Consider the following 58,692-nt stretch of genomic DNA (forward strand, 5'->3'; position numbering starts at 1 on the left):
CTCGAACGCCTGGAGCAATTTCAACCAAACTTGGTACACATCATATAACTTACAATCTGGAAAGAAATACTGTTGGGGTAAGCACCCCTAGGGGTGGGGGTAGGAAGGGGGTGAAATGTAAAAATAATCGAAAACGACCGATATTAGTGTGGAATCCATAGTTTTCGGGGTCGCTAAGATGAATAGTGACACTTCGAATGCCCTTCAACTCGGCATGGTGGTTGAGAGGGGGTAAAAAATAAAACGTCAAAAATTACATACATATTGTCGAATCCATAGTTTTCGGAGTCGCTAAGCTAAAAATGTTGTTTATAATCAGGTTTTGAGTGAAATTAATATTACAGTGAATTTGTAAAAAAATTTACTTTATAATTTGAATACTGTACTTAGCCTATACTTTCAAATACCTGTAAATAAAATTAGTTAAATTTTACACTATACTTAGAATTCATTATTTTCCTGTCTAATAGAAGATTGGGATAAATAAATATCCGGGCAACGCCTGGTAATCAACTAGTTAGTTATATGCCAGAGAAAATATGTGTAAAATGTATTTAAAAATTAGTAAAACTTAGGTTATTTTTTTAAAATTGTTGTATCGACAATTGAATCATGAAACTGATAATTATTTTAACGGTCACCTGGATTTTAAAACACAGGATAGCCTATAACATGGTTGGAATAACAAAACTGTGTATCTAAAAATATATACATTTTTTACATGTGTTTTCTGATTATTCCAAGCGTGTATTTATAATAACGAATCATAAGATTTCTTTCTTACATCAAAGTATGGTATTTTTACACACATTAATAGAGAAAATACTGCTGTACTCGGGGTGATCCACAAAATCTTTTCCCATGTGATGAAATATTACGTCAAAGATTTAGCACCACGAGTTAAATATTTAAATTGATGGTGTTTGGAAATCTGTTTCCACAAAACAATACTTCTTGCAGTCACGAAAAATTATGGGCTGAAATTGAATCAATAGAGTTGTAATCCAACCTCCCCGATGGCGTAGTGTTAACGTCTTCGCATTGTAATCAAGGGGTCCTGGATTCAATACCTGACGAAGGCACATAGAGGTCCATTGCTCTAGTAAGACCTATCTGTGCATAAAGTGGACTTAAAGATTTTCACAAACATTGTTCCAATCCAGAATTCTCCGTGACTGTACCACATTATCATCTTCGACAGCGTAAACTTTAAGATATAAATTGTCCTTTGATGTCATCAAAGAACACACACAGGCTGTACAGTGTAAAGCTGGTGGCTCAATTTATTCGGCTTTTAGAAATCTCACCTAGTCTACACTCTGTCCCTGCATTCTATGGAGCTAGCAAACGAAAACTAGTATCTGTGCGAGTAAGACTCGCAAGAGCTCGACCAATGAACGCGTGAGGGAGAAAAAAGTAAGTGCATTGAGGGGAAAATGTGTCTGCAGCTACCAGTCGCCCACTCACTTTCTCCCTTTTTCTACCGTTATGCGCGGCCGTGCTCCATAGATTCCCGGGATAGAGTGTACGTTATAAGTTTGATTTAATTTATTTTATGTTATTTCGCGTCTCCTTTCTGGCATTTTTGTCTAATCGCGAAAATGAGGATAATTGATTCTACAGTAGTTACCCTGACACGTTACATATATGTATCGATACAATGTAGTTATTGGTAATGCTGATTTTGTTTATATACACAAGAGAGATATACGTATTTATATTTACTTTCAGAGTAAACAACAATATTAGATATACATATATTATATGAAATAAGAATTTGTTGGTCAACAGGTTCTGACAAGTATAAAAATAATTTAAAAGTTCGAAGATATTTTGGGAACATCAAGTCCAATCAATACCCCCCATTTCATCACATACGCCACTGATACACTACATTTACTCGATTTACAGAAGTGTGCAAGACAATACATATAAGTTTCTATTTTTCGAAATTATACACAAACATTTTCACATATATACAGAATTCTGTATATTATATATATATATATATATATATATATATATATATATATATATATATATATATATATATACACCGTAACTGTTTCCTTACATAGGAAGCTTTTATTTCTGGTAGGGCAAAATCATAGGTTGCGTCATAAAGGTATAGATCAGTTCCTTTTTGTAATCTTTAGCCATGTCCCGTATTTTCCTGTTGTAAGAAAGGCTGCAGGATCTTGGACGAAAGGTATCACCGTTTTATCACAGAGATGGAATTCGTACTTGGACAGCAGTGATACCAACCCCACTTTGCTCTGCATAAGGCCAAATCTTAGACCTGGAAAATTAGGGAAGTGATGATTAATATGACAGTCAAGTCCTTAATAGCATTACACATGTAAAACATTTAATCACTGCTACACTCATTTTAGAAGCTGGAGTCAAATTGGCTATTATCGTTCTTGAGCTATTCACTACACTTCGTCCACTGGAAGAATGAAGCGAAGGTGAACAAATGCACGTGGCTTTTGAGAAATCCTATTGGTGTTGGAATGGCAGCTGCGCAGTAACCTTGCGCGTAGGACCAACGTAGCTGCCATATTGAAGTTGTGGGGCCTTAGCGGTACAGTAGGATGCAAATTGTCCATCACCATCAGGCACGTAGCCAGGGTAATATATTCAGGGGCAGTGGCGGAGATTGGGTTCCATAACCGGGGGCCAAGGTGCCAAAAGGGGGGGGGGACTTCACCCCGTATCGCCGCCACTGTTCATGGGCAAAGTATCATCAGATTTAACGCGTAGGAAAGGAAGTATTTCTCACAAGCCATGTGAAGTTGTTCACATTAATGCTTTTGTTTAATGGCATAGGTTTTACCAACGCTTCAATGATTTTGACTGCTAATTTGAATGTCAAATTTTGCTCAAACATTAACAATTGTAGTTGTGCCTCAGACTTGAAATAAAAAATGGACATTGTAAAATTTGTGAATATTAAAATATGTGTTTCTTAGGATTGTCTCCCCACCGAATAAAAATCTGCGTACGACCGTGTTGTATTGCAAGTAGGGGAAAGTGGGGGAATTGCGACCACCTAAGGGAGATTTTAAAAATCTCAAAAACTGTACGCAGTGAAACAAAAAGAAAATGTGGGCCTGAAAAAGCAATGTTTGTAGTACATCTCTGCGTATCACTTTGCTCCCTGTCGTTAATAGTTATCTCTGTAAACGTCAAAAAGTAACAATGTGCATGTGAGCGCAAATGCCCTTTTGGTAGGGTAATGGCACTCAGTAATCATCCTAACGTTAAATCAAAACCATTTTTGTACTATACAGAAACTATATCTTTAAGTACTTATATTTATTAATATGCAGATACAAATTAAATTGAGCACAATTTTGCACAAAAATGCACACATGGGACGCTTATTATGAGAAACGTCTTTGCACCCTTCATGTTCCCATCACAAACAGCGTGAGCGTCATTACCCGATAGGCGCCATATTATGTTCTTTGTTTCTCGTCTCATGAAGAACCTCAAATGTTAACTTTATAATAATTAAGAAATAAACAGGAGATACTATTATTATATCTGTAAAATTTTCAAGACTCTAGCTTAAACGTTCCGTCTACTTACTTTGCACTTTTTTCCTTCCCAATTTTATAACAAAATATGACGAATACGTTTTTCGCACCCTGCTTCTTAAAAGTCAACTCCACATGTGCCGCCTTTTGTTTGGTGCCTCGTAGTACTGGGTTCTAGATGTCAGCACAGGTTGCTCTTCAATAACACCCTCCGTAACGACTACAAAGGGGTGAGCGCCATTCCCCCACCTTCCCCTAATGTATTCATCTCGTCAAATACTCATTTGAAACTTAAATAATCAATTAAGCCGCCATTTTTTTCAAGATGGCGACCAAACCCCACGGTTAAAATAACAGTCCTAAGCTAAATCTTATCCTCATGTCCTCAACTTATAGTTAGTTCCATTCATTGCTACGAGGTTAGCAGTTTCTGACTGGACTACCACTTATACATTACACTACAACTCTGTCCCGCGCATTTCAGGAGCAAGCGAGCAAAAGCAAGTCACCTGCGCAAGTAGAGGGGAAGTGAATGTAATGAGGGGAAACGTGGGTGCAGCTACCATCCGTTTGCACTGCTTTGCTCCGACCACTCGCTTTCTCCCCTTCTCTGTCGTTATGCGCGACCTTGCTCCACAGACTCTCGGGACAGAGTGTAAAGAGTAACAACCCCGAAATCTTACCGACGCACTGGCGCGGTCCTTCTCCGAAGGGGAGGTAACAGTAGTGCGGTCTCTTGACCTTCTCCTCCTCGCTGAATCTTTCCGGATCGAATTTCTCTGGATTCGGGAAGAACTTGGGGTCGTAGTGCATACCAAGGGCTGATATGTTTATGAGTACGCCTTCATCCAAGGTGATGTCAGTATTGGGAATCGTGTATGGCTTTGTGCAGACTCTATCCAATGCAGGTAGAGGTGGGTATTTCCTGAGAGCCTCTGGAAATACAAGTAACTAAACATCAGATCGCTTAATGTTAAGTGATTCGCAAATATATTACATTTAAAGTGTGCATATGAGAGTTCAAATCAATTCGTTAATTTCAAACGTTACAGCAACACTGTTTTGCACAGAACACTAATTATAATATTCATCATTTATTTTGTAATACGATTTTTTTTAAGTTACCGTCGCAACGGTGGTTAAGTAAGTCGAGAGGTCGACTCACAATCCCGCTACCGAAGTTTCCGGGTTCGAGTCCCGGCCTGCGTATGGATGTTCCTTTGTGAATGTAACATCATCAATTTCTTTCAATCATCATTAATTCTTATCGCCTAAAGGGGTAGAATACTACAGAAAACAAATGAATATCACTTGAACTAACCCAGGCGATAAACAAACAAGTTTCCATAGTGTGGTTAGAAAAGCATATCTTGTACACTTTATGCTCATGTAGGTTAATCGAGACTGGATCTACAGTATAAACCACTGTGCAATGAGCCTCCACTGGAATCGAATCTGAGATATCTGAATACAATGCAACAGAATTAGCCACAACATTATTAGAGAGACCTAGCTTTATAATATTTTTTGTTATAGCTAGATTCACATGCACACAAGAGAGGATAAAGTAGAGAAATAGACACAAAAAATGAGAAAGACAGTAAGAGAGATAAAGAATGAATAACATAGAGAGAGAGATGAATAAATAATATAACAAATGAAGAGATAAAAAGAAAAAGACATAGAAATAAAGAAATGTGGAATAGAAAGAGGAAGGTGTATGGAGGGATGATGAAGAAATAATGAGAAGATAGTCAGTAGGCTGACCACTGAAGCAAAGAGTGAAGGAGAGAGATAAAAAAGTGAGATGAAGAAAGAAAAATTAAAAGAGAGATAAAGAATGAAAGATAAAAAATAGATGGGTGAAAATATATAAAGAAAGCGGGAAAAGAAAGAAAGAAGTGAGAGAGAAATTCAGAAGTAGAATGAAATAATGAGAAAAAGATAATCCTTGACCTGACCACTAAAGCAAAGAAGAAAAGGTGAAGAAAAATAAATTAAGGGAGAGAGAGATATAGAAAGAAAAGTTACAGAGAAACAGAGATGGAGAAGAAAGAAGTAAACGCCAGAACAAAAATCTCTGGTGACGTCACTTCTTCAATGGTCAACTCACCTTGCACAACCTTGTCCAAATAAGTCATATCATGTATCACAGTCTGGTAATCCAGCTTTCCGTTGTTCTTCTTCATGAACTCGTCGACTTCTTCCCGTAGTCTTGTCTGGACATGTGGATTGATGGCCAGTTCGTACAGGGCGAAACTGATCAAAGACGACGAGGTTTCGAACCCGGCGACGAAGAAAACGAACACTTGGGCTACCAGATCATCCTCGGAGAGTTCTAAAAGATTAGATAATAATTCTCCTACATTTCGTGTTTTAGGTCGTCAAATAAGATTCCGCATTAAGTAACTACGTGACATATTTAATTATTGAAACTCTACGTGAAACCGTTGAAATTGAAAACTGAAGTTGTTTTCAACACTTTACAATACTTTTAATGTAAATTTACGGTAGTAATTACAAGTGCAGAACAGTAGAATAATGTTTTCTATTCTCTCCAACTAAAATATAAAATGTTATACTTTTGTCTATAGATCTAGTATATGAAGATGAATTTGCTGTTGTAGTTTTGCCCTTGTACACTTATATGTACATTTTTCAAACGTTAATGTCATCCAAGCGAAATAAAGGAACAGAGTTTTGCACAAATAAAGTCCTGGTCTGATTTTATTTCATAAAAATTCCAGTTAATATTACTGAATAGACATATTGAATATATTCTTCAACATAGGTATGATGTATGATTGAGAGTTCTTGAATGAAAGCTGAATATGGAACATCTAATTACATTATCTTTGATATGTTCAACATTCTGACAAGTAATTATCCTTGCTTAAGCTTCGTTATTTGCAGGATCGGCCCTTGTAGAAGTATGTCAATCATGGTGATTATTTTACAAGCTGGTATCTTGTTACAACGCACTCACATTACTAGATTTGTTTAAAATAAATAAAATTAAATAAAGTAACATCTTTTGAGAATTGTTTTAACTTGTTTTCGGCCTTCATCAACACAGTATGCTCAGTAGAAATAATTGATCTGACACTGTTATGGTTGAAGGAATTGGGAATTGTGGGTAGCGTTTATATAGTTATTATCAAAACAGTTAGCTCCCTTGCACCCATAAATAACTGAACTTTCATGATGGCAAGTACTTCAATAGCTAATAAAAATAATTACTCATATCACCTACCTTGTTTAGTAACATTCGCTGGAATTTCCCCGTTTGGTTCCTTCTCTTCATCATCATCTACTTTCCCTTTATTCTTCAACTGAATCAGCAAATCCAGGAAGTCATTCCTCACTAAACCTTTTGACTCTCGATAACCCATCGTTTCCCTCACGATATTTCGAAAGAAGTCCGTTACATCAGGAGTTGACAATGTAACCTTGAAGAACTTCCCTATTGCAGGTAGAGCCAAGGAAATGAACAACTTCAGTCCCTGGATCACACCTGGGGGTTCCGAAATTTTCTTCCCCATCTTCCTGAAAACCGCGTCTGGATTCTTCAAGGAATTCACCTGGATCCCAAACGCACATGTAGCGATCACGTCTGTCGTGAACTTTGCTATGACGTCCTTCCACTCAAGAGAGTCTTCACGTTCAGACGGTTTGTCGAGGAACTCTACAAGATCTTCAGCGCACTCACAGACTAAATGGAACATCTTCTTCATCTTTCCCGAGGTGAACGTCGGCGTTAGCTTTATCCTCATATTCTTCCACCGTTGACCTCTAAGGCTGAACAGATGCTTCGCTTGTAGAGGGTCAGCGTCCTCGGTGATGATTATATTGTGATTCTCGAAGTGGTGAAAGTCTCTCGACATGATATTCTTGATGATATCTGTATCTCTGATGAGTAGGATCGGCCTGTGAAAGAAGTACATTCCCACGTAAGGTTCCCTTGTCGTTTTCTGGTATATCTCTCTTATTTCCTCCCCAAAGTTTAGTTTCCTCAGAGTTGAGTTCTTGAAGTGTCCGAATATGATGGAAGGTTCCAAACATGCGACTCCTTTTTTCTGCCAATACTGCTGTTTCCTTGAAACATACAGATAGACAAAAGTAGCAAGACCCAGACAAAGGGCTACAATATAGCCCAATAGGCCGAGGGCCATCATTTGTACCAGTTATCTTTCACCTACAAACAAAAAAGATAAAAGTAAAAGAAAATGGAACTTAAAAGGCACGCTTGTATTACTTCTTATATTACTTGAGTACAGTAACAATAGACGTAAGTCTTAAGTTAATGTCTATCTTCATAATATGTAAACACTATGAAATGTCTGAAAATGTACATAAGTCAATAACATGATCGCTGCAATTGGAGCCCAGTTATGCAAAGACAGAATGATTTAGATACGTATAGGTGAGTCCGTACACAAAGATATATAGTAGGGCCTATTATAGTTTAAAAAATTGTTGCATACCGAATTTACTCACATATTCGGTCAATGTTGAAGTGTCCGACCTGAACATACTCAAGCCGACCTCCGTGGCGGAGTGGTTAGAACAGCGCGCTACGACGGCAAGGGTCCCGAAACCCGGCCTGGGCATTATATCATCCCTTACTTTCGGGATTAGCCTAAAGGGATGGACAGGCGCAGTAAAATAAACCAAGTCATATTACTTGAGTATAGCAACACCACAATCGGTAAGTCGCCGTTTCTCTTCATAATGTCAAAACACTATGAAAATGCCCGAAAATGTACATAAGCTAATAGCATGATCGCTACAATTGTGTCTCTGTTACACATTGATTTTGATTGATTGATTTAGTTTATTTTACTTCGCGTTGTGTGCCTCTTGACTAATTTGCGAAGATGGGGATGAGTGATGAAGTGATGAAAATGATGAATGGACATTCACAAACAACCAAGCCCGGGACCCTTGGTTTCGCAGCGCGATGTGCAAAGCACTCGCCCACAGGGTCCGGCTTTGCTAAACATGACCGAATGATTTAGATGCATATAGATGACTCCGTATTCAAAGTTATATAACAGGGTTTGTTTGAGTAAAAAAACATTACACACGAAATTTTTAACTAAATCTACACACATGTTCGCTCACTGACAGACTTAGACTTTCACTTCTATCCCGTATGTACACTTCTGTTCAGATAAAGTGACATACTTCAACTGTCCAGCCTTACAGAATGAACTACTTGTGTGAAACGAGTGTACAGTGTGATCCATGAGTATTACAGTGCAAATTGTCCATCACCATGTTCGCGCACTTTATTTAAGCTTCAAGAATTAAAATAAAAGTCAAAACAAGCTGTTGACAACTTCTGCACCAGCATTCATAAAAATCCACCGCTTAAATACGCATAAGATGTAAGAGAAAAATTAATGAAAATAGTCATGGACCATTTGCACGGTAATACTTATGGATCCCACTGTACAACAAACACAGCAAGTCGGTAAAATGTCCAATTTCATGTTCGATACTTTACAAACTGAGCATGAGCATACAGTAGGGAAAAATTCAATCCATTCTTCTGCCATTTTTAAATATGGCAGCACAAAATACATATTACTCTCTCTCTCTCTCTCTTCTCACTAGGCAAATTTGAACCAAACTTTATGTGTCAGGTTTCATTCTATACTATGAAACTGAAAACTGCTTTGTACGTGGGAAAGTTTTTAAACTAAGTTGTTGAGGGAAATTTTCTGTCCACGGGTATTTTAAATATAAACGACTTGCATTGACATTATCAGAGCTCTAATTTGGTCTAAGGGGGAAGGATAAAGATTAAGTATACATATTCCTCCAAATCGATGTTTGTGCGAGAGAAGAAACTCGATTCTACACATTACCACTTACAGAACAGGAGACGACAAACCAATGACCTCTACACCTGGCAAAAACAATGACTTCAATGCTTCTCTTTATTAAGCAAGAGTTAATGATCTGTAATCATGTTGGCACGTGAAAGGATTGTACTCTAGATAAGGAATCTATTGTTTTCCTTTCATCAATAGAGTCCTGCAGTTTTATCAGAGGACGAAATGAAAGATGGCGTCAAACATCGGCGTTAGTCGACAATTCTGTTTCATCTTCTGAATTCCAAAGATATTGCTAACTGAAAACACTGCTAGTGAAAGGAATTTTGTTGCTTGATATATCTCTTAGTTACTTCTAAAAATACGGCAATTTTCATGTAGATGCGAAAGCATCTGTGTATGAGCAGGCTGCTATTCTGCTATAATATAATAATTTATGTAATAATTTATATAATAATGGCAGTTCGCGATTCGATATTGTTCTATATTAATTCGAGAAAAACAGCTGGTTAATATTCAGTGTCTTAACTTTTAACAAATTTTCGTCTTGCAGGTGGGGTGTAAGGGGTGATTTTCCACGCAGTACACCCAACTGTCAACCTCACTTCTACGTTATACACCCTGGACTGCGTTTTGCAGACGAACGAGGCTCTGGCGACTGGCACTCTGGCCAGTATAATTTTGTGTGTGTTGTCCTGTTTCTTTGTCCTTGTGTGTGCTGAGTGCCCCTTTACAGCCTCAGCTTTTAATGAAAGTCAGAACATTTTAAGCTTTTAAGATTTTACTTATGCAACGTTCGAGTTGTTCTTTGTAAAGATAAGGGGCTGGACCCCGTATAATGTGACGGGTGCAAAATAGCCTAAGTGCTGACGCACCCAAAATTTTAAAATCAAATCAAATCAAATCGTCTTGCAGGTGAATGTGTATCAAAAAATTGGAACTTTTGATTGATTGGTTTGGCTTGTTTCACTTCCCTCTTTTGCCACTTTTGGCTAATCGCGAAGATGAGGATGAGTGATATGATGAAATTGATGAAGAGGTATCTTTATACGTAACATGTGACTTCACTACTGAAACGTATTACGTTGAAGTAATGATGAAATGTACGAGAAAATGTCCCGCGGTAAAGCATGACTGGCTTCGCAGGTCAGCCACAACCTTGCGTAATATTGCATCATTGGCGGATTTAGCGGGAAGGGCACGGGAAGCACGTGCCGTCACGAAATGGATGACTATGTATTATAAAAAGCCTAGATAGCACAATATCACAACGAACAAAAATGTCCTCGTTATGTTATTCGAGATAGTAAAAACACAAAACAAAGTTTATAACAAATATAATTATTGGATAGAGTAGACAACGTCGAAAATCGAATCCAATAATCTTGTTGGTAAGAAGGAGCACTTGAAGTGGAAAATGTTAGCTGGAGGAATGTACCATTCCCCCATCTCGCTCTCTCTTCGAGAAAAGGTTACAAGTAAGCAACGTTAACTAATATAATGGACTCAAAGTGAGATAATTCTAGGTAAAATATTTCCCATGTTCGTTAGAGTTTCGCCTGTTAATACAAATACCTTAGAACTACATATTTCACCAAAAACAAACTACTAATGCTAATAATCAAAAGGTCCTTGTTTCGTTTCCTGGTGAAGGTAAATTGCACTGTGGTTCAGATTCCACTCTGAAGGTCCAGTCCCGATTAGTCTATCTGACCACAAACTAGGTCCAAAACGAACCCTTGTAATTGTTTTGGTGCTATTTTAATGTGTCGTAAAATCTACGCATAATATTTCCAGAGTTACGTTTATCATATGTCAACAGCATGTTCTGTGCCACTCCCAGAAAATAATTCTACATCCGCTTATGTATGTCATTATACCCAGAATCACTTATTGCTTTTAAACTGTTTAGAAGACTAGAGGAACGAAACTATCTTCTCTGAACGTTCATTTGCTCTGTTTTCTTGCGCCTTGAGAATCAATGCCTCGTATGTGTATAGTCAAGAATCAATATTATTATGTTACGCTTATATTAGGATGCATACGAGGACCGACAATTAAGTAATGAGAATGATTTTATATTGTCCCACATGTGCATTCTATCTCTGAAGTAACGCGTTCCTGATGTAGTGTGGTCCATAATCCACAACCTGGCAACACCTCATGAACTTGCGATAAGCATGCTGGGAATTATGCCGCCATGTCGTGAAGGAGATGCAAGGGTGTGAAATTGTTCCAGAGGGTGAAAGTGTAATTGGCTGTTACTATCGTAGTGCTCGGATTGATTATGGAAGAGAACTGACCGTATCAGACCTCAGTATCCTGAACCAGGCAGTTGGTTCCTGCTCCACGATAATGCACGGTCCCACAAAGCAGTGGTTGTCTATACATTCCTAGTCCAAAAACAAGTGAATGTGTTGAATCATCGTCTTTACTCCCCAGATTTATCCCCCTGTGATTATTTCCCGTTCCCGAAAGTGAAGCTGCTGCTGAAATTACGCACTTTTGATGAGCACAGGACCAGACAACAGGTTGTGACGTCCAATCTTCAAGTCATATCACATGAAGACTTGCAGATGTCGTATCGATCGTTGGCCAACCGTGCCAATTGCTGTATTGATGCAGGAGGGATGTACTTTTAGTAATAAACAAGCAATGTTCAATTATTTTGTTTCCTTTTCACAATATAAAATCATTCTCATTACTTTATTGTCTGACCTCGTATGTATCCAATATGCATAATTTTCAAAATTTTGTTTTGGTCTATGTATTATTGTCTTCCTAATTTAGAAAATAACAAGTGAAATAAATATGTCTGCCGGTTGGAGATAAGAGTGATTATTTCAATTTGCATTGTCATTTCGTTTTGTATTAGCTATGTGCATTTCTGACAATTATGTTATTTGTGTACAATTCAACCTTCTGTTACTAAGAATTTCTTTATACTTGTCTTGATAGGCATAATTAATTACAATTGGCTTTTATTTCATTTTCTCGCTTTTTAAAGGAATGTTTCTCCACTTTGGATTTGAAGTGACTTCATGTTTATCTATCATGGCTTTTATACCAAGTTTGGCGACCGTGAGGATAAGTGACGAAATTGATGAATGGACACTTGACAAAGAACACCCACGGGTAGGTCGGGATTCGAACCAGGAACTCTGGCGTCGTAGAGACCATTCCGTCACGGAGATCAGCTCTTTGGATTTTTGATTGATTGATTTGTTTTAAGTCCACTTTATGCACAGGAAGGCCAATCGGGACTGGGCCTACAGTTTAAAGTGGGATCCGAACCGCTATGTGCCTCCACCGGGTATCGAACCCGGGACCCCTTGATTACAAGGCGACGACGCTACCACTGCGAGGAGGACCTCGGCTCTTTGGAGACGAATGCCCAGCACTGAAGCCCCCCCCCCCTGAAATCCTGGTCTCAAGCCCGAACTGATTACTAGTTCCAAATATGCAGTAAAATCTGGAGTTTTCGCCCTATCGTTGCCATCCACCAATGCGCAGATATAGGCGACGTTAAATAAGTAATCAATGAAACATTACAATTGTACTCACCTGTGTCCCAAGATGTCGCTACTGCTATGTTGCAACTTAATGAATGCTATAGCGCTACGAGGTGACAGTCATTCTTATGATAACTTGAAGGGTGCAACCGGATACTCCTGTTGACAAGATTACTTTATCTGCACATGACAACGTGGAGTTCGAGTACACTGCAAGTCCACGCGACCATTATCTCCCTGAAGTCCGGCCTTGGATTTCCGCATGTAACTTTGATAGTGTTGCAACCTCAAGCTTTTAAACTATCCGTTTGCTGTTGGAAATTCGATTTTTCTTTACTGATTGATTGATTTGGTATTATTTTACTCCCCTTTCCTGCCCCTAATCGCGAAGATGAGGATGAGTGATGATATGAAGAAACTTGATGTGTAACTTGAAAAGGATGGCACTTTTCGTGCTGAAATTTGGAATCTGTTTTGTACTTCAGAGCATGTAATGAGAAAGTATATTTTAATTTCTCGAAGTGCGTTTCTAACGAATCGAATTTAACATGAATGGAATTCTTCTGAAGTGGAAATTTAAGTTTTTCCTATAAAAACCCAAAAGTACCCAGAGAGCAGGTCTTTTCAGAGTTGTAACAAGAACCGCATATATATTCTAGTGGAAATTTACTTGCAACTTGCAACACTAGCATGATGTAGGTCAGCTATTTTCCTCCAGTGTAGTCAGATGCACTAAACTTTCCTGCCAACAGTCCAATTTTAATTTAAGCGTTTACATTTTACTTTTTTACGTGTAAAAATATTTCCAATTACGAGGATATACGTTGCCCGATAGTACAAAAATTTTCTTTGACTATCAGTGTTTCTAACTCTGGGTATAAACAACTAGAATGCCATTTTCCCTATTACATCCAAGAGTCGGACATGAGTCCTGTTAGCGCAGAGAATCAGTCACACTATGAATCACAAAATGTCGTTTTCGTCCATTCATTCATTTCTATGCCTTTCCTCCGCGATGTTATTGTCTGTGTTGTTGTTGTTGTGTTGAGTTGCTGTTTTAAGTCCACTTTATGCACAGTAAGGCTAATCGGGACTGGACCTACAGTTTAAAGTGGAATCCGAACCACTTGTGCCTCCACCGGGTATCGAACCCGGGACCCCTTGATTACAAGGCAATGACGCTACCACTGCGCCATGGGGGAGGCCCTTACGATGTTATTGTCAGTTTTGTTCTCTATCCCTGATGCGGTGAGCTCGCTGGTGAGGGGTGTCAAGACGAGCACTTTCCTCCTATGCTCGTGTAGCTACGTGGTGGCTCCATCTTGCTGCTGTCGCGAGAAAGAAAGGTTCAATGTAGCCAGATTAACTTTCAGTAAATATATCAAATGGCACAAGTCGTTCCGCGACTTGAAATAACCTGTAGTTGAAATAAATTTCTTGAAGTTGGCAACACTGTGCTGGCATAAATTGGCGTACGCTTGGGAGATGTAGAAAGTCAGTGCTCTCAATGTAGGACAGCGCCTAGTGGATAATAATGCGTCATTTTTTGGTGTTGTAATAGTGAATATGACGTTTGCCTGTGGGGGAAAGTTCGATCATCGGGATCCCTTCGTGTTAGCAGTTAATGGACTACATTAAAAATTAACGTCAAGATTACATATCGTGTAATGTGCTGCGTGTTATCGTAGGAAAATTCTGATCCAGGCATAACTATCTCTTGCAAAAGATTAATGTTCGCACATTTATCCTGGATTAGGTTGATACAATAATCGGTACGATAAAATCAGAGGGCTTGGGGGAGATACGGAAAAGAAGTTTGATTTTATTTCTGCCACTTTGGCTAATCACGACGATGAGTATAAGTGATGGTATGATGAAATTGCTGAAGAGATACTCACAACAAAGAACCCGGGACCCCTGACCTCGAAGCGCGCTGTGAAAACCATTCCGCCACGGAGATGGAAAAGAGGTAAAATAAGAAAGAAATAAAGAGGTGGAGAAACAGAGGACGTGAAGAGACCGAGAAGCAGAAAAATGAAAGGAAGATGCAGAGAAGCAGGAAAAGAAAGAAAGGTGCAGAGAAGCAGAAAAAGAAAGAAGGAGGTAGAGAAGCAGAAAAAAAGAAAGGAGGTGGTACAGAAGCAGAAAAATGAAGGAAGTAGAGAAGCAGAAAACAGAAAGAAGGAGGTAGAGAAGCAGAAGAATGAAAGAAATAGAGAAGCAGAAAAAGAAAGAAGGAGGTAGAGAAGCATAAAAAAGAAAGATGCAGAGAAGCAGAAAAAGAAAGAAAGATCCAGAGAAGCAGAAAAAAGAAAGAAAGATCCAGAGAAGCAGAAAAAAGAAAGGGGGTAAAACAGCAGGAAAAAGAAAGAAGGAGGTAGAAGCAGAAGAAAGAAAGGAGGTGTAAGATGCAGAAAAATGAAAGAAGAAGACAGAGAAGCCGAAAAAGGAAAGAAGGAGGTAAAGAGCAGAAAAATGAAAGAAAGATGCAGAAAAGCAGAAAAGAGAATGAAGGAGGTAGAGAAGCAGAAAAAAGAAAGAAGAAGGCAGATTCGATTTGTTGTTTTTAAGTCCTCTTTATACATGGAGAAGCAGAAAAAAGAAAGAAGGAGGTAGAGAAGCAGAAGAATGAAAAAATAGAGAAGCAGAAAAAGAAAGAAGGAGGTAGAGAAGCAGAAAAAAGAAAGATGCAGAGAAGCAGAAAAAGAAAGAAAGATCCAGAGAAGTAGAAAAAAGAAAGAAAGATCCAGAGAAGCAGAAAAGAGAAATGGGGTAAAACAGCAGGAAAAAGAAAGAAGGAGGTAGAAGCAGAAGAAAGAAAGGAGGTGTAAGATGCAGAAAAATGAAAGAAATAGAGAAGCAGAAAAAGAAAGAAGGAGGTAGAGAAGCAGAAAAATGAAAGAAGGAGGTAGAGAAGCAGAAAAAAGAAAGATGCAGAGAAGCAGAAAAAGAAAGAAAGTGGAAAATTGAAAGTGGAAACCTAACCTAAGGCTAATCGGGACTGAACCTACAGTTTAAAGTGGGATCCGCACCCCTTGTGCTTACACGGGTATCGAACCCATGACCCCTTGATTACAAGGCGAAGACGATACCACTGCTCCATCGGGGGGAGGTTCAGTCGAAGGCAGAGAAGCAGAATAAAGGAAGGAGGCAGAATACCAGAAGAAGAAAGAAAAAGAAGCAGGAGGAAGAAATAGAAAGTTGTAGGGACAGATAAAGAAAGACGGACATATGGACACAGAAGAAAGAAATATTCTGAGGAAGAAAGAAAGAATGTGTGTGTGAAAGAGAACAAGATAAGACAGAAAAAATATATTCTTATTCGCCATGGCTACAGATGCAGAGCTGAAAACTTTTAATCCACCACCTTCAGAAAATTCCCCAGCGACGTAATGAAAACAAGCGGTAAAGTTAGTAGTCAAAAGGGCTATCAAATTTACACATCAAAATTGATAATTTCACTGCTTCCACCTCATGAAACAAAAAGGCTAGCACGTCTCAAAAGACTTTCTTTTTTTTCTTCTGTTCTACCTCCTTCTTTCTTTTTCTGCTTCTATTCATCTTTCTTTATTTTTTATGCTTCTCTACACCCTTCTTTCTTTCTTCTGCTTGTCTACCTCCTTCCTTCTTCTTTCTGCTGTTCTACCTCCTTCTTTCTTTTTTCTGCTTCTGTACCTCCTCCTTACTTTTTTCTGCTTGTCTACCTCCTTCCTTCTTCTTTCTGCTGTTCTACCTCCTTCTATCTTTTTCTGCTTCTCTACCTCCTCCTTTCTTTTATCTGCTTCTCTAAATCCTTCTTTCTTTTTCCTTCTGTTCTACCTCCATCTTTCTTTTCCTGCTTCTCTTCATCTTCCTTTGTTTTTTTCTGCTTCTCTACGTCCTCCTTTGTTTTTCTGCTTCTCTACCTCCTTCTTTCTTTAGCTGCTTCTCTACCTCCTTCTTCCCTTTTTCTGCTTCTCTACGTCCTCCTTTGTTTTTCTGCTTCTCTACCTCCTTTCTTTCTGCTGTTCTACCTCCTTCTTTCCTTTTCCTGCTTCTCTACCTCCTTCTTTCTTTTTCTGCTTCTCTGCATCTTTCTTTATTTTTCTGGTTCTCTGAATATTTCTTTTTCTGCTTCATCTTCCTTTCATTTTTCTGCTTCTCGGTAATTTCATCATACCATCACTCATCCTCACACGGAACGTAAGGAATGAGTATAAATGTATGTTAAAATGTGGCCCCTGCCAGAATTCGAACCCGGGTTTATATGTTTCGCTGAAGTTTCTACGTAGTACATCTTCGATGTGTGCCATATCATAATGTAAAGAATATCTGTCTGGCACTATCTCTAATGTATGTACTTCAGAAATAGTACTGTTGTGGAATGTTGACAACATAGTAGTATGTACACAGTGTGTAAGAAAACAATTGCCACTACTTTGTAAACATCTTAATCGGTCTGATCTCGGAGTGTTTGGCAAGATATCAGTTGTCTGTTTCGTAAGAAATATCTCAAAACGAATATAATCTTTCGATATCTTGATCTACTTGTAGGTTAATAGCTTTTCTAAGAAAAAAATATTAGATTATTGTTCGTTGCAAGTCACTGTGTTTTTCTTAATTGATTGATTTGCTATATTATACTTCGCTTTTCACCACTTTTGGCTAATCGCGACGATGAGGATGAGTGATATGATGAGATGGATGAAGGGATACTTACAAAGATCACCCAGGCCCAGGCCGAGATTCGAACCGGAAACCCCTGCCGTCGTGCTGACCCCTCTGTCATAAATTTGACGAGAATGACAATCATGAACACAAGTCTACAGTACACAATGACAACCCATACAGGATTATAATGTCTGTGAGTCCAGACACCAGCAGTTACTTTAATTTTTTTTTAAATTACTGTGTTATAATGAATTCTATCTCTATGCTGTAGTCTACGTTACTCTGCTTGCTACCGGGTTTGAACCCAGGCGTTACGAGCTATATTCTACCGGGTTCTAACCCAGGCGCCATCCACCACGTTACGAGCTACAATCTACCGGGTTTTAACCCAGCCGCCATCCACCACGTTACGAGCTATATTCTACCGGGTTTTAACCCAGGCGCCATACACCACGTTACGAGCTACAATCTACCGGGTTTTAACCCAGCCGCCATCCACCACGTTACGAGCTATATTCTACCGGGTTTTAACCCAGCCGCCATCCACCATGTTACGAGTTACATTCTACCGGGTTTTAACCCAGGCGTCATCCACCACGTTACGAGTTACATTCTACCGGGTTTTAACCCAGCCGCCATCCACCACGTTACGAGCTATATTCTACCGGGTTTTAACCCAGGCGTCATCCACCACGTTACGAGTTACATTCTACCGGGTTTTAACCCAGCCGCCATACACCACGTTACGAGCTATATTCTACCGGGTTTTAACCCAGCCGCCATCCACCACGTTACGAGCTACAATCTACCGGGTTTTAACCCAGCCGCCATCCACCACGTTACGAGTTACATTCTACCGGGTTTTAACCCAGCCGCCATCCACCACGTTACGAGCTATATTCTACCGGGTTTTAACCCAGGCGTCATCCACCACGTTACGAGTTACATTCTACCGGGTTTTAACCCAGCCGCCATACACCACGTTACGAGCTATATTCTACCGGGTTTTAACCCAGCCGCCATACACCACGTTACGAGCTACAATCTACCGGGTTTTAACCCAGCCGCCATCCACCACGTTACGAGTTACATTCTACCGGGTTTTAACCCAGGCGTCATCCACCACGTTAAGGTTAAGGCTAAGGTTCTTGTTCCAGGGCTGGTCCCTGGAGACACAATTGGGGGCGTTAAAACCTTAGTCGTACCGGATTTCACCCTCTGTATTAGAGGGTAGGACCCGTTGACCAACGGCCGACGAGTCAGAGGTAGAGCAGTTAAATTAAAGAAACACTAATTGAATATTTAAGTGACTGAATTTTATTTGGCAAGCACTCCAATAGATTACACTGATGAACAAATTCAAACTTTTTTTTTGCTCCTTTGAATGAAAATAGGTGATTATTTATACGACTCCGCTGAATCCAAATCGTTTTCCCTGGATTTTCATTTTTTGTTTTTAATAAAAATTTAATTCCCTTTGTAATAATACATCGAAATTTGAAATTATTTTTGTTTGTTTGCTCATGAAATAAGATTTAAATATTGAAGTGAATAACTATGAAATATATAAAAAAAATATATATATATTGTTGTAATCCCGTCTTACCTGGGATCTGAGGTCACAGGGATGTTTCAATAATACATTTTAGGTAGAGCTTAATTGTATCTGTTAGCTGAACCTGCTCCGATTAAGAGGGAAGAGATATGGAAAGTTGAGTTAAAATGTTATTTACGTTTGTTCATACCTGGTAGGCGAGTGATGTTCTTGTCCAGATGCTTCTTGCAGACCGAATTGTGACTGATGCCAAGGTTCTATCCTGCGACTCTTGGCTCACCAAACCGAGCGATCCCGCGCGACTCGCTGCATGCTAGCCAGCCGTAAATTCGTGTTCCGTCGTCGTAGTTCAGTAGTTGTAATGTGTTGTAGAGTAAAGTGTAATCAGAGACTAATGATCCAGAGTGAGCGTCGAATGAGAGTCAAAATCCAATGAGAGTCAAATGAGCGAATATAATCCAAATGAGAGCGAGTTCGGGGAGTGACCTCCCTTTTATAATCTTAGGCTTCGAAACGTTGCTAAACCTTTCGAACACGCTGGATCTTGTTTAGATCCACGCATTTGCCTTTCAGTCATTGCTTCACGGAAGTTACACAGTTTGCGCATTCTTGGGATCGCCCGCTGGTCGGACAATTCCAGGAAATAAACAAGCGTAAATATTCTCTTGACAAGGTTTTCTCATATCCGTAATCTCCATATCTCTACATTCCCCTTGTTAAGTTAATCGATCCACCCTTTGATGGTCGACCAACCATCTCCGGAGGAGGTTATATTTAAAATTATCATTTATTAAAATTCCAAAATCCGTAGAATACCAATACATCAAACTATTCACCATAAGATTCACATCACCACCAAAAAAAATATCGAGATCACCAAAATATTCATATCATCAAAAGATTCATAGCACCAAAACACCGTTGAGAAAAAAAAAATAAAACACGTAGAGAAAAAAATAAATTAAAACTGTAGGTCAAAGCCTCTTGTGTACTCAAAGAGTAGGAGCACCAATAAACGAAGTCTTGAGGCATATAAAAAAAATCGTGTAGTATTGACACATATGGACACATAACTAGTTTTGAACTGAAACATGACAACACCACAACATGATGACAGCTGGAAAAACACAGGTCATTATACAGTGAAAGAACGGCGCACAACACACGTGGGTTTGTTGACTGTTTGAGGGGTTCAAAGTACACATTGAAAAACACACACGCATAAGGTTGGGCGGAGCATTGAGCTAACGTCACCATGGCAACGCCGGAGACTGCACGTCGCCATAGGCGGAGCGTACTCTGCAGCAGACGATAAAACACAAAACAAAGACTCTTATCTTACACAGGGCGTGAAAATGTAAATCCACTAAAATATGGGTCAGCACCCGTGGTCACAACCCTGGCGCTGTATACGACATATTTGTTTACTAAATAGCTGAGCCTGACACTATTTGATGGAGGCCGAACACTGGAACACACTTGCGGCCGATGAAAATGACCATGCGTACCACGTGGTGGCAGGTAAACAAGCGCAATACGCACTGAGTGGCATGGACTTTGCCGATGTAGGTCGCCGTGACGTCATGGGAATGGCAGGCTGTAACTCAAGCGTACGACGTCGCTGCGGAGACTTCCTGGGTAAAACGTTCCAGTTCTGCAGCGCGGCCGGGATGATGGAAAAAAAAATCAGCTGATCGGTCCAGACAGGATTGGGTCCGTCGGTGCTGGAAGTCCACAAGATCGTCATCCGTTCACTTCGATGAGCCAAGATCTCTCTCTCGGAAGCACAGGCAGGAGGTCGTCGTGGTGAATGATCCGGCAGCAATCGTGGCGATGAGAATGAAACAAGCGCAAAAAGGGAAAAAATTAGGAAAATGTAAAAGGTAGTGGAGCAGAGTTATAATAAATGATGGCGGGTGATAAAGTCGACAGAAAAAGGACTTTCAAATGAAACTGGGGAAGAATTTTGGGGGGAGGGGAGGTAGTATCTGATCGTAGTGACGGCGAAGGGTCGGGGTTACTTATATGACGCAGAGATTTTTAAGAGGACCTGTTTATGAATGACAGGTTTACATGAAGAAAGTTCGCCGTGGGGGCAACGGGGGGGGGAGGAGTTGGAATACCCGGACTAGCCGGGAATGAAATGAGAAAAGGGAGGGGAGTTCAGTGATAATAGAACGAACTAAGTGATTACGAGACATTTCCGTCTGTAATATGTGTAAGTGTCGTATATAAAATAATTGCAAGAATTTTACATGTATTGTGGGCAAAGGATTAAGCGCCTTCGATTCGCTGCTAACCAACAAAAAAAATTTGAAAAATAAGTGAAAAGAATAAGTAATAGATTTATATACAAGCTCATGGAAAGAGAAAGTAGGTTTTAATTTCATGGGATATGAGCTATACCATGTTGTATGCTATGAATAATTGAACTATAAAATTAAAGGAGAAAGTGGGAACATTTGCCTATATTTATTATATGTTTTGTTAACATATTTAGTGCATTGCAGCTTTCAAAGAAGCAGTTTGCGTTACACTTGAGCGTAAATAAAAAAAATATTTGCTATGGCCAAAAGCCAAAAGTTCAGCAAGTTCTACGTAGTTCATTTGTTCTTTAAATCGTTCATCTTGTTCTATCTTAGTTCTTTCTTTCGTTATTTCTTTGTACTCTTTTTTTTTCATTTGAGCGTATATGTACCAGCAAATGGGAAAAAAAATGTTTGCTAGTTAGAACCATAAACGCGCTAAGTACTTATGAGTCAAATCAGCTAAGTGATATGTTCTGACTATTACTATGCGTATAATCGCAGATTATAAAATAACATTAAAATATCAGGAGAAATTAATTATTAGGCAAGGAATTTATTATAAATGTTCCGACGATTGAGATAGCATTCTGTAATCCTGGGCTTGTTAAAATAAAAAATGAGTTCGTTCTGACGCAGAAGTGCAGGGCGAGCACGGGAAGTGAAGAAGGGGGGGGGGGGGTAAGCGTGGGAAAATGCTGGATCATGGGATGTTAGCATGTGCAATGTACGTAGCGAGGAGGTTAAAGAGAGTGATAACGGAGTGGAGTGTTAATGAATGTTAGTGTATATGTTAGTGGGGTTTTTATGGCACTAGTCGTAGCGGGCTTTGAGTCTAGAAATCGTAATCGTATCAGTTTTTTCTTTGCTTCTTCCGTCGATGAAAGTAACTTCATAGGAATTCTCGTTAACTTTTCGAAGAATAGTTCCTTTGTACTTATAAAAGGACGCAAAAGCTTTTGACACGCCGGGAATCGGAGTGGCATCTAGAATCCACACATGTTGGCCTGGTGAGTACTGTATTTGCCTAGAAGTGCGGTCTGTGTATTGTTTCTGTTGTTCGAAACGTTTGTGTAAGTTGTCATGAGCGGTCTTACGTATGGATGTCAGGAGTTCAAGTCTTTGTGCGTTCGTCTGGGAGATATTGTCAGGGTTCGAAGGAAGGACTGCGTCTGCTAGGATCCTTGGGTTGTAGCCAAACAAAGTAAAATACGGGCTCTGGAGGGACCCAGAATGGATTGTAATGTTGTGGCTGAACGTGGCACTAGCTAAATAGTCACACCACGAAACCTTCTTCTCCAACACAAAAACTCTCATGACTTTCTTTAAGTAACTAAATGAACTCTCAACTAGCCCATTCGTGAAATGTGCACAAGTATCTACATATTTTAGTTGTACGCCTGTATTATTAGCTAACTCCCGTAAAAGTAAACTTGAATTGGGTGTTGAGCGATCTAAATAGATCGTTTCCGGGAGGCCATGGACTAGAAAGACTTTCTCAACTAGAACTGTTGCTATGTTTTGTGCATCATGATTAGCCAAAGGAGCTGTAATGACGTACCTAGTACAACTATCAACTACCGATAGAAAATATTTGTATTTGTGCGTTTTAGAAGAGACTAAAGGTCCACAGACGTCAATATGAATTCTTTGAAAAGGAATTTGGGCAGGTTGAAATGTTTGTAGGGTATGTGGTTTAGAACCTTGTGGTTTCTTTGAAATCTGACAAGGGATGCAATGTTTAACCTTATCGTACACAAATTTCTTCATATTAGGGAAAAAGTAGCGCATAAGCATTAAATTATATTACTTTTGTGCGCCTTGGTGACTTCCATTCATTTTATGTGCATGAATAAGATCGAATACTTGATTTCTTAATGCATGTGGAATACAAAGTCTATCCCCATAACCAGTTTTGATTTTATTAGTCCTGTATAAGACGCAATTTTTGAAATACATAAGAATAGGATTTCCCTGGATTTTCATTTTTTGTTTTTAATAAAAATTTAATTCCCTTTGTAATAATACATCGAAATTTGAAATTATTTTTGTTTGTTTGCTCATGAAATAAGATTTAAATATTGAAGTGAATAACTATGAAATATAAAAAAATTAAAATATATATATAGAACCGATTTTGACTGTTCAATGAAGAAATTTCATGCAAAAAAAAAAAGAAAAAAACACATTTTTACTCACATTTTCAAAGTTTCTTTCTTGAACTCTGCCGTTTGTAACTGCCACCAGAAACATCTTCCTTGAGGTTCCAACAGTAGTCTGCTAACATGTTCTGTACCGATTTTCCTGCATATCGTTTCTCCATGACAGAAATCTCCTGGTGAAATCTCTAGTCACATTCGTCACTAATCGCGCCCAAGTTAGGGGGGAAAAAGTTCAAATGCGAATGTAAAAAGTGAATTTTCAAGGACATATTGCACCCCATGCGCTGATAACACTTCAACAAGTTCTTCACAAGTTCCTTGTAGTTGTCAGATTTCACATTTCTAAGAAAATTACAGCATACTTGTCTGAAAGCTAACCATGCGCATTTCTCTTTTTCTGTTAGCAATTCCACAAAGTTGTCATCATGAATGATCTCACGAATTTGCGGCCCAATAAATATGCCTTCTTTTAACTTACTATCACTGAGTTTAGGAAATGTTTTTCTCAAGTACCCAAAACCCTCACCGTGTTTATCCAAAGCCTTAACAAAATTTTTCATCAGCCCTAACTTTATATGCAACGGTTGTAACGAAATCTTGTCTTTCTCAAGTAGAGGGTGATTCCTAACACTCTTCTCTCCAGGAATTAAGTTTTTTCGTATGGGCCAATCCACAATGTTGTAATGTTTATCTTTTGCCCGGCTGTCCCATTCGCAAAGAAGGCAACAAAATTTTGTAAACCCAGACTGCATGCCTAACAGTATACCAATCATTTTGAGGTTTCCGCATATCTGCCAACCATATTTTTCATTAATTTATCATTTTTAATATTGTATCCATATTTTCATATGTTTCCTTCATGGTGGAAGAATAGGCAAGGGGTACTGATGGCTATATATTACCATTATGCAACAATACTACTTTTAAACTATTCTTAGATGAATCTAAAAATAGTCTCCACTCGTTTGGGTTGTGACTCCTTCCAAGTTCTTGCAGAAGGCCGTCTACATCATTGCAGTAAGTTAACTCATTACTAACAGAAAAAAAAATGTGTCAGTGATTGTTGGCGTTTCCGATATGACACCTTAACACCATCTTGTAATAAATTCCACCCTCGGAGAAGAGAACCTAATAATTCCGCTTGAACTTTAGAAAGGTTGAGGTCTCTGACTAGATCATTTAGTTCGGATTGGGAAATAAAGTGAGGTATAATTGGATCAGGAAAATTTGGATTGGTGTTTGAATATGAGGGTCCAGGTTCGTCATCTGGAGAAGCACTGCTTGGTTTTGTTTCATCCATTGTCCATTCTTTACGAGGCTTAGGAATTGGTATAAAATCATGACTCATAAGTTTCTTGGCTGAAGGAACATCAGGATAAAATATAGAATGTTTTGATTTTGAACTACGTATATCCCACTATGTTTGTTAAACAGAAGTAACAATCCGTAGTATGATCTTTCTGTTCTGTCCATATTACAGGGTTTCCGAAGGGCATTGATTTGTGAGTGCCATTAAGCCAAACAGGTAAAGTTCGCGAACAATTACAACAAATTTTACCTGGTGCCCAGCTTTTTCCCTCATCTACTTTACTTCCAAAAACTCATATGCTTTTTTCACTATAGGAGTGATAGTATTTCTCTGTGACTTCAGTGTAAATTTCCCGCAAACATAACAAAACAAGTTCGGGTTATTCACACATTTGCGTGACATGGTGAACTAATTAATTGAGTTATAATATATTTCTTTAAAAAGCAATTATGAATGCTCTTATCATTTTGTTAAAATACAACTTACACTTCACTTCACTATACACAATATTACATTTACAATTTCACGAACATACACAAACATAAAATACGGCTACTTGCGAAGGCTACTCGCGAAGTTATCGGAAAGGAAGTTAAGACTCGACTAACCCACAAAAGAACAAATTTTAACAGAGAAACAGGAAATTACTCTACTGCAAGATGTTTCCTCCATGAAATATTATGTGCCAGTCATAAACACACAAGGTCGCTAAAAGGTTCTTATCCATTTGCTAGGAACCAAACGTTAAGCCGGATGAGGAGCAGGGTGGGGAGACCTGAAATCATAAAACTATAAAATGTGGGTGTTCTGCAAAAAAATTAGTTGATACAGGAAAACGGATGCGATATTCGTTATCAGCACATCTGAATACATACAGATCACTTAGTTTTATTTAAAGGAGTATTTCATTGTTTATCAGTGTTATAAAGAGGGAGAAGTTAGGGGCGAAGGATTAGCACCGTAAAGGGGCAGATGCTTATCTCCGGAAAGCCTGGACGCTGGAACGGTCGGCTGGGCGCTGGTCCCGCTGGCTGGCCTGAGGCGTCTCGCCTCTGGACAGGCCCCGGCTTGGGCCCCACGGCTTCTGGGCGACCATGTAGACGATTCTCCCCGTCCGGCACTGTCGCGATCTTCGTGACCCGATCTTGATCCTTGGCGTTCTCCTTGGCTTCTCCTCCTGAGGCAGGTTCTTAAACCCATTTATAGTGCTTTCGGGAGTTGGGAAATGCTTAGGTATGGCCGGTAACAAGAGCCTCGTTAACTTGCAAAATGCAGTTTAGGTTATACTACATGGAAGAGAGGTTGTCTTTAGCAAGGACAACTCATATACGTACTTTATTTATACATTAAATAACTTAGGTAATTTTGATTCTACTTGTAAACTTTCAAATTATCTAATACTATTTGAGAATTTTCATATAAAAAAGTGAAAAAATTAGGCCACTTCACCATAAACTGCAAACGCTTAAATAATCACTCCTCTCTCTAGTCTGCTAAACAAACATACCAAGGTGACAAGACGCACGTCTTACGGAAAAGATTGCCCTGTTCGAGGGACACTGAACTGACGGGTGACATATTCATGCAATATGCTTTCAAATGCTCACTTGTTATTACTCTATAATGCTCAATGATCCTAATTTCGTTGGTAGGTACCTCACCAAAGGATGATCCCAAGTAGCCTCAGTCTTGTATTTGGTATTGTAGTGGGTCTGGCAGGCTTGATGTAGTGGTACCTCTTCCAGAAGCAGAAATACTGTAGGAGAAAAGGTGTGTATTGTCCGGAAGCATCACTGATCTTCGTCAACTTCAAAGATTCCATCTTGAGAAAGACTGCACCTGGTTATGAGCTGAAGAACCATCATAACAAACTGGAAGGGTGTACCTATGCTCCAGAGGCCAATCTTTCTCGTCAGGGACCCAGAACTTGTGAAGCAAGGGACTTCTTCCATTTTGCTGAACGGAACATATTGATCACCGAGGGAATTGATCCGTTGCAAGGTAAGAGCTTGTTCAGCCTTAAAGGGCAGAGGTGGAAGAGGATGAGGATCAAGTTGACACCTACTTACCCCTCTGAAAAGATGATGATGTTCCCTCTGGTTTCGGCATCCGCGGAAGAACTCCACGCCTTCTTAGAACCAGCTGCGGTCAGAACAGAGTCCTTGGAACTCTAAGATGTCATAGAAAAGTTCAATACCGACGTTATCGCAACGTGCGCGTTCGGCATCCAGGTGAACTCGCTGAAGAATCACGATGCCGAGTTCAGGAAGATAGGGAAGAGGTTCATAAATCTGGTTTCCCGGAGACACTGAAGGTTTCCCTGGCTTTGACGATCCCGTCCCTTTCGAAGGTGTTGAAGATAGTCTTCACTCCTCAGGAGATTGCTGACTTCTTCAGGGGCATTGTCAAGGAGACGATGTAGTACAGGGAAACACGGGGCATCGTAAGATATGACTTTATGGACCTGCTAATTCAACTGAAGAAGAAAGGGAAAATTGACGACAATGAACAGGAAGGTGGCAAGAACGATCAATTGGACAAAACATCTAGTGAAGGTAAGGATTATTTCCGTTCAATAGAATTTCCTTTTAATCTACAGGTCGTGTAAAAAGTTTATATTTTTTATGGTGCCATAGTCTTCTGCCACTTTGGAATCCACAATCTATAATTCAACATTAGAATAGAACCTTAAATAGAAACGTGTTTGTGAATCTAAAATTTTCCAAGAAATCCAACGACGCAATCCATTTTCATTTACTTGTAATGATTTCGAAGTTATGACTGTTTAAATTATCCATATACTTAAACATACTCAGGCAAAGTCTGGAGTCAGCCACATATCCTAAAGCGCATAATGTAACATTAAGCGTATCACTGAAGTTACATATTCGAACAATAAATGAACTTGCACCTTACAGTACTCTATTTCTCAAACATCTTTAATAAAAGTACAAAAGTCGAAATGTTACCCAGAATTTTCTCACGGAATCCAATAGTGACATTGTAACGTGACACCACAATCGCAACTCCAGGGTATGGAGCCACGAATTAGGTAACACACAGCTCCTTCCACTGGGTAGACATTTGAAAGCATCAGTTCTCACCCAGGGATCGGGATTAAGATGATCCTCATTCCTCCAGGTGGGTAACCACCGAGTTGCAAATACAAATCAAAACTTTAAATTTAAAACGTCCAAAAACTTTAATACCGAATCTCGCGCGTTACATACTTATTCGCATAAATTACAGCAAATAATATGTTGGGTCCTGCTCGCTCGAAGGCAGTGATAAGTAAAATTAGACACTACAGAATCAGGAAGACGTCAATTGCTTACCTCAGGCGCGAGGCACAACATAACAGTGTGTTCTTTCTTAACAATGCTACCAACTGATATCATAAAAATAACGCAAGGAAAATCCCGATAATTTATGTGTCAGATTAATGTTAATTAGCGATAGTAAGCTTAGGTTGTGGTGGCAACAATTGAGAATGCCAACGTGGAACTTTTGACGTCGCCAAATACACGTAGCATCATTCCCCACTCCTATCATAAGCAGCCTATAACTAACTAACTAACTCTCTAGCCTTCTTAAACCCGAAGGTTCATGGCTGCAGCAACACAGGCCTTCCATCTGTCCCTATCTTGTGCAAGATCTATATACTCTTTTCCATCCCTACCGATTTCCCTTAGGTCCATCTCGATGTTGTCCCTCCATCTTCGTCTTGGCCTTCCTACTGGTCTCTTACCATCAGGTTTCCCAACAAGAATCCTGTAAACTCCTCTTTCCTCTCCCATTCGTGCCACATGGCCTGCCCACCTAAGTCTTCTTGATTTAATTATTCTAATAATGTCTGGACATGAATACAAATTATGTAGTTCTAAATTATGTAACCTTCTCCACTCACCTGTCTCCTCATCCCTTTTAGGTCCAAATATTTTCCTAAGGATCCTATTTTCAAATACTCTCAATTTATGTTCCTCTTTCAATGTAAGGGACCAAGTTTCACACCCATATAATACTACAGGCAAAATTACTGTTTTGTATATTTTAACTTTTAGTTTCTTAGATATTAAACGAGAAGACAAAAGTTTATGAAGAGAGAAGTAACATGCATTTCCTGAATTAAGCCTACTTTTTATTTCCTCTTTAATATAATTTTCATTTGTTAATATTACTCCTAAGTATTTGAATTTGGAAACTGTTTCAAACGAGTTGTTATCAATAATTAGATTTTGATTATTACCTAACACTTGGTTTCGGCCTGTAAGCATATATTTAGTTTTCTCTTTGTTAACTTCCAAACCTATCTCTTTAGCAGTTTTGAAAAATATTTTAGCATTTTTCTTAATTGTATTCACATCATCCCCCAGTAAGTCTACATCATCTGCATATGCTAACAACTGAGTCACACCATTTAATTTTAGTCCTTCTTTTGTTTCGTTTACCTTCCTAACAGCATATTCTAAGGCAAAATTAAAGAGCAATGGAGATAATGTATCTCCTTGTTTTAACCCATCATGAATTGTAAATTTGTCAGACATATTAATACCCACACGAATTTTACTTTCTGTTTCACTGGTGCATATTTTTATCATACTAACAAGCTTCTTAGGTATTCCAAACTCTACTAATATATTATATAATTTATCTCTTTTGACCGAATCATATGCTTTTTTGAAACCAATGAATAGCTGATGGACATTTTGATTATATTCCCACTTTTTTTCAAGTGTCTGTCTGATGTGAAAAATTTGATCTGTAGTTGATCTGTTGCGTTTAAATCCACATTGATAATCACCTATATTTTCATTAGCATATGGGGTTAGTCTTGTTAAAAGAATGTTAGATAATATTTTATATGTTGTTGAGAGTAGAGAAATTCCACGGTAATTATTGCAGTTCATTTTATCACCTTTTTTTAAACACAGGAACAATTATGGATTCTTTCCACTGTTGAGGGATTTCTTCTTTATTCCATATTAAACAAATTAATTTATGAATTTGACATATTAATGAATTTCCACCATATTTAATTAACTCAGCTGGTATTAAATCAATGCCAGGTGCTTTGTTATTCTTTAGCTTTTTAATAGCATCTTTAACTTCAGTCAAGTTAGGTTCTGGAACTAAAGGTTCTGCTGTGTGGACTTCATTTACTTCTGATTTATCTCCTACATGGACATTTAAAAGGTCATTAAAGTAGTTCTTCCATCTATTTAGAATATCGCTTGGGTCAGCTAGAAAATCACCGTCTTTATCTTTTATCAAGTTTACTTTAGGTTGCCACCCCTTTCTAAACTCATTTACACCTTTATATAAATCTCTGATTGCTGTTTATTTCAATTTCGTTAATTTTGCTTTTCAAGTAATCTCTTTTTTTACTTCTAAACGTACGGTTAACTTCTCGCTTTATTCTATTATAATTGTTTAGATTTGTATCATCAGAGTTATTTAACCACCTAAGTCTAGCCTGATTTCTTATTTCTATTAGATTATGACATTCATTATCAAACCATGGCTTACTTTTTCTCGGTTTATGGTATCCTATACTTTCTTTAGCTGCTGATTCTATTGCATTACGTCGTATGTGCTCCCAATTCTCATTTACGTCTCTTTCATTTATATTTTCATCATCATTTAAATCCTGCAAAACATCAAATCTATTTGACAGTTTAATTTGGTAATCTTTCTTAATTCTTTCATCAGTAAACTTTCCTGTATCAAATTTTAGAACTTTTAGATTTTGTTGCTTATGATTTATCACTGAGAGTCTTTCTCTTAATTTTGCAATTACTAAATAATGGTCACTGGCACAGTCAGCACCTCTATGTGTACGAACGTCAATTATACTAGTATGCCTTCTCTTATCAATGAGAATATGATCTATCTGATTATGTGTTTTACCATCTGGAGAAGACCAGGTATATTTATGGATATCTTTATGTTTAAAAGTGGTACTTTTCACAATTAAATTCTTTGAGGTTGCAAAAGTAATCAATCTTATACCATTATCGTTACTTAATTCATGAAGACTTTCTTTACCAATCGTGGGTTTAAATGTCTCTTCTTTGCCAATCTGTGCATTACAGTCACCTAACAGAATTTTCATATCATACTGAGAAAATTTATCAAAGACCTGTTCTAACTCTGTATAAAAATCATCTTTAGTATTATCATCTTTATCTTCCGTTGGTGCATGTATGTTTATTAAAATAATTTTACACCAACTACCCTGTAAAACTGCATATGATATCCTATCATTAATAAATTCTACTGTTTTAAGAGCAGAGATAATTCTATTATTTATGAAAAAGCCTGTTCCAAAATTATGATTTTCAGTACCACCATAGAAAAAAGTATAATTTTTAGTTTTACAATTCCCTTCTCCTGGCCACCTAACTTCCTGGACAGCTACTACATCTAATTTATACTTAAGTATCTCATTAACTGTACACTGAAATGCCCCAGGCCGGTAAAGACTCAGAACATTCCAGGTGCCTAATTTAATATCCTTATTCCTAACGTAGATCTTATCCTTAGTCCAGGGACCTCCCAAAGTAGTCCCCACCCGGAGATCCGAACGGGGGACTATTTTACCTCCGGAATGTTTTACCTTGGGATAAGCAGCCTATAGGAAAATGTTATTTTATTGAAAGTGAGGGAGAAATGCTTTGCTAATATTACAATATTAAACTATGTAGAAATAAATAAACTGATTTTATAAAATAATTAATATTTGCCCTTACAAATAAAATGATGAAATAAAGATTTAGTTTGCGTATTTTTACCGAAGACTAAATTACATCAATCTTGTCCATTGTTGAACAAAAATCGATATTAAGAAGAAATCTATGTAGTATGTGCTAAATAACAATTTTTGCGTATAAGTATAAGTATAAATAATCCTAGCCATCTTGGATACAAATAATGAAAACGTTGAACATACTATTTAGGATAATTATTATCCTATAAAATCTGAAATAATGTTGCAACAATACGCGAATAATATAACATAAGATAATACATAAATATATTGAATTATGAAAACAATTAAGTATAGATAAATTCATTGAAGTTACTGACTTGAAAACAAACAAATAAGACATATTCCAATATATGAAATTTGTCTAACATCCCTTAAATTTAGATTGGCCCATTTAAAACAGCATTTAAAAATGCATATGATTGCATTGTGAGAGATTTTTAGCACGCGATAAAAAATGAAGGCAAGTTTAAGATAACTTTGAGACATCACACTACGATCTTTATGTTGAAAATTCTTAAATTGAATCCAATAATGTGGTTTACAAGCTCTTTTAATTCCGCAATTATTGTAATCGGCAAAGTAAATGTATCACTAGACCGTGAAATAATGAAACGAAGGGGTCGCAATAAGAACATATTATTCACCTGAACAAAAAGAATATCTAGGTAAGGATGTTTACCTTATCTTATGAAAAGCGAATGTGAAAGTCACTAGCACCATTAATAATAATAATAATAATTAATAAATTTTCTTTATTCAGCGGGCGAGGTTCAGCCAAGGGCTGCTCTGCCACCTAACCCTTGTCAATATGATAATACATATGAGATGATATAAACTTATGGAGCAGTAAGCTAAACGTAAATAATAATAATAATAAAATGAAGAAAGAAAAAAATACATAGGAATTAGTTGGATACAAAAAAAAGTGTAACTAGAAATACAAAAGACAATAGTGACAATAATACAACAATACAATTCCTTATAGTGAGTGACTTGATACCTTCAGTATGTGCCCCGACTCTACCATTGTTCCATTAACAGCAGATCTTTTATTTTACCTTTGAAATATAATGGGTTGTTTACACTATCGATATTTGCAGGCAATGCATTCCATGCTTTGAGAGCCGAAAAGGAGAAGGATGATTTGTAGACCGTGGTAGAGTGATGGGGTAAATCGAAGTTGTTCCGCTTACGGGTAACATACTGATGGATTTCCCTACGGGAATGCATCTTCTCAAACAGGTACTGCAGTAGTGTTATTTGACCTATTACTGGGGCGATAAATGATGAGCCCCCCTCAGACTGATTTGGCTACACTTAAAACTAGGTTAAGATGTGCATATGAGCTTATTGCTCAAGTGTGCTACTCTGTCTAATCCAAGACTTTTGTAAAAAAGCCCTCGGGAATTTCCCGTGAAATGATGACCACCCTCAGATTGATTTGCCTACACTTACAAAAGTTGCATCTGCCAAATTGTTGCCCATAAGCTTGTCAAAAATATGCCCCTCTTGATATTGTTTTGGCTACACTTAAAACTAAGCCAAGATGCTCATAAAACCCACACCCCCACACACCCTCACATATTTACTTCCGGTCTACTTCCGGTCCACTTCCGGTTTACTTCCGGTTTAAGTTCACACACACACACACACATACATACATACACACACACACACACACACACACACACACACACACACACACTCACACACACACACACACAAGTTTACTTCGGGCCTACTTCTATTGCATCATGTTGTGCAACAAATTATTATCTAATATTATGCAACAAATTATAAAACAAGAGCTTTTGCATTACATATCAGTTAGTATTGTGAGAGTGGTTGAAGGAGTACAGATGTGTTGTTGCAGTGCTCCTCATACAGGTCTGATATTTGACACATCCTGCTTGTTTGTTGTAATCCACTCATATTTGGAGTCAGGCTTATATCTGTCCCAGTTTGTTATACAAGATCAATACATGACACACAGTATTAGGCCATTGCCTTTCTATGCATACCACGAGATGCAAGTCTGCACAGGCATTTGTGCTAGGGCAGTGCTTCTGTAGATCAGTACTTATTCTACCTTTGTGCTTGTAGGCTATTAGCTATACAACCTGTCATAGTTTTATTAAGTATAGAGTTTTGATTTGAACCCCAAGAAATCTTATATAATAAACCAACAACAAAAATACCAAAGCCAAAAATATTAACACACTTAGTATACACACTAAGTATACAAAGCACACTGCTGAACCCAACTGATATTTTGTATTAAGTATAGAGTTTTGATTTGAACCCCAAGAAATCTTATATAATAAACCAACAACAAAAATGCCAAATCAGAAATATTGCAAGGATTATTTTCCTTGTGATGACGTAACGACAGTAGAAGGTGAATTTATCCATGTAACGAATACGAAATCTATGCACAAGTGTTGCACTATGCAGATACCACTATTCCCCGATGTTTAAAATGAGTATTGTGAAAAAAGATTTTCAATATTTCACAATACAAAGAAGCAATTAAATACAAATATACACTCTACAATGTAATTTGATGAAATTTAGTGGGTTGCTATTCACCGGGAATTTCTTGAATTCCGGGAATTATGCGTCACTTCTGCTTGAATGTTTCTCCGTAGACGTGAAAAATTCTAACTTTCATTAATTAAAATCCCATTCAATTTATGCATATTTACAAATGCCCTGGGGCAAGTATTTCACAGTTTAGCTTTTATTCTCATCGAGGAAGGAGAAGAAAGCTGTATGCAAAATAAAAGCGAATTCTCTCAATCCTTTCGCTTTGTCAGCGCCCTTTGCAGAACAGTATCTCACAGACGGAAGATAAGATATCTTTATGATGATTAGGTAAATTTTAGTCTGACATTGTTATACAATTTACAATTTCTCGTAGATTAGAATATAAAACGTAATATTTGTGACTTGTGTTTGTAGATTTATTTTGAGTGTGAGTATGTGAAATGGCAATGCAAACTGAGTAAATCACTTTATGAGTTTCATATCGGCCATGGACTAATCATCCCAAAATCCTTGTTACTTGTCCATGGGTTTGTAACCTAGATGCTGTTAATGGTCATTTTGGTAAAATTTGCAATGAATCTGAAATTCCTCCTTCACTTAAGGCTCAGCAAATAAAGCATTTCGAGAACAATACCTGTTCCACCGCTGAACAATATTTTAACTTTACTGAGGTAACTGAAAAAGATGTACATAAAACTATTTATAGAATACGTTCAAATAGTTTTGGAGTAGATGGTATCAGCACTAAAATGCTCAAACTTCCTTTGCCTTATGTTTTATCTCCGCTAACGCACGTCATTAACTCCTCTCTTTCCAGTGGCGTCTTTCCTGAAATGTGGAAAGAAGCACGAATCCTGCCACTTCAGAAAAAGCAGATCGCCACTTCTTACAATGACTTTAGGCCTATGAGTCTTTTGCCTGTGCTATCTAAAGTACTCGAGAAAATAGTGCATTCGCAGACGTTAAATTACGTTAACACGAATAATTTACTGCCCCCGCTGCAATCCGGATTTTGTGATAAACACAGCACAGCCACTGCTCTTGCTAAAGTTGTGGATGATATTCTCTATGCCATTGATAAACAGCAAGTCACTATTTTAGTACTTCTTGATCTCAGTAAGGCTTTTGACACTGTGCAGCATGATTTATTATTAGCCAAACTTAAATATTACAAGTTTTCTCCTTCAACATTAAACTGGTTTCAAACATATCTATTTAACAGACGTCAAAGGGTCGAATTACATAATTTACCATCTCACGTGTCTCAACCTATAACGCTGAAAGCAGGCGTGCCGCAAGGATCGATATTAGGCCCCCTCCTCTTCACCCTTTACACTGCAGATTTGCAGCAAGTCATAAGATTCTTCACTCCACATTTTTACGCAGACGATACCCAGTTACATTTCTCAGATCATTACGCTTCGTTGGAACATAAGCTTCAGTCACTAAATTCTGACTTGAACATCGTCAGTAACTGGTGTGTATCTAACGGTCTTAAAATAAATCCAGAAAAATCCACTTTCATGATCATTGGTTCTAATTATTCAAGGTCGTTAATTAAAAATATTAAGATCGAGCTCAAAATAAACAATTTGTCCATTGTCAGGAATAACACTGCTAAAAATCTTGGTCTGATTTTTGACGAAATTTTTGATTGGACAGAACATGTAAAGACGCAATGTAAGAAAGCTTATGGAACATTTAGGAATCTGAATCGTTTCCGTGACTTCCTCCCTGCGGAATGCAAACTAAGACTCATCCAAGCGTTAATCTACCCATTGTTCGACTATTGTGATAATGTTTACGGCCCGCAACTCTCGCAAAAGCTCAGTAAAAAAATACAAATGGTGCAAAATGCGTGCTTCCGATACATTTTTCAAGCCAAAAGATCCGATCATATTCTTAAATTCTTAAATAGTGCTCAGGTTCTTACCATGGCAAACAGAAGGAAGTTGCACTATCTCTGTTTTATACGCCGCATACTGACAGAAGGTAAACCGCAGTAAGTAGTGTTATTTGACCTATTACTGGGGCGATAAATGATGAGCCCCCTCAGACTGATTTGGCTACACTTAAAACTAGGTTAAGATGTGCATATGAGCTTATTGCTCAAGTGTGCTTGTTTATGGAAGGATATTTGTGAAAATCTTAACCCAACGTCTATATTTCTAATAACCTTGCTTCTATGTACACTTAAACTTAACGGAAATGCTTAAAAATTAGCATCACTGCTTTAACACAGAACATGCAGGCGTTGTGACTTTAGATAGAAAACATGCAATGCACGCAACGCCATTGGGCAGAGATACTATAGAGACAACAGCAATTTTGTAAACCAGGTATTCACAGCGTATCACAGTACCTCATCAAGAAGTATGAAGCATTCTGAATTGAACATGTGATAAAAGATTTATAGAGGAACAATATTTGTTGATCTCAATCCCTTGTAAACTTGTCAGACCTCACGATGACCTCACAGCTCAAGCGCTGGTGTTCTTCGTCGGTGGATTCGAAACTTCGTCCTTGGTAATCAGCCTAGACCTGTACGATATAGCCATCAACCAGAAAGTCCAGAAGAAACTTTGGGAAGAAGTGGATTGGTTTTTGCAGAACGAAAAGTTCAGTTCACGTATCAGTCTATCATCCACGATATGGTCTATTTGTATAAAGTTGTTTCAGGTAAATCCTTGTTGTATATGTGTGTGAATTCTACTCAATACTTCTAAAGAACATGTCAATAGAATGTAACTGTTTTCATGGAGCTACTGTAGAAAACGTTCTAAAAAAATGTGCAAAAATTATAGACAGACTGTACGACTCATTTTTATTGTCGGTAACTGTACGTTTACCTCTTCGGTTCTTGTCGCGAACATAGCCTACATATGATACAGTTAATAAGTATACTGAATGAAAAAATGCATCAGATAGTTTACAAGCAGTTTATTTAAGTAATATTTTAATCGCATTATCTCCAAGAACAATCACGTATTGCATCATGAGCATACAAGAGCGTGGACCTTACAGTACAATTGACATTTTGCAATATATAATTATCACTCACTAATTAAGTTTCCTTTTAACGATTTGGACCCACATTCCATCCTTGGGTGTCAGCAAGAAACCCTTTGGGTCAATTTCCACAGGGACAGTCGTCTTGGGACACCTTCTGACAGAGTATTTCGACAGAAGATGCACGAGGCCAACTTTGCTTTGCATAAATGCAAACCTCTGACCTGAAAATCAAAAGCATTAGAGAAATAGTATTTTCTAGGGCGGATAAGAAATCTTGATGTACCGACAAGCACATTTATAACACAATATTTGAACGCAATAATAATATCCACCCATGTGTATAACTTAATTTGTTTTAAACTTGTTCAAAACTGATTAGAAAATTTAATATTGTGCCTGGAGCGAAACTATAATTTATGAATCAAAACAATAGAAAGATAAGCCCTAGAACAAGACAGAGACTTATTTTCCTACAATCTTGTCTCCTTGGAAACGTTAGCAACTTAGAATGTTAAGTATATGAAAAAATCCACTCAAATTAAAACTGGTATAATATGCCAAGGTACGACTTCTGCAGACAATTATAAATAATCAGAAAATATATGTTTAATGTTTGTTCTAATAATTATTTTTCCATATCTGCATCTGTTATTACGAAGTCAAGATGAGATAAAAATTCTAGTTTACAGACCGAGAACTCGAAACCAATTAAACTACATTTATATTAAACATTTTTTAATATTTTATTTAATTATTTAACGACGTTTCCAATTTTAATTGCTTAATCGCAAAGATGAGAATGAATGATTGAATGAGGATAATGAAATTTATTCTCTGATAAAACTTGCTCCTTATGTTAGATATATAGGGAATACATTTAATTACAAAATTAATTTAAGAATCTAGTATGATGGGGTCGAACTTCAAGTGCCTACTTAACCGGTTTTGAAAGTGGAATTTCTATAGGTGCTCCCGTCAAATACTTTTTTATATTCGGGAATTTTCATGTGACATGGGTTTGAGACACAAAACTGCAAAGCTGGAGTCTTTTACAATTGAGACTTTCAAATTATAATTCAGACAAAGTCAACGCATCTGTCACTACTTCTTATTATATATTGCTTGTACTCACAACAGCATGGGTCAAAACTATCACCGTAGTTACAGGGTTGAAACTTGGGGCTGATGATGAAAATATTCCTTTCAATATGAAGTTTGATATATTACCTTGAAAAGGCAATTTTGTACGATTGACTATAATACAAAGGAGATTCTACTAAATGTTAGTCTGTGATTGCTTAGATAATATTGTTTGCCATTAAAGACTCCGTTTGTTTATTTTTACCGGGACTTGTTCCATAGAAATGGCAGACTAGATATATTGGTGCCCAGGAGTTTCGTTTGAAACTGAACCACTGAAAATTTCACATTTATATCTGTGTGTTTATGGAAGGATATTTGTGAAAATTGTAATTGTGTTTCATAAGATAGTTAACCATCTGGCTAACTTCACCCTAAAAGGCTAGTCAAAGATATACTTATGTATCATTGAGTTTTGATTGAGGTTTCTTTTAAGTTCACTTTTATGCACAGTAAGGACTGGACCTACAGTTTAAAGAGGAATCAGAACCACCTGGTATCAAACCCAGGACCCTTTACAAGCTGACAACGTTACCACTACGCCATCCTGCAGGTCCTCTTATATAGCAATACAGCATTATAAACTCAAATGTATGAAAGCTAAGGTAATGGAAACACTTAATTCAACCTACTTGCTACCTTGTTACAGCAGATGGAGATTTCCGTAAACAAAACAAAATTTCTATGTAATACTCTATGGAGTTACAACTTGATGATTTGTTTATTGACTTACCAATGCACATCCGCGGACCTTCTCCAAACGGTAGATACGTGTAATTGGGCCTCTTTCTTTTGTTCTCTTCATTAAACCTCTCAGGATCAAATTTATCAGGGTCAGGATAGTATTGTGGATCGTAGTGTATTGCGAATGTAGGTATCCCCAAAACAGTCCCTTTCTCCAGTTTAATACTGGTTCCAGGAATGGTGTATTCCTTAGTACTGACACGATCTAGGCCTGGAAGCGGTGGATATTTCCTTAAGGCTTCTATTTAGAAGGAAAGAGATAATATTTGAACTTCACACAATTATTCATACTTACTTAACAACATAAACTTTGCACTACTCGTATTCAGACAAAACCCAAATTTAATTTCTTTGGTGTCCTGAGGATTTCAAAGAGCCTGTGACTTGTTTTCTTTAAGTACTAAGTTTTATATTTATTTATTTCGCATTATTCTCCATGGCGACGTTGAGGCTGTTGGGGCCTTCTATATCACTTAACCATGGTTGCATCTACATATAAACAAATACAAAGAATAAAACTGATATGAAATAGGAAAAGAAAAAGAAAATGAAAAAATACACACAAAATATCTACAACTACATAAAACATGCATGACCCTCCCCCCCAGACACACACATACATACAAACATACATACAGGCGAACCTCATTTCGGAAATATTCGGGTAACATTACCTCTTATTACCTTTGTCGTCGGCTGAACGAGAGTATAATATTAAAGAACATTATAATCGTCAATAGATTTCATTATCAGACTATTTTCTTATGGTAACACTAACATTTTAATTTATTTTTTTACTATTTTCTTGGTATACCAGATCGGTAATTTGGTGAAAGGAAATCACAAAATCAATTCAGTAATATTATAATGTTCTCTGATTTCTGAAAATGCTTTCTGTTGATTCTGTACGTGCACACTGCTACCTTTGGTTCACTCCTTCTATGCTCGGCTCTGATACTACTTGTCTATGGTAAGATCATGCACATACCTGACACCACCTTATCCAGATATTGCATATCGTGCATTACAGCTTGGTAGGTGAATTTTCCATCATTGTCTTCCAGTGTTGCGTCTATTTCTTCTTGCAACCGCGTCTGTACCTCTGGGTTGATGGCCAGCTCGTAGAGTAAGAATGTCATGACTGTTGATGACGTCTCGAAGCCACCGTTGAAAAAGATCAGAGCTTGAGCCGTCAAATCATCATGAGTCAATTCTGAAAAGTTAACTTATAGTCTTCAACAGAATCACACGTATAATATTGCTAGGCATATTGTTCATAAATATTTTCATGAATATTGCTTTTACGTTCTAGTTGATTTTAAGGCATGGAATTATACTGAAACTGTGTTATATTTTGGATTTGGAATGCGAAATTGTTATTTTGGTCTAATTCTTAACTCTTGTATTGCGTAAATTAAAGTGAATAAACCACAGGCATGATAGTGGAAAATTTGGTTTGTAATATTTATGCATATCACTTGAGAAAAGTCCGACATGAGTAACGAAATTATAGGTGCAGTCGTAGCCCAAACAAATTCGTTGGCTACGAATGGATTTCATATGACGTCAGGATGCGCACAGCCGACATGTTTGAGGTCAATATTATTTGTTATTAGCAAGGAAATATCCACCGCGTAGCGTTCGTTACATTTGCACCAACTGCACGTTTGTGTTAAATCACGAACGTCCTTGTTAGTATCTCCCGCCCGGCCGCTTGAATTTCGTATGCTTACAAGAACTGGCCTCAATCATGACTGCTCGAAGCCACAATACAACAGTTTGTGACGTAGTTGAAACATTACATTACAAGGTTTTCAAATCTTAGGTGATAGTGAATTTGCAAACTAATCATAAAGTTCAAGTAATGATTGAATAATTTTAAATTGCAAGATTGTGTTTCTGCAATTGGGAAATACTACAAGTTGGAAAAGTAACATTATTGTCCAGTTCTTGTTCCACAAAGTTTAGGATATGAGTTTTTATAATTAAGATAAAAACTACTACTAAAAATCTAATCATACCTTGCAGAGTATCTTCTTCAACAACATTATTTTCTACCTCAGCGTCAGGTTCGTCATTCTCCACTTTCCCCTTCTTCTTCAGTTGGAGTAGCAGGTCAATAAAGTCGTTCCTGACCATCTTAGTTTTCTCCCTATGCTCCATCGTGTCCCTTACAGTTTCCCTGAAGAAATCGCCTGCGTCCCTAGGCGAGAAACTGAGGCGAAGCATCCGTGATAATTTGGGGCAAAAGAATAAGAACATCAACTTAATCGTCTTCAGCGTACCTGGTGGGTCCATGAACTTCTTTCCCATCTTCCTGAACTCAGAATCTGGGTTCTTGAGCGAGTTTATTTGGATCCCAAAGGCGCAGGAGCCAATGACATCAGTGGTGTACTTAGCCAGCACGTCTTTCAGTTCTAGTATCTGCTCCTCGGCTGCAGGCACCTCGAAGTATTTCTGCAACTGCTCACCGCACTCGCACACCAGATGGAACATTTTCTTCATCTTCCCAGAAGTAAAGGTTGGTGTGAGCTTGGCCCTCATGTGCCTCCATCGTTTCCCCGAGAGCGATAATAGATTCTTGGCCTGCAATGGGTCGTTCTCTTCACTAGTGAAGGTAACATGGTCTTGAAAATATGGAAAATCCTTCACGAGTATCGTCTTAATGAATTCTGGGTCAATAGCGAGCAGCATTGGAAACTGCATGGAGTAGACCCCAAAGTACTGGAAACTCTTCATGGAGTCGTAGATCTGCTTTATTTCAATGGTTGGGTGTATCCTTTGGAGAAACGATTGCGTCATGTTTCCAAAAGGAATCCTAGGTTTCAAATACGGTACGCCCTTCCTTTTCCAGTGATTGTGTTTGTAGCTTAGGTGAAGGTAAACCAAACCTATGATGCCAACAAAGACAGTCGAGAAGATGATCGGCCAGGACCCTAGCACCAGATCCATTGTGGACAAGTGTTGTGATTCTGGTTATGTGTATCAGGCAAATCTACAAGACAGAAAAAGTATCTGCATCAGAGACAATACTCATTAGGAAGAAGAACCTGGGTTGATCATTTCTTTGCAAACTGGATTTCGGAAGAGTAGTGAGGATAATTCGTCCTCCTCCGTAGCCGAGCGAGTTAAGGCGTTCACTCGTCTTGAGATCGTTCGCTGCGGGACGGCGTAGGTTCGAATCCGGCTCTGGTCGGAATTTATTCGGCCTACGTATAGGGCCGGTGGCAACCCACCATCGTGAGGAAATTGGGGAGCTTCGAATGAGTAAGCGTAATCCGGTCACGGAAACCTACTATAACGGCTGGGGATACGTCGGGCTGACCCCCCGACTATTCCAATACTGGTTGAAGATCTCCACGCTTAGAGGTGACGAAGGAAAGCGTGGGAGGGAGACCGGCAGTCGGTAGGTACGCGTAGGTACGCCTAGGCCCTTCATGGGCTGTTGCGCGACGGATTATTATTAGTGAGGATAATTCAAAGTAGAATGGGAGTTAAGTAAACTTAAAAGGGTGAACACTGTAAAATGGAGGAATAATTATTACTGTTTAATGCTTTACAGCATGGAACATAGCATTATACTCCTAACCCTACCAGCACAAACGACTCGCAGATTACATTCCCTGGATCGGTGTGTTTAAATCCTTTAAATCAGTATAGCTACTTCAGTTCTGCCAATGTATGTGTGAGGTCCAGTGATGGCTATTAGGGCAGGCAGCCTTCACTTTTTCCACCACACTATGGTCTCTTAAAGTCAAACCTTGTCTACCAAGAAAAAGTACGCTATCCTTGCACCCTCCCCGCCCACACCCAGTTGTTGCACCCGATCGCCGCTATTGATGAGGACCAATGCTGGTAAAACAAACACAGAGAAATAACAGTTGACGTGCCTTTATCATAAGATCAGTGGCGTAGCGTTATAGTACGCCCGTACGCCCGGCGTTCCCAGATTTAATATTTAAAAAATGCGTAAATGCTGTAAATATAAAGTAAATCTTGACTAATTTCATATATGTCTGACCTTCATGGCATTATAATAGCTATTTCTCGCGATCCGCTTGCAACGCTCCACTAACAACACTCGTTCTAGCATTTTTTTTAAAATGCCTTTCCTGGCCGAACGCCGAGCAGGTTCGGCGTACAGGACCCTATATTCCTTGCTGCCTTTCTGGAGGGAAAGCTTGGACCTCTAAAGCACGCGCCCAAATGCTCTCTCTTACGCCCGCGTATGGAGCAGAGGGCTACGTGATTGGTTCACGTGACCCTTCCTGCCTTCTGAAGCAGACGACAGCGGTAGAATTTCTACTTGGTTCTTCGCGCTCGTGCCACTCGTGATATGTGTTGCTACAATACGCAATATTGACTGACGTAACTTTACCAAACCGAAATATAGCACTTCTTAATGGCCACTGCATTGTATAATTTATCGCACGAACAGCGATGTGCATTGAAAACTAAAAGATCAACACAGTTTTTGTCAAATAAGTTGCTGAAGTCCTCGTGGTAGAAGTTCAGCCTGTGGCTGCTCTACCACTTAATAATAATAAAAAGATAATAGTTTTGCGGGTTATTATTTTTTAGTTATTATGTAACTGCTTAATATTGTGTCAATGGAAATGTTTAGCATTCATTTGAAAACTCTTAACATCGAATGGTCTCTGGACAAAATTATTTTAAAATGTTTATCAACATTCTCAAGACGTAATAAACAGTGGTCTGAATTACTAATCGGCACTGTTATGTTAGTAGAGTGTACGATAGTTGGATCATCCGCCCACCTCCGTGTCAGAGTGTTTTGCACAGCGCGCCAAGACGACAGAGGCCCGTGATTCGAATCCCGGGGTGAGCACGGGTGTTCTTTGTGAGTGTCCCTTCATCAATATCATCATCACTCATATTCATATTCGCGATTAACCAAAAGTGGTAGAAAAGCGAAGTAAAATAAACCAAATCAATCATTAGTTGGATCATTCACAACAATGACGTCTACTGTTGTCCAGAGGCTTGTGATTCAGGTAGGTTTTATAATGATTTGTGTCATGCCGAAAGGTATAAAACACCAGAGTTCAAAACATTTGTTGCATAGTGAGGCATCTCATTTTCTAGCTAAAAACTGCATGGATGATGATGCTTTATTGCAAACCCAGCTGACTTCAGGCAAATAAACAACACCCGTGGCGACTAATTCCATAAGTAAATTATTAACCAAAAAAGGGCCGACCTTTCCTTCGGACTTGGCGTTCCCACCCGAAATGCCCATGCTACGCCACTGCATAAGATGCTTGAAGATGGGTATTAGCCTATACGTTTCAGATGGCCAGTGATATCTAATTTTTTTGTCTTACAACTTGTTGGGCAATTAATGTGTTCCGAATATTTGTGTCTCTTTCCTGAACTAGATTATTACTTCAGTGGTGTATTTAGAACACTGTCCAGAGTCCCCCTCAGTAGTCCGGAGTCGCACTTTTCCTGGCGCTAATTATTTCTGGTTTCAGATTAAAAGGTGAAACTGGTATCATTCGGAAGCAAATTGATGTCTCTTTATACACGTAGTAGAGACCATGCGAATGAATTAAAACTGAACATGCAATCTCCAAACTGTTGCAGTTATACCAGACATAAACTGTGATGGCACTCGAAAAGGATGAACAGGACCGTTTTATTTCGTCTTCCTTCATTTCTTACTCTTGACTATCCAGATTCTTTGTACCTCTCATCTGAAGGCGTTATCATGAAATAAACTGGTTTTGCCCTTTGAACTATTGTGCAGAAATACTGGCAATGCTATCCTTTTTACATCACCCCGTGTTATGATGGCACATGACGTGAGGGGGTCTTGAGGCATAGCTCCACACATTTCTTTAAATTCTCCCCGTCTCAATGGTAATCAAAAACCCAGATAACACGATGAGAACATATGTATGACACAGAATTGTTTATGCAAGGAAATTGATACACAAAAACCCTTGCCTTAGGTTACTCTTAAGGTGCTCGGTAAAAAGGTGCTTTCATATTAAGTATTTAAGTCACACTGAATCAATTAATGAAAATAGTAATATCAAATAGTATAACAGTGTAATATCAAAGTTCTTAACAGTAATGATCCGATATATATTTGATGTCTGTAATGTTTCCTACTAAAAAGAAAATAACATAGAACTGCCTTCTGTAAAAGTTCATTTTTTTACTTAATTCATTTTTATCTGAACACCCTAGATATATGCATGGAACAGAATCTGAGAGTACCACGTGTCGTAATTTGCCCAATACCGAAAGGACCACAGCAGATTATCTATTCCATAAATTGATTTTTTTATATATATATTACAAAAACACAGCGTTTCCCAGAACAACGTAATGTTACATTTCGATGAAATCACATCGTTTACTTATGAATATAACCTTTGTACGTAATTTATCAACCAGTGAACAAAGAATGACATTTTTAAGTACAGTGATAAGAAAAAAGACAAACATTTGCCACTAGATTACATGGTAGACGGCTGAGGTTAAAGACTATCGAATTTATGATTGCATAGTTGGAATCAGAGACATACTATATACGATAGAACATGTAGGATACATTCAAGGTTCAAGGCAGCAACAGTACAACTCTTACACAGTTCTAGTATTAACGACACCATAGGCGCCGACTCCATGGGACTTGGGGCTAGCCACCCAAATAATTTTCCTTAAGAGGATATAATATATTATTTTGCTTCTCTTGTAAAGTTTACTCTGAATTGTGCCACATGAACTTAACTTTAAATACACATTTGAAATGTTCTAGACCATCAACTTTGGGGGGCTGAGACCGCTAAACCATCAACTTTGGGGGCTATGACCGGAGACAGCAAAACACATGACTTATTTCTATATACTAAGTATATAATTATTATTTACTATTATACATACATTAATCAGACACAATTAATTTAGCCAACGACTTGTTAAAGACTGTTTGGGGATCCCCTAAAAGAATGCAAATATTTAGGAATATTATTGATGTGAATGAGAAGGCTGGCCATACTGGACTGCGACCACTTTGCCCTCGTCGGTGGACGTTGAGAGCCTCCAGTATGCAACAGATCTTAAGGAACTATGAAAACCTTCTAAATTTTCTTGAGAAATTTTCTGAAGAAGATTCTACTGACGCAGCATCAAAATGTGCTGGATACCTGGAAACAATGCTTCACTTCAAGACATTTTTCTTTCTCTCCCTCTACTGCCATGTGATGGGTCCAATAGAAGAGGTAAACTGTAAGATTCAGTCTCCACGCATTGGTGCTACAGAAGTGGAATCAAAACTAAAGTACTTGACTGACATCTTTCAAGAAAAGCGAATGGGTTTTGAGCAGTTCTGGCAGAAATGCACAGAGGGCAAACCCAGCCTCGTTGATGAGCCAGAATTGCCCCGGCAACGTCACGTCCGTAAGAGACTTGAAAATCCTGATGCTGCCAAAACTCACAAGTTCTACACTCCAAAATAGCATTATAAATCAATATACACTGACGTCTGTGACACAGCAAAATCATGTGTTAAACAAGGACATGAATCTACAGGACTACGAAAAGTAACAGCCGTAGAGAAAGAATGCATCTCAGCTGTGAACAGTTGCACAACAAACTTTCAGCAAACGCGAGAATTCTTTCGCCAAGATTTGGATGCCGATAGGCTCTCCTTACACATGTCCATGCTTGGTGATATCGCCAAACAGAAGAAAGTGGTTCTAACTACCATGCGTGACATAAGGAAGTTTCTTTTGGAAGACAGCATCCTCCAGGAGCTTCTGCCTGAAATTGCTAAATTCATGATGGTCCTCCGCACTGTGCCAGTGACGACAGCCACAGCCGAAAGGTCATTCAGTGCTCTTCGCCGACTAAAGACATATTTGAGATCTAGAATGAGGCAGAAGAGACTAAGCAGCTTAGCGGTACTCCACATACATCAAACTGTGCTTGATAATTTGGACCTGAGACCGCTCGTTAATGAGTTCATAAAGAAATAACCCAGTACGTAGAGCAACTTTTGCTTTATTCTTAAATCATGTTCATATGTATTTGTTGTGTATGTCACTTTATATCTTAGTGTGCATGCATTTTTTTTATTATTGCAAAATTCAATTTAAAAAGTAAAATATTGTAGCAAGAACAAAAAAGTAAAACTATTTTCCTGCGATTTGTGTTAGCATTTATGTAAATAATTAAATAAAACTTAAAATATTGTAAATATTCGTTATTTTATGGGTACGTCAACACTAAAGTTATTTTCAACCCGTCACATGTCTGTTGCGGACATTAAAACACACCCACACCCATACCCTCGAATACGAGACCTCTGGATCAAAGCGAGTTGAGTCAACCACCCAACACGCTCGGCTACTGAGGCCGGCATAAAACTGTCAGGTTGGCCTCGTAATGTACATTAAATACATGCTTTTCAATAAAAATGATAATGATATAAAAAACAAATGAGCAGACACAAAAGACATAAAGAGACTTTGAAACATTTTCTAAACGTTTCTCATTTGCATGAGGAATACAATAGCTGCTTAAAAACTCCTATACCAAGACGTAATTTTTATTTTTTTTAAAAAAAGAGGGAGTGAGTCATTCATTAATTTATTTCAGTCATCAGAGCCCCCCCCCCCAATAATTTTGACAAGTCTGCGCCCCTGAACGACACTGTTATTTAATTTAATTTATTTACTTATTGATTACCGAATATGATTAACAGTGCAGCGAACACATAAACTACGTTATGTTGTTTGTCCTTGAAACTAATCTGGGCTCAACACCAGTGGCAACTATACAGGCAACGTCTAGATGGCTTAATCTATGTGTAGATTACATTGGTTGGCTTACGCAGGCAATGTAAACCACACTAAATATTAATCTGCAGTAGTATTCTTGAAAGAAAAATGCCCTTTTCAGTCATATTGGTCCATATACCGATGAAACCAAACTTATTTACATAACCCCTCCCTCCCCCTTCGCCGAAAGGCTATCTTTCCAGGTGGTTGCCCAGCTAGGGCTTTACCCTTCCCGGCCTAACTCGAGAACGGCAGTTGAATTCTCACCAACACTGGGGAGGAAGATTTTCCTCTTATTGCTGGTGAACCCCGAACGAAATGTCATCTTTACCAATAGTTGCCAGCTCGGGCTGCTAGTCGCTTTACCCCTCCGGCCCTAGCTCCAAAACGGACTCACAGTTGCTATTCAGTTTTGTAGGCTGCGCGGGTGACGGTTCCCTCTCAGCGGCTTTGAAATCTCACAAGAACTAACAACAAAGAATTTCCTCTTATCACTAGTGACCCCAGCGATAGACCACCTTTCCAGGTCAAACTCCAGGATAATCTATTGCGGCCCGGTACTGGGCCACGACCCCGCTGTTGAGAAACTCTGCACGATAATATGTGTTCATGCATTTTCTACGTAAGCAGACAATGTATTCTACACTATAAATTCCTTTACAACATTGTTTCGAGAGAAAAGTGTCGTTTTCAATTATGATTTTCAAGTTCAGAAGACACAAGGGCGCTTATGTAGAAACCGCACAGTGTTGCCAATACAGCGATAATAATGTAAACAAAAACAACATGTATTTGCGACAGCACTAATGTTGCTCACAACAGGAGCATTGGAAATAATTGTCAATTATTAAATTTAAGTAATTGCAATTCTATTATAACAAACTGCATGAAGTTAATATTTTTACTGAATGGAAATAAAATCGCAACTCGAAGACTTGGTGGTGATTATCCGGAATGCTGCGGTGAGTCAGCTCAAGATGGCCAGACAACGTCTGACTTACTTCGCGCGCGGTTCGGGTTAAAAAAAAACAACTCCAAATGCATGGAAATAATATTTCTGGGAACCTTAGAGTGGTTATAAAAAATAATTTCATTATTTTCTCCACAACTTTGTCGCTGGAAGTTTTTATTTGGAATTACAGAACAAAAAATGGCCAGCGACGACATTTTCTACTGCACGAATATAATAAATCTCCACATACTTTATTTGAATATTTTTTATTGCGAATATGCTTTAAAGTATTGATAAATTCTGAGCACCACCATCACCTATGACAATTAAAAAACAGTGTCAATATTTTTCAAAATGAATGCTTCAATTTTACGGCATGTTTCAACGTTAGGAATGAAAACAATGTAAAAATTTTGTTTTCACATAAAATTTGCGTTTTTAATTTATCTAGAAATATGTAAGCAAGTTACCATTATTTTGTGTTCACCATCGTATTCTCTACAAAATTTCCTGCAAAACTGCAGGTACCGATTTTACGTAAGCTAAATTTGTAAATCGAGAAATTTCACAACAGCGCGCTCGTATTTTCCCATTTCAAAAGCATTGTCCATAAGATCCCATTGTGTCTTCTGAACGTGAAAACGACTTTTTTTTTAGAATAAAAATTCACTACATACCTTTTGACTTTCCACACCTTACTTCGAACCAACAATTTCGTGTTCCTTGCAAAGTTCAAATTCCCGTCTCGTCTTGCTGTTCTGAAAAACATTCTCTGAAACACTAATTCATGCTTCCAAACCACGCGTCCATGACTGTTTTGTGCTCGTTTACGGACTCAATACTTTTATCTAGCTAGCCGTTGAGGATCAGCTTCAGTGAAGTCATTGTTGCAAACTCCGGCCGCTGTAATGTGTCTAAAATATTTACTGAACCGTTCGTCATAACATAATGAAAAGATTGCTACTTCTCGTGTAAGATATTTGATAACACAGTTAAGCCTTGTTTCCATGTTAATAAAACATTAAAATTCTGACCAGGGCAAAATTTATCGTATAAAAAAATACACTAAAATTTATTGTGAATCTTCGATTGAAGAAGACCCTGTTAGAGGGGGGAACGTTACGTTTTCAGGGTATATTTTTTATACAATAAATTTTGCCTTGTTCAGCATTTAATGTTCTATTAAGATATTTGAACTTTATTCCAAACTACATTATTGTTATATAAACTTTACTACTCGAACTACACCAACAGATGAGGGAATATCCAGCACAATGTTATTTCATGTTTTTTTCTAACATTTCATGCAGTTAGTGTACTAAAATTTACAGTTATTGTATTTTGTTATTAACTTTTGCATAGCACATTCAAGAAAAGGCTGTGAAAGTTGAGGGGAAATTTTACTATAAGGGTTGATGTTGTAAGGTCACCTAAAATTATAGTTTTTTGAATTTTGAAAACTGTGGAACGTTTCTTTGGGAGGGAGGGGTTAAATGGTAGAATATAGAAATGCAACCTGGATACTGTATTTCTCATTCATTTTTTTCCATTTAATACAGTTTTTACTTTGGTTATTCAGTTGGAATACCAACTAAATGAACTGTATTCTGTTATTAACAATAACAATAACAAACTTTAAGCTTTCTGGTAACGTGAATGATACCAATTTCCAAAAGGGATCTACGGACCCGTTCGACCCCACCCCCGGCGCTCATGATCGCATGGTGACATATTCGTAGATGGCAACATTGCGCATTCTCAATTCGTAGATGGCAACATTGCGAAAACTGAGAGACTGCTTATTATATGAAAGCCCATTCGGCCTTGGATAACCTTCACATCACGATGACGAACCGGGGAGTTTATTTGCTTCTTTACTATCAAAGTTATCAGACGCTTCAACCTCATTTGTATTTTGGTGGCAATTAAGCTTTTCATAAAACAAAGATAAGGTTTTGTTGAATAAATGGTGAAATGGTTTTAGGAATCAGCATTTATGGGATACGCTGAGCCGGATGTCACATCTATATATTTTTCTCTCTCAAGCATGTCAAATATGACATAACAGACAAGAAAAGAGTCTGTGTCTTTCTATGTCTGTTATTTTAAGTCTCTTTTCTACCTTTTGGGGTAATCACGATGATGAGAATGAAAGATGAACGGATTAAATTAATGATGGGACATACACAATGATACATCTATGTATTGACTAGGTTTCGAACCTGGGATGTCCGGCTTCGAAGCACGTTACGTTAACCACTCCGCCACGACTTGTCTTGCCTTCGATACGGCACGAGACCTATCATATTATCGGTCTAATCTCGAGTTGTAATGTGTGTTTTGTTCTCTGTCTCGTTTCGATACTCAATCTCGTCTCCAAGGGAGTGTCTCTAAGATGGGTGGGGTGTCAGGGATGAACCTTTTCCAGAGACACCCCAAGGTCAAACACGTAGTACACCCTGGACTGCATTTTGCAGACTAACGAGGCTCTGGCGTCTGCACTCAGAATAATTCTCCGTGGGGGTCATGTTGTGTTCCGTATTCTTGTGTTTGTGATTGTCCTTCCTTCCTTCCTTCCATCCTTCCTTCCATTTCATCACCATTCATCCTCATCTTCGCGATTAGCCAAAACTGGCATAAATGCCAAATAAAATTAATTAAATCAATTAATAATTTTGCCTACTGCGATAAGTCAGATATCACTGGAGATAGACTACATACGTATACCATAACACAAAATTTGCAAAATTAGAGCCTTCAACGTATTGAAGTACATAAAAGAAAATATACCGGGTGTCCCAGAAGTCTTTCCCTGATTACAAACTTTATTCATATCCGCTATATGCAATGTAGAGATGTGAAAGTGGTGCCCAAATATTGGAAAACTGACCAAGTTTATTTGTTGCAGGTTTCAGTAATGTAGCTGTAGTGCAGCAGTGTCAGTGCCAAGGAATCCGGAATTAATGCTCTTGACATCGGGTGGCATCTTTCCATACAATGTTTCTTGGAACAAGGAACAACGGTTATATGAGGTGATGCATAAAGCAGTTTAGAAAGTGAGTAAGAGATGGCACCACCCAGGAGAATTTATACGATTGTAAATAGAGACAGCGGAAAGAGCATATATGATGAAATAGTGATTTTATATATTAATATTAATTATGAGGAAATAAATAAATAAATTTAACGTAATAACAGGATATAAATAAGGAGAAAAGGGGAATTATCATTCAGTAATGGCATAAGTGATTAATATACAAAAGTAATGAAGTCGAATGGTAATTTCGATTTTGTGTCTATTTTGGTTCCCACGAACTGAGAGTTTCGTGCGGCTTTTGGGTTGTTTTTCCCCCGGTGTAGCGCCATTCCACGGCAGCACCCAAGCACATTTGGAAGCGCATACACTGTAGCTCCAAGTTAAGGTTAGCGCCGGCTAGGCGGCGATCTTTAACTAACCCCTTTCTCTCTGTTTGTCTGGGGGATTGATTTTATTAATATTTCCGTCAATTCGGATAGACAAAGAAAAGAAAGAAGAAATATTATTGATTACAAGAAGGAGAAGCCTTAGCGATTATAAGAAGAAGAAGCCTTATTAATTGCATGAAGAGGCACCGTAACCATTATAAGAAGAAGATGCCATATTAATTAAGAGGCTGTAAGAAGAAGATGCCACATTAATTATAAGAAGAAGATGTCATATTAATTAAGAGGCCATAAGAAGAAGATGCCATAAGAAGAAGAAGAGGACATATCGATTACAAGAAGAAGAAGCTCAAAGAAGATTAGCTACAATAGAAGAATAATATTGTATAAAAAGATTTACAAAGATATTAATATTTGTATATAATTATTCAAGAATATAGTGCGAATTGTACCCTCAGTAGTGGGTTAAATCTGTTGTTTCCTTTCACATATTCTTAGCGTTAGTAACCTTGGTCTGTGCCCAGAGGTATCTCATTGTCTCTCCCCTGTGCTAAGCTGGTAGGTGCTTACGTGAGAGGACGTGGCATTGATTAATGGCGACCAACGTGTGGGGCACGATACAGACTAGAAGTTGAAATAACGCGAAGAACAAGAATTTAGAAAGATAAATAAAGCAAAAATGGAAGAAGGAAAATATATATGTTGTGGCGAAGAAGGAAATAAGGAAGAAATAATACAGTGTAAGATATGTGAAGAAATGAAACACTGGTTATGTGAAGGAATCCGCAAAGAAAAATATGAGAAAATATGTGAAAGGGGAGAAGGATACGAATGCAAGGAATGCAGGAAAGTAAAGTTAAAGGAAAAGGAAGGAAAGAAAGAAGAACAAAATACGATGGAGATGTTGATGAAAATGATGATGGAAATAAAAGAAAGTCAAGATCACAACAGCAGAAGGTTGGAAGAGAAAATGGAAGAAAACAGCAAAGAAGTTAAAGAAAGATTGGAAGAAAACAGCAAAGAAGTTAAAGAAAGATTGGAAGAAATGGCAGAAGTATGTGAAGAAAACAGGAAAACATTTGAGAGAAAGATAGAAGAAATGATGAGGATGTCAGATAAAAGATATGAAGAGACTAATAGAAAGATCGAAAGGGAAGCTTCAAGGGTGAATGAAGAATGTCAGCAGAGGAGTACAGGTTTAGAAAACAAAATTTTGGCAAATAAGAAGCAGATAGATATTAACATCTCCAAAATAGAGGAAGTAGAAAACAGAGTACAAGAAATGAAAATTGTGACAGAAGAAACAATAGTAAAAGAAACTTTCAAATTCAGAGAAATGATAATTAGAGAGAGACAAGAAGTTAGGGAAGAATTAGAGGAGAGTAATAAGAAAATACAAACCCTCGAAAGTAAGATCAACAAAGGAAAGAAAGAGAGTAAAGTACAATGGAGAGAAATAATTTCTAAAATAGAGGATATGAGAATACAAGATAAGCCAATAGATTTCAATAGAGAAGGAAATGATGGAAAAGGAGAGTACGAAAAGAAAAGAATAAAAAAGGAAAGTAGTAGTGATGAATCGAATACAGAAGAGGAAATAAAGCATGAAAGGAATCATCAGAGAAAGAAAAGGAAATGGAAAGGTAGTGAAGAAGGGAGCGACAATGGAAGATGGTTGGACAAAGTAAACGGAAGTAATTTGGAAGAGGAAAGATATAAGACAAGAATCCCTAAACCTAATGAATTACAGCACTTGCCCAAGTTTAATGGAAATATATCTGACAAGTGTCCACGAAAATTCCTGAAGAAACTAACTACTAACGTGAAGCTATTGAGGATACCAAGAAATATGATACTAGACTTAATCGAAGGATGTTTTGAAAAGTCTGCGGCAGGCTGGTATCAGTTAAATCAGCACAAGTTTGGAACATTCGAAGAGTTTAGTAAAAGATTTTTGGAATATTATTGTAGTGAGGAAATTAAGGAAAGGCAATTGGAAACTTTGAAAAGAAAATATATAGATTGGTCCAAGGTTGAGAGTTTGGAAGCACACACATGGGAAACGTTAAGGAGCTTCAGAAATTTGAATGAAAAATGGAATGAGGAAGAGTTGGTTAGACAAGTGATACAAACACTACCAATATGGACGCAAAGAGCGGTGGCTGTAGTAAAGATAAGGAAGGTGGAAGAATTGATTGAATACCTTAGAACAGATGACATGCTGAAAAAGACGCAAAGGTCATGGGATAAAGAAAAGGAAGGTAGATATTATCCTAAGAGGCATCATCCTGAAGAGGAACAACGTCCAGAGCAGAAATTCCGGAAACAAGAATTCGGGATTAGGAACATAGAAGTCAGAAATGCATATACAGGCAGAGGAAGAGGATTCTTAGAAGATAACGGAAACGGCAGAAGGCGAAATAATGTTCAAGAAGAGCAGAGAAATTTTGATAGAAGAAATACAGGACCGTGGAGAGGAAACCGCGGATATAGAGGAAGAAATGATTATTGGCAAAATGTGAATCGAAGAAACTCAGAAAGAAGGATAGAGATAGAAGAAAGGCAACCTAGAGGGAACAATTACAACGAGAGGAACGAGAGGGGAAATACTGAGATAAATGAAGAGAGAAGAGAAGCAGTGGAATTAGTCAGAAGCCAAGTGCAGAACGAAGTAGGAAATGCTGGATGGCAGCAGGTAAATGAGGAGTCGAGGAACGTGGAATCGGTGGAGAGGCTAAACTTGTAGAGCTCTCGCAGCAACTCCCAGGTGTGAGAGCAAAGGAAACTGATACATATATAAAGGGAGAACATATGATAAATAAAGAAGGAATTCTGAGGTTATTTTTAATTGGAGAGCCGAGTTTTGAAAACTTAAAACCTGGAAGATCATTGTATGTGGAAGCAGAAATAATTGAAATTAAGGTTAAATGCTTGATCGATTGTGGGAGTGTCGTCGAAGTAATGAGTTATAAATTTTGGCAGAGAATTAAAGAGAAATACCCACAAGCAAAATTAGACGCTTCTGAAAAAGACAAAGTCAGATTAGTTATGGCTGCGGGAAATGAAGACTACAAAATTCAGGGCACGGTACGCATAATGATGAGCATCAGAGGAGCTAATTTCGAAGTAAAATTTTTGGTAATAAAGAGTTTGAGGTGTGATATCATCCTAGGAGTACCTTTCTTAGAAAACTACAATGGGCACATACACATAAAAGAAAAACGGCTAAATCTAGAATCAGTGGAGAACATGAAAGTAGATATCCCTATGGAAGATGAAATAAAAAGTTCTGAGAGCGAAATAGGCATTAGGAAGCAAAGCCTTGTATATAATAACCATGATGCAGTATATAAGAAGAAAGACTACGATGATATACTTGAAAATGAAAATATAAAAAGTGAATATAAAAAAGAGGTCGAAAGAGAGGACCATAAATATAATGCATCGAAAGAAGAAATACAAGCCAAAGTGGATGAGTGTCATTGGATCTCGGAAAATGAAAAAGAAGATTTAAGACATATTTTGTTGAGACATACGGGAATATTTAGCCAACGCCCAGGAGTGACGGATGTATACACCTATAGGATTGAGGTAGACACAGCAAGTCCAATAGTGTCAAAGCAATATCCTATACCCTTTGCAAAGAGAGAAGCTGTAGAAAAGGAATTGAAGAAATGGTTAAGTTGGGGGATAATAGAGAACTCCAACAGCGTACACGTAAGCCCAATGCACGTGGTAGACAAACCGGACGGAGGTGTGAGGCCCGTACTGGATTTAAGGGAGCTAAATAAACACGTGCTACTTCCCAGAAATCAAGTAGAAAGAATAAATGAATTACTACACACCTTTTCAGGCAGCATATACTTCACATCGTTTGATATGACTTTGGGATATTTTCAGGTAGAAATAGAAGAAGAATCTAGAAAATATACAGCGTTTCGATATGGATCAAGGTTATTTCAATTTAGAAGGCTTCCATATGGTCTAAATTCTTCAGTATCAGCTTTTATGACGGCTTTAAATAGAATATTTAGTATAGAAACAAGAGAATGGCTTGCTATATATGTGGATGATATGTGTATACATACGAAAGATTGGGAGACACATATAGAAAAAATAGATTGGGTATTAAGTAAATTGGCAGAAGCAGGATTGACTGTCAAATTGGAAAAATGCTCTTTTGCAAGGAAGGAAATACGTTTCCTAGGTCATGTAGTATCTGGAGGTGAAATAAAGATGTGTCCAGACAAAAATGACGCTATAAGCAAGTTCCCAAGGCCAAACACAAGGAAACAACTCCAAAGATTCCTGGGAGTATGTAATTGGCGATCAAAATTTATACACAATTTCGCAAGCAAAGCCAAACCATTATATGAACTCCTCAGAAAACATATAAAATGGAAATGGGAAGAAGACGAAGAGGAGGCTTTCCAAAGACTTAAGCAAGACCTTATACAAGCACCAGCTATAAGCCAACCTGATTTCGGGAAAATGTTCTTTTTAGGTACCGATGCATCAAACATTGGATTGGGAGCATACTTATTTCAGAAAAACGAATCCAATGAAGATAATGTAATACAATATGCTAGCAGAAGCTTGAAGAACTTTGAAAGAGCGTATACTATAAGTGAGCTAGAGTGTTTGGCGATAATATTTGGAATAGAAAAGTTTTCGGCATATCTGAAAGGCAGAAGATTCAAGGTGGTATGTGATCACAAGAGTCTAGTTTGGTTAAATTCTGCAAGACAGTGGAATGCAAGGCTTACGAGATGGGCAATATTACTGCAACAGTACAGTTTCGATGTTAGAGATATAAAAGGAAAGGAAAACCATGTTGCAGATACCCTAAGTAGAGCACCTTTAAAGAGAAATCAGGAACCAGAGGAAGTGATAAGGCTAGAAATCAACGCTATCGCTGAGGAAGAAGTAAATGGTATTAAAGAAGAGGAATGGCGAGTTGGAACAGAGGAAGATGAGGAACTAAGGGAGATTATCAAGGTGTTGGAAGGAGAAGAAGGAAACAAGAAAACAAGGATGTCTAAGATAAAGGACAGATACAAAGTTATAAATGGCATCGTTTTCCAAGTTAGTTATGAGAATCCGAACCAAGTAAGGATTAGTGTACCACGAACCTTGATAAGAAGAGTACTTGAGGTCGTGCATGAAGGATCTGGCCACTTCGGAGTTGATAAAACGTTGAGATTAGCTAGAAGATTTTACGTATGGAAGACTATGAAGAGTGACGTTGTTAACCATGTTAGAAATTGTACAGTTTGCGTACAAACTAAACCATCAAAGATAAAATTCAGGAAAGAAGAATTACATATTATCGCGAAATGGCCATTAGACATAGTTTCTATAGATCTAATAGGACCATTACCTAGGTCTAAAGGATTTTTGTATATATTGACGTGTGTGGACATATGTAGCAAGTTTATCATGTGCTATCCTTTAAGGAAAGCCACAACCAAAGAGATAGTTAAGAAGTTGGATGAAGGATTTATCAAACATTATGGTAGTCCAAAGAAAATGCTGACAGACAACGGGACTCAATTTACTTCAGAGTATTTCAAGGAGTATCTATATTTCAAAGGGATAAAATTGATTAATGTAACAAGATATCATCCAAGTTCAAATCCAATTGAGCGTTACAATGGAGAGATTGTGAGGTTACTCAGAATGTACTGTCATGATCATCATACAAGGTGGTATTCAGTAATTAACAGGATAGTTCTATTATTAAATAACTCTATATCAGCTGAGGCAAATATGAGTCCGACAGAGATTTTCTTGGGATATGAAGCAGAGCCGATGATTTTTGATGACTTAGAATGGCCAAGGAAGGTTATGGAAAGAGGAACAAGGAAATAATTTTTCAATGATCTATATAACAAAAGAAAGAAGAGGACGTCAAAAGAGGAAGTGAAAGGAAAGAAGATAGAAGTAAAGAGGGGTGATATAGTTTATTGTAAAACACACCCAATAAGTAAGGCTATTGACCGTACAATTAAAAAACTGTTTTTCAAATACGAAGGTCCGTATATTGTATTAGAAACGTTTAGGAACACTATAGTTATACAAGATATGGTGACAAAGGAAGTAAGAAGAGAAAACTTAGATAATGTAAAAAGATATAATTGTACAGAAGACGTTAAACAAATGTTGAAAAGTACACATGAGAAGTGAATAGTAAGAATGGATGTTGAAGAAAATTTTTCCTTGCATACGAAACTTCTCATAAGGAAAAATTTTGCCCAGAGGAGGGGAATTTTGTGTCACGTACACAAACTGCATTGTTGTTCTTTGAAATAAAGGATCATAGATGGCAGCAGGCAAAAGGAACAACGGTTATATGAGGTGATGCATAAAGCAGTTTAGAAAGTGAGTAAGAGATGGCACCACCCAGGAGAATTTAT

General features: G+C 37.9%; 1 protein-coding gene across 1 annotated transcript; it reads right to left on the minus strand.

Annotated features, from left to right (window-relative positions):
- Window positions 1-673: 673 nt before the first annotated feature.
- LOC145996343 (uncharacterized) lies at window positions 674-49,700 on the minus strand. Its single transcript, XM_083132775.1, has 10 exons — window positions 49,531-49,700; window positions 41,110-42,083; window positions 40,077-40,301; window positions 39,078-39,329; window positions 37,254-37,425; window positions 25,874-26,084; window positions 6,796-7,723; window positions 5,656-5,880; window positions 4,226-4,477; window positions 674-2,299 (listed from the first exon to the last, which is right to left on the minus strand). Exons 2-10 carry the CDS (start codon window positions 42,038-42,040, stop codon window positions 2,133-2,135), a joined length of 3,363 nt encoding a protein of 1,120 aa, XP_082988901.1. The 5' UTR covers window positions 42,041-42,083; window positions 49,531-49,700; the 3' UTR covers window positions 674-2,132.
- Between the last annotated feature and the right edge of the window lie 8,992 nt (window positions 49,701-58,692).

The sequence above is a fragment of the Lepisma saccharinum genome, chromosome 12 (assembly GCF_977018435.1).
Source record: "Lepisma saccharinum chromosome 12, izLepSacc3.1, whole genome shotgun sequence".
NCBI lineage: Eukaryota > Metazoa > Arthropoda > Insecta > Zygentoma > Lepismatidae > Lepisma > Lepisma saccharinum.

Coding starts and splice junctions, on each gene's coding strand:
- LOC145996343 (XM_083132775.1), bottom strand. CDS start 42,040: ATGGATCTGGTGCTAGGGTCCTGGCCGATCATCTTCTCGACTGTCTTT. Junction 40,302..41,109: donor TGAAGAAGATACTCTGCAAG/GTATGATTAGAT, acceptor TTAACTTTTCAG/AATTGACTCATGATGATTTG. Junction 2,300..4,225: donor AGGACCGCGCCAGTGCGTCG/GTAAGATTTCGG, acceptor CTAATTTTCCAG/GTCTAAGATTTGGCCTTATG.